This window comes from Hevea brasiliensis, chromosome 9, assembly GCF_030052815.1.
Source record: "Hevea brasiliensis isolate MT/VB/25A 57/8 chromosome 9, ASM3005281v1, whole genome shotgun sequence".
NCBI lineage: Eukaryota > Viridiplantae > Streptophyta > Magnoliopsida > Malpighiales > Euphorbiaceae > Hevea > Hevea brasiliensis.
In genome coordinates this window covers 98,433,702-98,497,455 of record NC_079501.1, presented here as the reverse complement: position 1 = coordinate 98,497,455, position 63,754 = coordinate 98,433,702, and the positions used below count along the sequence as shown (strand labels likewise).

The following is a 63,754-nucleotide window of genomic DNA, read 5'->3' as shown; positions in this document are numbered from 1 at the left end:
GGCATTTATAACACGACCCAAATAAGCCTCACTGCAATTCTTCCCGTTGCTTTTACGAGCTTCCTCTTGTATCATTAAACCGTCACCCATTAATACAACACCGACATTATTTGATTCCAAATTCGAGCAATGCCTATTGTACCCTCTTCAAATTCTACTAATTCCATTACTTCATCAAGACCATAAATACGAGCAATGCCGCCGCCACTTGAAAGTACGGCTGTATTTACAATCTTTACTTCCCTATTATATTGCTCAATACGTCATGATAATATTACTAATCTAATGGTTACCATGAGTATTTCTTAATTTTTTTGAAAAAAAATAATGCCTACGAGAAGGACTAATCGCTTATTTCTTTTATCGCCCCAAACATGCCAAGATTAGCATTGATGGTACGTAAATGCAACTCGTTGGTCAAACAACTATTCGAGTTCCTAGAGCTCCTTGTAAGGCTTGTTGGAAACCTACCCGTGTCGGACTTGATTAATCGTTCGTTGTTGTTCAAAATGAATGGTTTCATTTTTGTAATTTTCTAATTGTTCCAAAGTCTTATAAGTTGAATTAATCAAATTCAATTTTTCTCGTTCTATCTCGAATATCCATTCGCTCAAACCGATTCTATTTCCACTTTTCAATAGAGTTTTTAATTTCAATAGTATCCAAAATCATTTGTTTTCGATTATCTAATAAAACACTTAAAACTCCCTTTCCAAAAAAAATAAATACACCAAGAACTAAAATTAGATATATTATATTTGTTGATAAAATATCATTAAACCCAAACTCCCTACGATGGCAAGGAAACGAAAGAATCTTTTCATATGATCTCCTCTTTCTTATAGACTATAGACGTACTAATTATCTATTTTTTTTCTTATTCTATATATTTGAATTCTATATTTTATTTATTTAGTTTTTTTTTATTTTTTTTTTATATGTGTATATTTTATTTTATTTTATATGTTGTTGTTTTTTATTGTTCTTGTTTTTTTTTTTTTTTTTTTATTATATTGAAATATTGTGTATAAAAAATATTCTATTGATATTGTAATTATAAATGCATTTTTTTTTTAAATTTTCATTTTGAAATCTCTAATACTAATAAATATTATTCTTATTAAAATTCATTTAGAATTAATTGCAAAACAAAAATGCGCAACATTTCCTTAAAAAAAGGTTTCGATTGGACTAAGAAGGGGAAGGAAAAAGCGAGTTAGTATACTAATTCTTCATCCTCAAATCCTTCCTTATTGTCCCAATAAAAATAAATAAGTAATTGTAGGAATTAAATCCTTAATATAATTCAGAATTCAAAACAAGCAATGAGTCCAAGGCAATAAAAATACGTATTTTTTTATAGATTAAACAAAAGGAATCGCAAATAACACAGATAATGCTACAACTAGTCCAAAAATCGTTAAAGCTTCCATAAAAGCCGACTAAGCAATAAAGTACCTCGTATTTTTCCTCCGCCTCGGGTTGTCTTGCGATACCTTCTACACCAACCCTGTGTCCAATAGAAGCAAGCCCAACGGCCAACCCAATCAATGGATTCATGATAAGTTCCTCGCACCAAAATAAAATAAAGAAATGGTTAATGATACAATCAACCAATAAATTATGAATTAATTATTCATTTATTCAATAAGATTTTCATCCAGTCGAAGTAACAAAGAACTCCGAATTGAAGCAATAATATTATTGAATCATCAGAACTACTTTGATATCTATTTTTGAGTTCCTATTCACAAAGTTTTTGTGAATTCATACAACTTTTTTGTTTTTCCATTTCTTTCTTTGTTACGAATCATTTTTTGAATTCTAACTCTTCGTTCTTTTTCTTGATTTAATCTGTTTATTAAATATTCAAATCAAAAGAAAGGACTTTTATTGGAATCCCTATCTAAATCTCCGATTAGATATATCTTTTAACTCATATATAACTAGTTAATACTTAATATTCCATATACACGTCCCTTTCCATAACGTAAACCAACTATTCGTATCTTAGATTCAATCGGATTCTAAAATCATTTTTTGAAACATTCACAAAAAGAAAGTTGGCTTATAGCCATAGCCATTATATATTACATAATAATTATATATATATTACATACACCTAGATATATTACATACACCTAGTTTGATTCCACCCTCCTAAACAATCCATTTTTTCTGAATCTCATTTTTTTTAAATTCTTCTCTTCCTTATCATTATCCCGCATGGATACAATCAATCTAAATGGACGAATTCATTCTAAATGGACGAATTCATTAGTCTGAATCATTGCATAGAAATATATTGGTTACTCTAAGTTCATGTAATTTATTATTTATTAATGTTTTCTTTTGGTCAATCGTTGAATTGAATAAAACCGACTGAAATGGAAATCGCTCTATAGAACCTCTTTTTTTAATCACACGTTGTAAACAAATAAAGGATTCTTATTCAGATTATGAGTCCTAAAATTGGACAAAATAATCAAGACAATATAAAGAGAATATTCATTAGAAGAAGGTATAAATTATCCAAACGAATTCTAGGAAAAAGATCTTTTAGATCTCTTTCCTTTTTTTTTTTACAATTCCTTAATATCGTAATCTTTTTTTTACTATTTCTTTAGATCATATAGACCTTTTTGTCTATTTCTATTTATGTGTATATTTATGTTCACTAAGTAGAAGTAGATTATCTTGAACAAGGCATAGATTGCCTTACACTAAGCTAAAAAAGACTATTTCGAAAATAAAATTAGTCAATGATGCCCCTCCATGGATTCGCCTATATAAGCTAAAGTTGCAAAAATAAGAGCTTGAATACCACTTGTAAATAATCCAAGGAACATGACAGTATAGGAACCATCAAGGTACTAAAGAAACAAGAACAACAACTACTAATTCATCCGCTAATATATTGCCGAAAAGTCGAAAGCTAAGTGATAAAGGTTTTGTGAAATCTTCTAAAATGTTAATGGGTAAAAGGATTGGAGTTGGTTGAATGTATTTACTGAAATAACCTAATCCTTTTTTGCTAAGGCCCGCATAAAAATAGGCTATTGACGTAAGTAAAGCTAAAGCAACGGTAGTATTTATATCATTCGCGCTAACTATGATCTTCCAAGGTAAAAGCGCCCCAATTAGAAACAAAAATAAATAGAAACATAGTTCCAATAAAGGGGACCCACGGGCCATATTCCTCTCCAATCTGAGTTTTGCTCACATCTCGAATGAATTCAAGGACGTATTCGAAGAAATTCTGACCTCCTGTTGGAATGGTTTGTGGATTCCGAACAGCTATGATAGCAAAGTTTAGCAGAAAAGATGATTAGAGTATATATATTTCGAGAGTTCTATTAGGTATAGAATGAGATAAGAGTTATTATTGAACTGAGTTATTCAGATTACAGATACATATTTAATTTAAAAAATAATATATATATATATATATATATATATATATATATATATATATATATATATATAAAAACAGGCAATTCAATAAAATATTTTTCTTTATTTTTTATAAATATATTATATTAAATTATTATTAGCTAATTAAAATAAATAAATAAATAAATGGATAAAATATTAGATTTCCACACAATCATTTTTCTCTAAGTATTCCTTCATAAAAATGTAACAATATAATATTTTTCTATAGTATAATTGTGTTTAAAAAAAGACTATATTTTATTAAAAATAGCTTATCTATAATAATTATAATAATAAATATACTAAAAATAAAACTTTAAATATTACGGTAATAATAATAATAATAATAATAATAATAATAATAATAATAATAATAATAATAATAATAATAATAATTTCTTAATTTATTATTTGTATTTCTTTTTGAAGTCTTAGTTTGTTATTCTAATTTTGAATTTTTTTATATTTCTTAGTAATTAAAAATTTTGATTGTTTAATTTTCCCATAAAAAATTTTGTATTTTTTAAAAATAATATTTATTTTTTATATAAATCCCTGAAAAATTATATGGGTAATGTTATATCTATTTATTATATTCATTTAATTTTTAAACTCTATATCTTTTATAAAAAGATTTATTTTTGAAGTATAGCTTATAATTATATGCACAATAAAAAAAATTGAAAAACAATTTATTATTATAAATATAATGAATTTAAAAAATAAAACATAATAAAAAATTTAAAAATAATTATTCAAATTTGAAAGTATACAATAATAAAATTATTGCTATAAGTAGGTAAAAAAGTAAGAAATTTTAATAAGTCAGATACTCAATATTCTAGAGAAATGAGATACTCAATATTCAAGAAAAATGAGAAATAAATTTATTTTCTAGTATTAATAGATAAATTATTTAATAGTAATTGATATAAATATGATTTAATTTTAAATTTTAATAAATGATTTTTATTATATTTTAAATTAATTCATGTATACTGATTAAAATATAAAAAAAATGTTATAACTTTAAAAGATGTAAAACGGATAAAAATAAAAAAAAAATGAAAATTTAAATTTTGAAACTAAAAATAATAAATTTAAATTTAAAGTAATTAATATTTATATCAAGTAGATATTATTTGATAAATTATTAAGTCATGATAAGTTTTTAAGTGAATTAATAATAAATAACTTAATTTATGAGATAATTTGTATGCTTTAGCTTTTATATATATATATATATATATATATATATATATATGATCTTCAGATTTGAAAGCATTAATTAAATTGGCAATAACTTATTCACTCTTTTGCCTAAATATATTAAACTACGTCGTTTCATCTTATCTATTTATGACTAGCCCTAAACCAATTTGTTTCTCACTTCACCTTCCACTGCCCCAACAACAGGCCCGCGGGCCGGCCCCGCCCTCCCCCACGCCCACGCCCGCGCCCCACGCCCACTCCCACGCCCACGCCGGCGCCCGCGCCCGCGCCCACAGCCCCTTTTTCCAAGTCAGTTCTTCACCAAGATCGTCTCTCTTCCATATCGTTCTCTTACTTCTCTCCTCATTGTGGTAACTGAATTCAGTTTCCTCCCAAATTCCCAGCTTTCCAATTTCCTTCAAGTTTTAAATTTTCTATTATGTTTCAGTGATCATGCCTTCACGATTCCAAGCTGCTCAACTGGTGGCTTCACCATTGTACCCAAACGCCATAGCTTGGTCTGACGAGAATCTTATTGCCGTCGCTTGCGGTCACCTTGTCACCATTCTGGTAATGCACTCACTAATTTCCCACTTTGATTTTTATTACTACCTTTTTTATTCTCAAATAAGCAATGGATATGTGCTTCATGTTTCTAAAATAATTGGGATTGATTTTGTTTCGAGAATTTGACTAAGAAAGCCAAAACTTTGAGCAAGTTTGAAGCTTTTAATAAACAGAGTTAAAAAGCCTCTAACACGTTTGGTAGTAGCTGAGATTCTGGATTTTTTTTCTTTAAAATTTTAATAAGCTTGCTTTTTGTTTCATTGTATTTTCTTAATTATCAGAATCCAGCATTGACACTTGGACCTCGAGGCTTAATCACCATTCCTACCTGTGAACCTTATCCAATTGGGCTGGTCAAAAAAGAAGGTTAGGGCTAACTAGACCTTTATTACTTTTCTTTCACTCTCATGGACCTGCTCATTGCAAACACATTCTCATGTGTAAAGTGGACAAGCTTTTGTGCTGTCTGTCTTGGGCAGTTCTTGAACATATATTGTAATTTTTGGATGTTTGCAGATTTGCTCGCTGGATGTTTGCTGCCCAATGCTTTATTTCGGGATCGTCGACCATGTGTACGATCAATTTCTTGGTCTCCGCTTGGAATGGCTCCTAACTTTGGGTAGCAACCTAACCTTTTCTAGCCACATGTTGAGCTGACGCTTATTTCTTCTTGACTTTAATTTCATTAAATTAAGGGGGATGAGAACTGCTAATAGAATTTAATCCTCTTGTATTGTAATCTATATAGGTGCTTGCTTGCAGTTTGTACCACAGAAGGACGTGTAAAGCTTTATCGATCACCTTTTTGTGATTTTTGTGCTGAGTGGATAGAGGTATTCATCACTGAAGCACTTGATTTCACAAGTTACTGTTTTGTTTTGCATGGGCTTAGGACAACTATTTGTATTGTCTTCTCTTGTCCCATTATGTCCTGTCACTTCCACCTGATGCAACATTATTTACTTTAATAGTTATAAATTGGGTTGGTATAATAAAATCTAGTCATGAAGATCATCATGATGACTTCTCCTTTGTACACTAATAGATCAATTTCATGGGCATAGTTGTTGATACTATGAAATAATAAAGCTTCTTTGTTTTGCTAGGTGAACAATATTCTTGGATTTTCTATAATTTATTTGTGAAAATTAAGCAATTTCATTTATCACTAGGGTAAAGAAATGTATTTCTTCTAAAACATAGGAACAATGATGCCTTAACTTCTTGAAATTTAAATAAATATTTGTTTAAGTTTTCCAACTTCAATTTTTTGCAGTCAAGTGAGCACATGAACTAAAATTTTTCTAATGTGGATTTGGTCATTTACATTCACCAAAATGCTGATTTGGATATCATGACTCCCTTTCCTCCGTAATTCATGCATAAAGATGTCAATGTATTGGAGTGTAGATGGATTTCCCCTCCTCCACCTTTCCCCTCAACAAGTATACTTTCCTTCACACTCATTCTGCCATTCAAGATAGGTTAGCCATGATCAACTTTCACCTGCCCTGCTTATTAGATTACAAATCTGCTTCTAGCCCACACCATCATTGATGCAAAAGAACCAGTTATAGAAGCAAGCCTTGCATGGTAAAAATTGCAACATCAATTCTTTGGGGGATAATCCAACCAATTGAGCACATGTCAACAATCTCATAGTAGCTAAAGAAATCATCAAATCAGTGAGCCAAAATTTTAAGATTCACAAGATAAACAGAAACCCGCATGGAAAATAAGAGAAAAATTATTAATTGAACAAAACCACTTAACACTTCATGCAAAAGAATATTGGTGTGAATTCTTTTTTATCTAAACCTTGGGGATAGCGATGAGATTGAATGAGGAGGTAAAAGTAGATTGTTGTTGAACTCATTTTTTGGTTGTTGGGCTAGAGAAAGGGTTAGCCGAAGGACTAATATATAGGTGTGACATATATGTAAATATTGAAGAAACTAGGAATACTGTATTTTGAGCTAAGAAAAAATCCACATCCTTACTATTCCTTGTGTTTCTAGGTTCTGTGGAGTAATAACTTACAAGTGCTAATTACATTTTCTTTCTCCCAAAATATTTGTTTTTCAATCACTGTACAACAGCTATGATGTTGTTTATTTGTTTGAATTAAACAAGTATTTTCTCATCTATTTGTTTTTCAAATTTGCATCTTTCATTTTTATGTTTAGGAATTTCCATGCTATTTATATTGTCTTGATCACTATTATAAATTCTCTTCTGCCGATTTTTTGTAGGTTATAGATATATCAGATAGGCTATATGATTTTCTTGCAAAAACAAATTTTGGGCAGTCAGAAATCCTTGATTCAGAGATTGTTCATGTAAGTTCTTTATTTTAAATCTGTTTAACTTAATCCTTAAGCCATAATACCGTGAAACATTTATGTCTTTCATTAGGAGCAAACAACACAAGTAAGGCTCAGTGATAATCTTGCTGATGTTTTTCCAAACACTATTACTGGAAAGGAGCATAAGCGAAGAAGAGCCAGTACCACTAATGGCATGTAAAATATCTCATTCCTTTTTTTCCCTTTACTTTCAGATCTTTTTTTTTAGAGTTATCTTACTATATTTTCTTTATGCTGTATCTATTTATGGCCCATTTGTTGTTGGAGTTCTGTGCATACATTCCAACATCATAAAACAATGCTGCAAGAGAGCTATCCATAGTGTGGTTTCTTTTATGTTACTGTTCATTCTGTTCAAGTCCATAAAGAGCACTCCAGCAGCAATGCCAATTGCCAAATGAGGTTCTAGTAATGTGAATTCTTTTACATAATGTTGGGTTCAAAACTGTAGTAAATAAACTAATTTCCATTCTTTGTTTTTTAAACTAGATAAATAAAGAATGATTGAAGAAAAAAATTCTCCTGTTTTCCCTTCTTTTTACCTTCTGCTTTGCCACGGAACTAAATGAAGAAGACGACTTTCTTTCTTTTTTTTTTTAATTCAATAGCGAACAAGCCAGAGGTTATTCTTAGATTCGACAATTGAGATTGGAAAATCATTTGAATGCTGCTATTCTAGATTTTTCTATCATGAACTTGTTTTATCTTTTCCTATGTATATACATTTATTTATTTAGTCTTTAAATTGCCATGTTCCAGCGATAAGGAGTCTGAAACTTTTGGAGGCCAACTGATAGGTAATTGTGAGAAGCCCCATGCTGGATCTAGCCCTCACACTAATAAGAGGGAAGAGCAGTTGCCGAAGGTAAGGTTTCAAATTATTGTAGTTTTGCACATTCTCTTCCCCTCTTCACCCTTGATTTAGGTTTTTCTTTTTAAATGTAAAAATTGAAATTATTTGGTGTAGGACACTAAAGGGTTGATTTGAGAGTTGGTTTAGTTACTTAATTGGTTGGATTAACCAAATTAAGACTCAAAATATCAGGCAGGTTTGATTTACCAGAGAAGTATCCTTCGTAGAAAAGTCATGTAAATTAGATAGAACAATAAGCCTAACAGTAGTAAAGTTTAGGACTCACTTCTATCAAGAAAGCCTCTTCTGGGTTTTGAATGCATTGCACAATTCAAAAGAAAGCATAGTTGTCGGAACTTCATTCGTTCAATGATTCTGTGGAATTGAAACATCATATCGATTTATATAGATGGCTAATAATTCTAATCCTAATTGTTTTCTTGACTAAGATACCTTGTTTATTTGGCTAGTAGACCAACTTGGAATATTATTTATAGCTCAATCATAATAAACAACTGCAGGTTAATATCCATCTTTGAGTGTTATTAATTCTCATTTGAACCTTTCTTTCTACCTTTTGCTTAATTTTCAGGTAACTAAAACTAAATCTGACAAAAGTTAATAATAAAAACTGCTTCCTCCTGCAGATAACTGCAGACCAATATGCTTCTCGCAGTCAGATGCTGTCATCAATTGTTGTTGCCTGGTCACCAGTTTTGTGCTTGACATCTAAAATCTGTACAGCTCCTCAAAATGATTCACCCCATAGATTCTCTATATTTGCAGTTGGAGGGAAGGCTGGTAAAATTTCAATCTGGAGAATTCATGCACCACAATGCTACTCTATTGAGCACAATAGAGTCTCTCCTGGTGTTATGCTTGTCGGGCTTCTAGAGGCACATAATTCATGGGTCACTGCAGTCAATCTGGCATTACTTAGTTCTAATTCTAATCATCAGGTTTTATTGGCTAGTGCGAGTTCTGATGGGAGGTGAGTTAGGTAATGCCAAAATATTTAATCAGTTCTTAAACCAATTATTTCTTTTGGATAAGTACAAGAGACGGGCTCATGTAGTGTATGTTGATATGCTGTAAATGATGTTAAGCAGCATGTCTTTTTATTCCTAATAATGATACACCTTCTAAGTTATATTTATTTGAGAATCTAGAGTAACTTCTGGTTTGATATGTTATCTCATTGATTTGATCTCCGTATACCTGTTCTTTGAATGTTCAAAGAAAATAAACTCTCCAACTGTATTCTTTCTAAACTCTATAAATTTTACCTGTAAGCATTTATCAAACTCCTCGTACGCATGCTAGAAATACAATACCATTTGTTACTGGTACTTAGATGTTGAATGGACTCATGCTGTTAGGTGAAAGGCACTTGCCTTTCTCTCCAATATCCAAATCAATGTATTTGATTTCACTTCATCTCACTGCTACAAAATAAGGAGGCTTTACTCATAACATTTCCTTTAATCTTCTTCAGTGTGAAGATCTGGCTGGGGAACGGTGAGAAATTGCTGGAATCATCAGAATCTAATAATGCTCCATTTGTTCTACTGAAGGAGGTAGCTCTCATTATTATATTCTTCACAATTTAACACAGAGATTAATATTTTTAATTAATTACATTCTGACATTTAATTTCCAAACAGGTTATATTTGGCAATATTGTCCCAGTTTCGGTACTTTCACTAGTAATACCTGTTCAGGCACCCTACAAAATTCTCTTAGCAGTTGGCAAAGGATCTGGTTCGTTTGAAGTATGGACATGTGACATATCTAGTTGCAAGTTTTATAAAGCTTGTTCACAGGATGCTCACGACTATGTTGTAAGTATCTCATTATTGATCAGTCTTATACAGTGTCTCAATGATTACTCATGTGTTTAAAAATTCATCAGGTTACTGGTTTAGCTTGGGCTTTTGATGGGTGTTGTTTGTACAGCTGTGGTCAGGTATTAATTTCATAATGTTCTTCAATTGTCTTTGCATCGGAAATAGTCTTCTACATCTGATGCATTATGTGAATTGAATTGGCTACAAGTTTGGACCTAACTTTTACATTTGATGTTTCACCATCTGTGTTTCTGATGCATCAGTGATGCCATTTGCCAATATTATCACATTTGATGGGTGTTGTTTGATGCTAGCATTTTATATGAAATAAAAAAATTTTAATTTTCTGGAATAAAAGGAATAGAAATCAAAAGACAAAGAAAGAAAAGAAAAGGTGATCAAGTGTATATTTTAAAAATTTTTCATTTTTAGGATTCAAGCTTTTACCTTCAAGCAATTTAGCAACTTATTCAACCCTGTAAAAACGTCTTTTCTCTTTGTAAATTATTACTGCTGAACAGTGAGTTTTTGCAACATCCTTCACATTTTAGGCACACAACTGAATTAACGGATTGAATTTAACATGAATGACTACAGATATTCAGGGAAAATTTGAACTATGAGGATGGTGACAACAATTATTCCTTTTTTTTACCTTAAAGGTGTGAAATTTTGTTTAATTACATTTGTTACTGTCACAGATTAGTTACTGGTACTTTATTTTATCATTTTACAATGTCCCAAATTACTACATATTCAATGGAAATGATGCTGGCAGCATGGAGCTCAAGAAAACACAAATTTAAACTCTTGAAAAGCATAGAATTATGGTCTAGATGTTGTATAGTTTTATATTTAAGATGTTCTTGGGTAATTCCTGTTCCTCAAACGGTCTTATAATTGGGGAAATTCTGTGGTTACTCTGCTCTTAATGGACTGAATCTTACTTTACTTTGTAGATAACCACCATTGAATGAATTAACAACGGTTCATCTAATGGTAAATGTAATAAAGTGCAAATAAAGTGGATAAAAAAAAAAAACAAAGTAATAATAGAAGGCACCCGTATATTTCTGTTTATTTATATCAAGTAGCTACTGCCTAAGAAGTTATAAAGTTATCTCTAAGAGAAGGATATTTTGCAAATTTGCAGATTCGCCAGAATGGGCTGAGCTTTAGCGTCTTGGGTTTTAAATCTTAAATTGACTATACTTCTGTTTCAAGTCTTGATATATAAATATTATCAAAAGTATCACTATCAGGATGCTCAACTAAACAATTGTAAAGTGTAAACAAATTTATTCATAGAAACAATGAAAGAAAAATTATAGTAAAAATGTTATGGTGGGCAAAAAATAAAAAATTAAAATAAAAAACTTTTAAAAATACATAAGTGAGTTTTTAGTGGTTAGTTTTATTAAGATCATAAGTTTAGACAAACTCAAAATAAATTAACAAACTATATATAATGGATGGTTTTGGTTTAACATTCAATCAACTCTTAAGTTTAGTGCAATCCAAAGTATACCAATTGGTTTTAAGCTAACCCAAATCAAATCTTAAGGCAATGGACAATCTAAACCTCCTTTTAGCATGGAGAGACCCAAATGATTAAGTGAAAAAAGTCATATATGTCAAAAGGATTTTTTTTTTTTATTTTATTTTATTTTTTTTTTATGGGTTTGTGCAGTCAGTGCAACTTCTCCAATTTACTGCTAGATTCATTGCTGTTCTATATAGCCCTACCTGTGAGCTCTCCTATGTAAGGTCAGCTTGCTAGAAAATGGGTGGAAGAAATAATTTCATATACTATCGACAGGATTCGTTTTTACTTTTATTTTTATATGGTACAAAATAAGGCATCAGTTGACTTGGTATTGCACCATTAATCGATCATGGATGTATTTATTTATTTTAACTTGAAATGTGTCAGGATAATTATGTTCGTAGCTGGCTATTACATGGGAGTTCTCTTTGTGAAGTATCCATTCCATCATGTACTCCTGGTTTGAGGAGTTCAACTGATGTATGATGTTAACCTTTCTGGCCTTTTTTATTATATTTTATTTATTTTTAAAAGATTTATTCTGGCTCAAGAAATTATTAAAATTTCTCTGCAGCTTCCAGATGTATTCTTTTCGTGCCTAGGTGTAGCAGTATCTCCTGGAAATCTTGTAGTTGCGATGGTATGTTACCTTGTTTCCCCCGAAGTTTTTATTTCTCATCAGCTTGCTTTGGTTTCTCCTTCACATTTAATTCCTGTTAATTTTTTCCCCAATCATCCATCTTTGTTCTTAGATTTCTCAGAATTATGTTCATAAGAGAGACATTTTAGCTTCCTCGATTTATGTTTCAGAGCATAGACTGATGTGAAAGATATATTTAGAAGTGTTATGAGTAATTGTAATAAATGTGATAAATTTAGGTCCTTTTCATTTTTGATGCATAGGTAAGTTACTAAGTTGTGAGTGAGACGCCATGACAACATGGAGATGGCTTGTCAATTGTAATTTATATAACATATCTGAATAACTGTCATCTTTACAATAATAAGCATGCTCACTGCCTTGGACATGCACTGAGCATCTGAATACAGAAGTTGCCAGCTTGTTCAATTACCATCAATGGACGTTAAAAGCAGAACACCAGGTTGTAATTCAAAATTTTATGTGGAGAATTTCGTTACTTGTTCATGGTGCCACCACAATTAATATTGTGGTAGATCAGTTGAGAAAATGGTAATCCAATCGTATTGGTGCTTGATTGTTTCGGTATAAACTATTAAAAATTTTTCCTTTCCTTTTGCTTGGATAAGTATTTTGTCATTTTGTCTTTTCTCACTACTTTTTTGCATTAAGCATTGAAATTTTGCCTCTTGCTTTATGGGCCAATTCAAACTCTTCTCCTATCTCTCTTTATTAACATGTGCAGAACATGATAATGTAACAAATAAAGGAGCTAGGGGTAGAGCAAGGGGGTCATTGCCCCCTTAACTCATGAAGTTCTTAATATAGGCAAATTTACATGACCCTTTCAAATTTAGTGCATGCCCCCCACCATCTCTTTCCAAGTATTTAGCTATCTTTTTTATCCTAGCTCATAGCTAGAGTAGTTCATTTTCATTTTTTTTTTATTTTGAAATTGGAATCTGTTACAATGTAGAGGGAACTCCCAACTATGTTGCAATATATGTATCTACTTTTTAACTTCCGAATACAAATCATTAAATATTTTTTCCATATCCAAGAAACGGATTTGTTTTTCATAATTGATTTATTTAATTGAATTTCTTTGTAAAATTGATAGCTGCTAACTGAAAGCAAGTTATGATAAACAAAAATATCCTTTCCACCAACAACCTAAATTAATAGGGGGGAAAAAGATTATGATACTAAAGAAAACCTTAACAATAATCAAATTAAGATATCCAGTCGAACAAAATTAATTCTTAAAATTCTTCTCATGTTTCAATCAAGTGGAAAGCATCTAGTGAAATGACCTGTATTATTTAAATACCAATTACATGTAACTTGTTTGTTGTATGTGAAAAACAAAAGGTATCATTCATTTCATTATGAAAACTCGTATAAATGTGATATCATGTATGCTTTCTTTTCCATCTCTACACACAAAACGCATGCATGCATGCTTGCTACTTGCATGTTTGCATGGACACATGCTCATACAAATACAAACACAATATATATGTTTATTTAGATTGGAAATTTCAAATTTTCTGGCTTCATCATTAATGTAATCCTTTCTTAGTTTTAGTCTTTCAAGAGGGAATTAAGATATTATTTGCATGTTATGAACAAATATTATATTGATTATCCGTAATATGTCACTTTAACCAACAACCATGGCATAAGTGTGATGCTAGATTATACTTTTGCATATGACACTGATAAATTTGTGCTTGAAATTTGTAGGTCCGAAATCTTGATGTTGATCAATTGGATCATATGTATGAGGGAAGGTGAGTTAATTGTTGTCTTAAAATTTAAAATGCTTTATCAAATTCAACAATTGTTGAATAATTACAATAGGATGAACCTGAAGAACAGCAAAGAGAAGCAGGTAAAAGAACACAGTGCAACTACGGTCAGTTGGACAAAGCCTTAGGCCTAACAACAAGGAGCCTAAGAACAAACATAGAAGCCAAACATTTCAAAATCCAGAAAAAAAAAAATACAAACATATTTCTGTTCATTACTACCTAGATTTTGCCCAGTTTCTGTTGTGGCTGTGGTTTCACGTAAATGGGCTTGCATCTATTGCATAATTTTACTGAAAATTTTTCCTAAAATTCTTAATACTAATGCTTTATTATTATTATTATTATTTTCTTTTAGGCAGTTTGGGAGGCTGATTGAGCCTAGTCTATATAATTTGAGCTAATTAGTTCTACCTCTCCACTATATGCCAAATCAGTTACAATTTCCTAAACCATAGGAGAGGTGCTAGCATGGAAGTTCAATACCAAAATGTCAGTGCTTCTATGAACTTATACTTAGAACTATGAACCACTGGAAAAGGCCAAGTGAAACTTTGATGATTTTTATTTGAATTTTATTGACTTCAAATTATTTGAGGTCTTTCAACAAGGTTACATTGGCAATTGGCATCATGTTATTAAAAAAAACTCTGGTTACATAACATATTGCCTGCTATGTAACAGGGATTTCTAGGGGCTGATTCATGATATACTGTTTGAGGTCTGTGATTCAAGAATGACATTGAAATGCCAACATATCACCTTGTAATGGCTGCCGTAAGGTGTTTCATGTAAAGGTAACAATCACAGTGACCCTTCAAGCAAAAAAGAAGAAGCAGAAGAGAAGAGGAAAGAGAGAGTGCCATACCTAATGCTAGAAGTCTCTTTCTCCCTCTCTTCCTAAATAAACTCTCCTTTAAATTTCTAACTCTTATTTCGGCCTTCGTTTGAAACTACACTAGCGCACCTTCTTTGGAAGTCTATTTAGTCTAGTTTCAGTTCTCTACTTCCTTTATATGAAGGATGACCCACCTGTTTATATAATGCCTTACAAATTTGTAATCGAATAACTTTTTTTTTTTTTTATTTTATAATGTAGCCTTAATATTCAAATTTAAAACATAGTTGTTAGTATGTCATTTTGACTACAAAATAATTATTTTTTAGTAAAATTATTAAAATATTATGTATTCAATTAAATTCTTATCAAAGCAAAAATTTAAGTTCTGGTTTTTTTTTTTTTTGGAAAAAAAATTGCAGCATACATATTCCTTACATATTCCTAGAATTTTCTTTCCCTCTCTGGTATTTATTTTTTAAAATTAAACTCTCCTTTAAAGACCTAACTCTCATTTATGCCTCCCTTTGAAACTATACTAGTGTGCCCTCTTTCGAAGTCCTATTTAGGCCAGGTTTGAAGTTGTTTTTGATATATGCTATCAACCTGTTCATATAATATTTACAAATTTATTATATAATTAATTTTTTAAATTTTTATCATGTAGGCTTAACAGTTAATTTTAAACAGTGCTAAAATATATTCAATTAATTTCTTGGCAAACCTAATCTAAGTTTTTTTTATTTTTTTTTATTTTTTTTAATTTATGGTTTCTCTGACTAGCTGTGTCTGTTACAATTTAATTGGATCCAATTTCTCAGCATAGCTGTTACACCTTACATTATTGAGATGCTAGGCTCTTCATCTAAAATTGATAGCCTAACACAATGATTTTGCTTACGTGACCATTTGTGGGGAGGGGATGTGTTGGCATTCAAACTCGGGTTTTGTAGGGGCATGGGACTTATCAACTAGGCTAATACTTAATTAGCATATGGCTTTTATGTTTAGAACTTTATCTTATTCATTACTAAGGAGGCAACACATTACATATATATAACTAATGCGATTAATGATATTGTGCAATGCTAGTGTCCCACCCCCACCAACAAGGAAAAAAAAACCCTGAAAAAATGAAGCAAATTCGGAGAACAAAATGTATCCACTATTATAGGAGCAGGTTTGAGAAGGGCATTAAGGATACCCTTTAGATTAAAAGTAACCTAAAATTCTGTTACATGATTTTGCTTTGAATATATGTCACATTTATAAATTTAATCTTTTGGAAAACATGCAGGGCACAAAAGGCTATTGTTGAATTCTTCTGGATTGGTGGACAAAATTTGAATATGTTGTTCAACACTTCTCAAGACTTTGTTAAAGAATCTTTTCATGGTTTTTCCCAAAGTGAATTGTTATACTGGGAGTCCAATATTCTCTGGTCTTTGAAAAACTTTGAAAGTCCAGATAAACCTCTAGTTATTTGGGATATCATAGCATCATTATTGGCTTTCAAGCAGTTTATGCCAGAATATGTGGACCGTATACTAGCTAGTTGGATCTCTATGTCATATTTAGGTTCCCATATGGACCTTTCCATTAATGAGGTTTTGACACACATATCTGATAATCTATCAAAAATTACTTCTCGCCAGTTGCACATTCTAAATATCATTTGTCGATGCCTGGTCCTATCTATGTTGAAGGCTGATGAAATTAACAGTAAATTGAACTTTGAAGAACAAACTAGTGCTGCAGGGGAGCAACAAACTTTGTGGATAAAGCTACTTTTCAGGAGTGAAAAAGAACTCCGTGAAAGGCTTTTGGTTTTTAGCTTTTCTTCTTTTTTAGCCAAAAATTTTATTGAGACTGGATACTGGCATCCTGTTGGAATTGCACAAATGGAGCAGTGGGTTGAACTTAATCGCGATCATGTCAATGATCAACTAAATGTCCTCACATCAGAAGTTCAAAAACATAAGAGCAGGTATCTCTTGCTGCTCTGTTCCTTATATTGCAAATATGTTGATTAATTTATTGCTACTCTGTTCTTTATATTTTTAAGTTTCTAAGGACCTAAAAATGACAGTACTTTTGTTTTTTCAAGTAATAATTTTGGATTTGTCTTTGGAACTTTCCCATTTTCAGATTTCATTTTTGAACCCAAAAAGAAAATTGTGCATTCAAGTCCTCAATTTTGATTTTACCATTGATCATGTCTTTTCATGAGAAAGTAAAAACTAGAAACTAGACCTATATTGAGCCTTAACTTGGAAGTAGGAGGCTAAAAAAATTTCTTCAATTGAATTTCCTGCTAATTTTGTTTGTTTGTAATGAAAATATATAGATTTGAGAGCATATGGGTGTCTCTCTCATATTTTCTTAAAAAATAGTTATATATCAAATATGGCCATTGCCTTGCCATATGTTCAATTGTTTAGCGGTTAGATTTCTGTCGTGGAGTGCATGCAACCAATTGCATTTACTTTCCCTTCAATTCCTTTTGACAGAGTGAGGAGACATTGCTTTCAACGAATAGAAAAGAGTTACAATGAAATCATTACTTTGGTTTCCCTGACTCGAATACATGGAATTGAAAAGAAAAATGATATCTTATAGCCAACTTGAGAAACTCTTATTTATACAACAGGGTTAGCTATTGAAGTATCTGCAATGGAGAGATCTTTGAGCATGATCACTCCTTTGTTGATGTTCAATGTTAACATCTATAGGCATGGGAGGAGAATTTGATGAGCTGGAAAATTTTGAATGGGCCAATTATGATCCATTACATGGAACAAATAGGCTTTAGTTCAGTAGTTAATATCTACAAAATTTTCTTTTAACATCTGCTGCCCGAATTACACTGGGCCTTATTTGTTGGGGCAGAAGTGTGCTGAAGAAAATTCTTGGATGATCATTGTTGTCCATATCATATAGAAGTCTGTGCATGCATTGGGTGGCTATTTGATAATGGTTGAATTTTCTGCAATATTTTTGTTGCTATTCACATGTTCGATGTTTGTAATGTTTATGATCTTATGCCTGTATATTTTACTCAAAACAGGCTTTCATCCAACAAATTTGAGGTAGAGGAACGATGTAGCTATTGCACAGCATCTGTTCCTTTTAATTCTCCAGAGATTGCATTTTGCCAAGGTTTAGAGAGTAGCAACAGGGATATGCACAACCACAAATTGGTTAGGTGTGCTGTTTCCATGCAGGTTTGCCCAGCGACACCGTTATGGCATTGCAAGTGTTGTAACAGATGGGCTTCCAAATTGGCACCAGAGACTCTATTTACAATGCCTGGATATCCTGTAGATTTCAAACCTTTAACAGAAGCTTGTGTAGTAGAAGAATTGTCAAAACCGTTGTGTCCCTTTTGTGGGATACTGCTTCAGAGATTACAGCCAGATTTTCTGCTTTCTGCATCGCCAGTGTAATTAATATGGGGTTGTTCCATATTTAGGATTCTATTAGATTGACTAATTGCTCAATGTACAATAAGATTAAATTAGAAACTAATTGTAATATGAGCATTTCGACGTATTTTCCGGTATTCCGCGCCGGAAATTGCTCATGTAACATTGTAATTTTTCCCAGTGTGTAACTGTATGTACAAGTCATAAGATGGTGAGGTGCTTTTGCCAACCTTATCAGAATCTTTGGTATCCCCTTAAGATGGGAATTTATTTTGTATAATTTATCATTTAGTGATAAAAATTACAATTTAATTTCTCTATTTCTAAAAGGAAACAAGTTACGTTTCTGTTAATAAAATAATTATTGTATTAAATAATTACCACTAGGTTTTAGTCATGAATCCAAGCAGGAATCTAACCCTTTGTTGGGATGATAGTTTATTATAGTTTTATATTGTATAGTATGATTATATTTTTTTTTATTTAGATTATTCCTGAAGAATGGTGATTTTGGGTTGTAAAATGATGATTTACTATAAGTTTTTAAATAATTAAATTGATGGTTTGAATTGACTTTAAATTTTTACATTTCCATCTAGTACAGCAATCATTTATATATTCAAAATAATAAATAATGATATTTTAATAATTTTTATATTTATTTTACTATACCATGTAATTAAATAAGAAAAAAATTATTAAAACATCCTATGTCATTTTATATTATATTATTTTTTCAAATATATTAATAATATTATATAATATGATATAACACATAAATAAATCGTGTTGTACTCAATCCAAATGGGGTAAATCTACAAATTTAATGCTAGAAATGCCCATGTGAAATGCAAGAAAAGGTGATTGTTTTCATCTAATTTCATATTATTAATTAGTATATTAAATTGTTATAAATAATAAAATTATAGAAAATATATTATTATTATTATTATTATTAATAAAAAGTAAAATATAATAAATTAAATTATTATAATTTTATAATTCCACCTAAATTTAAATAAAAACACTATTCTCTCTAACTTATTTCTTCATGAAAATAGTTGAAAATAGAGATTTAAATTTGTGTTTTTTTCTATGTTTATGAATGCTAGCTGTTAAATACAAACTATCCTTATGATATATATCATTGGCATGGAAAATTAATAAAATTGGGCAGATTTTTTTTGACCATGTATGTGAAATCTTCAACTATTTCATTTTCCTAGGGCGAAAAATCTGGAGGACCTACCAAACATGTGTTGTTACCTTCCTTATATTTTCCAGACTTCAAGGACTAATGGACCAACTTGCAAAATACTCCATGTACAACATGGTTTACAACTCTTTTCTTTTCTTGGCCCTTACTAATCCTTGAATTCTTGCATTATCAAACACATTTGTGGGTTATCATTTAGTAAATTATTGGTCTTCTAATTTATTGCTTTTCAAAAACAACTGTATATTTATTTGATAATATTAACTATTCTAGTAGCTGTTAACTATTAACCGTTAGTGATTAATTATTTATATAGTGATTTAAAGTAAAAAAAATTTTTATTTAGAAAGAAATTAAGAAATTAAAACAATTCAAAAGTCAAGCGAGACATTGAAATTGAAATTAAGAGAATAGTAAAGGGGACTTGTTCCATGGGCAACAAGCTGATTTGAATTGAAACGGCCTTTCCAAGTCCATAGTATTTTTACTATTTAGGTTGAAGACTTGAAATTTCACATTCATGAATTTCTTTCTTTTTCTTTTTAGTTTATTTTATTTATTTTACTGTTAAGAGTGCAATTTACTTTCATTCAAAAGATTGTCCATATTTACAATAAAAATTATTTTTTTAAATGTAAATGATTAAAGAAATTATTTTTATACCATTATTAATTATTTTGATTAAGCTAAATTAATTATTAAAATCTTAATTTTTAATGATACAATTACAATTTTAAATTGTTATTTTTTTTTAATTTTGAAAATAATCCAAAAAATAAAATACATCAAATTAATAATTAAAAATTTAAAGGCTAAAAATTCACCTCCACTTGATCAATCATAGAGCACTATGCTCATTAGATCTAACTACATGCCAATTTAAAATCAGAATTGAACCGAAATCAATTAGATTTAAATTGAAATCAAAAGCAATCAAAATCAAATTGATTAAAACTTTCATTGAGCAAGATTATAACCTGATTGGAATCAGTTCCAAACTAAACTTTATTTTTTCCTTTTTACACTTCATTTGGTAGCAAGTTTTTAGAGATAGGGTAAAGTTTTTTAATGTAATTAAGACATATAGAATTGTTTGGGAATGAGATTTTATAGAGAAGGTAAGGTTTTTGAGAGTTTTAAGTTGTTTTTAAAACCTTCAAAACTCTTAGTTTCTCAACCCACCAAATTAGAGTGTTGGAAAGGTTTTTGTAAATTAAATATTAGTTATTACCAATCTTTACCTTTCCTATACCTACCTTTGATTCAAGCAACATAAAATTAGTAAATCATCATTTACCTTACCTTTCTCCAAAATAACATAATATAAAAAAACATTACTTTACCTTACTTTAAAATACCTCACCTTACTTTAAAATACTTCACCTTACCTCCTTACACTTCTCCCAAACGAAGTGTTAAAAAATCAAAATCTTCTTGAGCCAAAGGTAAAGTTTTTCTCTTTCCTTCTGGTTTTCTCATCTCTATGTCAAGGGTGTCAACTATGCCGATCTAGCGGTTTCCCTTATCCCTACTGGGTAGGGGAAGCTTCTCTCTGCATCTATTATGGGTTACTCTCTCCACTATCTGGTGGATGTACAAGGTTATTTTATTGTTCTTTGGCAGACTGAGCTTCAAAGAAGATAGTTGTACCTTTGTTCTGCTATGGGTTTGTTTTTCTATTTTTTTCTAGGTTGTTTATGGTGGATCTAGTGCTGATATAGTGAAAGAACCTGCTGATCTATCATTTTTGGGGTTTTGTCATGCTTGGGCGGTGCATGCATGTCCTATTCTTCATTAGTTTCATATATCTATAGCTCTGGGAGAGGTTGATTTTAGGGGTGTAGTACCTCAAGGGTCTTTCACCAGCTTTGCCATCCATGGCCAACCCTAGGCTTTTTATGCCGACTAAGTTTTGCCTCACCACTCTCTACGAGTTGCTAATCTATCCTACGATGCTTTTTTTATGGTCTCGGTTCTTAGTTTGATTGATTGAGCTTTGGCTATAATTTGGGTGCTTTCTACTTTAGAAGTATCTTGACTTAGGTTGGGGCAGCTCTTTGCTTGCCAAATATTGTCAAGGGCAATCTTTTAGCCCCTGTGTAGGCGATGTTTCAATAATTCTTTGTATGTTTTTATTGGGTTCAAGTTTTAACCCATTTTAGCTTGGAGTTTTATTTTTTATGGGCTTTAAGCTTTTGTATTCTATTCCTATTTGTAACGGCCTTTGTTAGGGTCCATATATATAATAGGAATCGAACCCGCGTCTTCTCTTTAGCAAAGAGAAATTTCTCTCCCAATTGATTGGATCTTAAGTGCGATGATTTACTTCATAGGCGAGGTCTCTAGTTCAAGTCTAGGATAGTCCAATTGCACCAAAGAAAAGAATAGAAGAAGCATTCGATCACGACGGCGGGGGGATAAGTCAAAATAGAAAAACTCACATTAGGTTTAGGGATGATTAGACTCAAATTGATGACTTTCACCACGTCAAGGTGACACTTTACTACTGAGTTATATCTAGCAAAATAAGACAGAAAAGTTATCATTGTAAGTGGTCTAACCCTTTGTTCATTTTCATTAAGAAGGACAAAAGAAAGATAAAAAGAAATTTGGGGTGCATCTAATATAAGCTCAAATTTATATGAAAACGAACTCAATTATCATTAAATTAAATATTTGTATTGAGATATGTGTAGAATTAATTAAAGAGTGTATATAAAGTGCACGAATTTATATAAAAAAATTTAATCTAATGGTAAATACACTCATCCTCATATGAGTTCAAACTCTCTATAGACACACTCATTAATTTATATTTTAACTTTTTAAAATTAAATAAAAAAATATGAGAGATTTCTCATATCAGTTTTGCAGACACTCTTTAAGATTCCTAGCTATTTTTTTTAATAATTAAATTTAATTTTTGCTTGTAAAAATACAGTAAGCCTTATTATTGAACCCAAAACTTATGAGAAAGTTATGATATTTTTACATAGAATTATTATAAAAGTTAGACATGCTGATAGTGTGCAAAATGTGCTTTTCATAAAAAGACATAAATATTAGCTAGAACCTAGATGTAGCTGAAGTTTTCAAAAGGTGGACATAGTGAAGAAGAGCAGTCTCCTGTAAGTGGAGTTTTTCTCTGTGGCCTTCGCACATGTTACTCAATTTGCAAATTTAAGAAGTGGGTCTTTCCATCATTCCAGTTTTGACCATCGTCTCATTTCCTCTATCCTTTTCAAGCCTTTTCTCCCTCATCTCAAATCTCCTTTCGGACTAGCATTTATTCCTTTCTCCATCTCACCTATGCATCCAGCAGAGCCTTTTTTTATCAGATATCATCAGCAAAACTGAGTCACTCAGTTGCGCTGAACCTATGTTGGAGTTAATAGGTTCAGATGACTCTGGTTTTCACGTGACAGACAACAAATTAGTTGCTCGGATTATTGGTACCAAAAAGTATAGTCTGTGGGTCATAAAATCCACCATGAGCAAGATTGGAAGTTGATTTCTTATGTTCAAGTGCAAAGTAGACCAGAGGGGAGTTTCATTTTCATTTTCGAAGATGTCAAGGAAAGAGATGAAGTTCTTGAGGAAGAGCCTTAGCTTTTAGACAATAATCTTCTTATTCTGAAAAAGTGGCCACCAGACAAGTCTTTTCAAGCTCTAGATTTCTCTACTATTGGGTTTTGGCTTCAAGTACATGGCTTACCGCCTAGCAATTGGAATCAGCAAAATGCACAGAAAATAGGGCAGTTGTTTGGGGGCCTAATTTGTGTTGATAATGTTCAAGGGCCAAGTCAAGAATGGCATCCTTTTCTTTGGTTGAAAGTTCGGGTACAGGTGGAAAAGCCCATTTTAACAGGATTTTTCATTGCACATGAGGGGAAAAGAAGGATTGGATAAAATTTAAGTATGAAAGATTACCGATATTTTGTTTCTATTGTGGAATTATAGGGTATACTGCCAGGAATTGCAATGGGAAGCTTAATGGTGATATTGCCCCTCCATCTCGGTTTGGTTTGTGGCTGTTGGCAAAATCCCCAAATCCACACCCTTATCAGAGAACTCTTCATCTCCAATCTCATTTTAACAAAACCCAGGTTCCAAATGCTTTTGTTCCTTCTCTATTGTTAGATTTACCATCAAATCAAGTGGTTTGTCCCTCAGGAATGGGTCTGTATTCAGCGGCGTGTCTCTTAAACACTCAGTCCATACTAGCCTCATCTCCACTTCTCACCCATCTACTCACATTAATTGCCCTGGTACTAAAAAACAGTGTTTAACAGCAGCAGAATCAGTGGGTGCACCTACTGGCTTGGAGGCGATCACACTGCTCAAGGATTTGCATGCTAAAGGAAAAGATCTTTGCTCTCCAGTTTTCTTGAATCCATCCTCTAACTCTTCAAATGGGCATAGGCAAGGCATAGAAATTGCTGCTGACAATAATAACCATCAGATTGAGACTTTTGGGAAGGAGAAAATCTCACTTGTTTATTAACAAACTCGATCATATGAAGTTGTGGAAAGACTGACTCAGGAATAGACAATAGAAATTATTTCTATGGGCTTAAAACGAGACAGATCCACTTCTTCTCCTTAACCAAGTCAAAATATGACTTGTTCTAAAGCCTCTTCTTTTTGGGCTCTACGGGAACGAGATGATTAAGTAAATTTAGCCCAGCTTCAAATTAAAAAGCAGAAGCTCTTGGACCCAGCAATTGTTACCCCCAAGCCCCTCGATTTGCTACTCCATCCAGTTGCTAGTCTCTTAAAGCCAAAAAGAATTATAATAGGCCCAAATGCTCAGGAGATAGCTACCATCCTAACTATTGATGAGTCAAGCAATTTGTTTCCATAAAAAAGATTCGGCTATAGATAGCTTTCTTATGATTGAGAGTACAGCAGGTCACAACTCTCGGAATTTGGAATCTCTATTACCAGAAGATAGGGTGTTGAATATACCAAATTTCCCTCCTGCATCTAAAACTCAAAAGAGTACATGGAAACGTAGGGCAAGGGCAGCGGAAGGAAGAGGTGGATCTAACAGCATTCATACCAAAAAAGAAAGTGCAGTAGTTCAACCAATAGATGATGTTGACAATCACTTGGTGGCAACAGATAAAGATGTCTCCCAATCCTTTGAGGCTTCGGCGGCTAGCCAAAAGCCACCACAGTCACCATGACTATCATTGCTTGGAACTGCCAGGGGCTTGGGCAACCTCAGGCGGTTCGAGCTCTACGAGAGCTCATTGTAAAACATAGCCCCTCTATTGTGACAAAGAAGAAAAGAAAGTACTTAGAAAGTGAGAGAAGGCAACTTGGCTTCACTAATGAATTTTATGTTGATCCTTGTGGCCTTTCAGGGGGCTTAGCTTTATGGTTGACTGAAGAGACACAAATTTCAGTGTTAAATGCTTGTCCAAATTTTGTTAACTGTGATATTGTTTTGACTGGGTAGAACATGAACTGGAGAACTACCTTTGTATATGGGTGGCCTGCTACTAGAGACAGAAATGCTTTTTGGGAAGATATGAAGCTTCTTTTATCTCCTTATCCTGAACCCTGGGTGTGTGTTGGTGATTTTAATGCCATTTCTTCCCCAGATGAAAAGATAGGAGGAGATGCTGTTCGGCCTTCTCAGGTAAATTGTCTTCTTAATTTTTTAAATCACTGTGATCTAGTTGATTTGGAATGTAAGGGCCCTTTCTTTACTTGGTTTAATAAACAATTTGGGCAGAGGGCAATTTAGGAGCATTTAGATAGGGCAATTGCCTCTATTGAATGGAGGGAATTGTTCCCAAAAGCTATTGTTGTTCATGAAGCTTTGTTAGGCTCAGATCATAAGCCCTTGATGCTATATATTCCATGGTGTCAACCTAAGAAACACTATCTGTTTCGCTTTGAGGCAAAATGGCTTATACACCCTTAATGTTTATCTGTTACTTCCTCAGCCTGGCAAAATCAAGTACGTGGGTCTCCTATGTTCTTTATGATGCAGAAGTTGAAATTTTGTTAATCCTCTCTTAGTAGATGGAATTCTCAGTGTTTCTAAAGTAACCAGAAGGAAATCCAGTTTCTAAAGCACAAGCTTGAAGAAATGTATAGTAGCCCTATAACAGAAGCAAATAAAGAAGTAGAGCAATCCTTGCTCAATCGACTTCATGAACTATGGCAGAGAGAAGAAATCCACTAGAAGCAGCGGTCTCGTATCAATTGGCTTAAGGAGGGAGATAAAAACACTCGTTTCTTTCACCTCTCCACAATTCAAAGAAGACAAAGAAACGCTATTTTGAAGCTTAAAGGGGAAAATGGAAGATGGCTTGACTCTGATACTGATATCAAAGATGAGATTTTCCTCTTCTTCAAGAAACTTTATCGTTGTGGTACAACCAGAGGTGAGGAAGATGTGGCTAGCCTGCTCCCACGAATTATTACATATGAGATGAATAGTTTTCTTCAGAGAGAAGTATCAAATGAAGAAATTAAAAAAATGGCTTTTGATTTGCGAAACTTAAAGTCTCCAGGTCCTGATGGTTTCTCAAGCATTTTCTATCATCAAAATTGGGACATTGTTGGCAGTGATGTTTGCAGGACTGTTAGAAGTTTTTTTTGTTTCTGGCTATATGTTAAAGGAGATGAACAGAACAAATTTAGTTTTGATTCCAAAGTGTAAAAATCCAACTTCTATCAATCAATATACACCCATCAGTTTGTGTAACTTTATTTACAAAGTTATATCCAAAGTGCTTGTTAACAGACTTAAACCTTTGATGGATGTTTTGATTTCTCAAGACCAAATTGCTTTTATTCCATCAAGAGCTATCTAGGATAATTTCATAATTGCCCACAAGGTCTTTCACTTCCTGAAGACTTCCCACAGCAAAAATCATTCAATGGCAATTAAATTGGATATGCATAAAGCTTATGACTAAGTGGAATGGTATTTTCTCCAAAAAGCTTTACTATAATTTGGATTTCATATTTCTTGGGTTAATTTGATCATGCAATATGTGACAACTACTAGCTTCTCTATATTGATAAATGGTGCTCCTACTCCTTCTTTCACTCCAACTAGAGGCTTGTGGCAAGGAGACCCCCTCTCCCCATATCTTTTCCTCTTCATTTCTCAAGCTCTCTCATGTTTAATATCAAAGGCAAAAGAAAAAGGTATGTTGAAAGGAATTAAATAATCTAGAGCCTCTCCGGTAATCACCAACACTTTATTTGCAGATGATACTTTATTATTTGGAAGAGCGACTTGGAAAGAAGCTTTCACTCTTTATGACATTGTTTCTAAATACATAGAAGCTACAGGCCAGAGAGTGAATTTCCATAAATCCAGTATTTTCTTTAGCAAGCATATTCCTTCAAACCTTAAGAGGGGAATTCTTAGATTCTTTAATATGCGAGAAATGGCTATTGAAGACAAATATCTAGGCTTGCCTTCTTTTTGGGGTCGATAAAAAATCCAAGCTTTAAACTTTATGAAGGAGAAGGTGATTGCCAAAACTCAAGCTTGGAAGCAAAAGCTTCTTTCCCAAGCTGGAAGAGAGACTTTGATTAAAGCTGTCCTTTGTGCTATCCCTACCTATTCAATGAGTATCCTTAATTTCCCTATAGGCTTCTACAACCAGTTAAATAGGTAGTATCAAATTTTTAGTGGGGAAAGGTAAATGATGAAAGAAAGATGCATTGGGTGAGTTGGGCAAAGGCTTCCTATCCAAAATCTCAAGGAGGAATGGGATTTAGAGATTTTAAACTTTTCAATTTGGCTTGTTTGGCCAAGCAAGTTTGGAGATTGTTGAAAAATCCTTCTAGTCTTTGGGCGAGACTTATAAAGGGCTTATATTTCCCCCATTCTTCTTTATGGTCAGCTCCGGCAGCTTCTCGAGGCTCTTGGGTTTGGCAAAGCCTATTAGCAGGCCGTGATGTTTTGAAAGAAGGGATTCAGTTTAATATAGCTGACGGTAGACAAACTCGCATTTGGGAGGACCCTTGGGTCCATTGTCTTCCAAATTTTAGAGTCCAAAGACCTACTAATTGCCCTCCCCACATTAATATGGTAGCTGATCTCATTGATCATAACATTCTTCAATGGAAATCTCCTCTTCTATCATCTCTCTTTAATGAAGTAGATGCTTGTATGATAGGCTCTATTCCTATTGCTCCTTTAGGTAATGAAGACTCGTTGGTGTGGCACTTTGATAACTCAGGCTTATATTTTGTCAGGTCGGGCTATAGATTTTTGGTGAGCAAGAACCATCTTGTAACACCCCAAATTTTATTATTTATGAGTATTTTTGATATTTTAATTTTATTTAAATTTTAGGAATTTTTTTGAGATTTTTCGGATTTTAAAAATCGGGTTCGATTTTCCGAAAATATAAACTTTGATGATTTTTAAAAATTAATTTAAAGACCACGTGGCAAAACTAAAAATATATTTGGAGTCTACGTATTTTTCTGAGTTTTACGGAATTTTTCGGAATTTTTGGACCTCGTTTTCGGTCCCGAGGCAGAGTAAAAATTCAAAATTTTGTATTCTAATCAAACAGTCCGAATCGAACAGTATCTGATCGGACCGGTCGAATCGAACCGGCTCCCTTTCCTTTTTCTTCTCCCGCGCGCGTCGTCCCTCTCTTTTCTCTTTCTTTTCCCCCAGTTTCTCCGGCCAAATCCGGCCGATCCGGCCACCGATTGGACCGGGTCTTGTGAAGAAAATCATCTACTAGGCGAGAGCTTTCCATAGACACCAAGAACGCCTAATTCCATCGAGCGTTTTGTCCGATTTTTTCTCGGGAAGATTTTAGCCCATTTCGACTTTTGGGCTAGATTTCTCAAACCGTGAATCCCACGAGGAAACCGAGGCCACCAGCACGCTCCATTCGCCGAGAGCTTCGCAACGACATAAATTTCGAATTTTTCCGACACCGCTTTTGGTGGGTCCCACGGAACTTCGCAGTTGTAATTTCGAGCATTAAATGAGCTTAGAAAATTGAAAAATTTATGTGCTAACCCCGTGTTATGGGCTTCGTGTAGGTATCCTCGATTCGCGGAAATTCGGCGATTGACCAGTTCCGCAAATTTCGCCGCATGCACCGTGACCGAAAAGTCTCCGAATTGGGCCGAGGTTTTGGCTAGCCCCATTGTCGACGTCCAGCGCCGCCTCAAGTCGGAATCAGCAAAGGTAAACCCAACCTAGTTTTTACGTAATTTTCTAGTGCTTAAATAGGATTAAAAATCCATAAAATATTCGTGGTAGCTTAGAAAATTACGATTCTTTTGCAATAGCTTAGTAATATTGCTAAGGACCATGAGGCAAAGTTTTATAATTTTTAGAGCTTGTTTGGGCGCTTTTGCAAAAATGATCAATAATAAGGACTAAATTGAAATTTTGCGTATTGTGATGGATGATTGATTTGATGGGCCCAGAGGGGCTGTGTGATATGATTGAACTGTTGATGTATGGATTGTGAGTATAGAAGTGCTTTTAGCCCTTTTGCGGGTTGGGTAGGTCCTAGGTATAGGGAGACTCACGATTTTCGCACGACTTAGGACGTAATTGGTCTTTTCTTTATTTGTATTGAGTCGATTGTATTAAATAAATGTAATATGATTGTCGGGTGAGCGATGCCTTCTTCCTCCGCCCACCGCCACAAGTAATTTGTCGTCAAGTCTGTGAGTAAAATATTAATTTTAATTATAATTTCGATATTATTATATGTTCGGATGCCCATGCATCACTTATATGCATATATTTATGTAGTTAAACTCTAGGCACGATTTATGTTGCATTCATAATGTTGATGTACCATGGATGTTGTTGTGGTAATTTGGAGCAGCAGCGTGCGTTGGCGTGCGTGTGATGTGGTGTGGACTATGGATAGGACGGGTAGTCACGGCTTGAGTAATTGGGACCCGTTCCTTCGAGGGGTAGTCACGCTTGAGTAATTTGGGACCCTCGCTTTGGTTATTAAGTGGAAGTCCGAGCTTGAGTAATTCGCTGGCACCAGGTTGGATTTAAGAGAGCTGTATAGGGGATCAGCTCCCATATGTTATGATTGATACTACAGGGTGTGTGAGTGCTCCAAATTACCTTTTTGATGCTATGATGTGAAAATGTTGTTTATGTTGCATTTCACTCTACAGGGTGCATTAGTTCAGATAGTTATAGAGATTATAGTTAAGATTGATATTTTACTCTCTGAGTCGAACGCTCACTCCTGTTCAAAAATTTTTACAGGCCACAGGAGGATATTTTGTTCTGGGTTAACCTGCCTTTTTACCTCGCAGGTTGTTTATCAATATTGTGTAAATTTTAATTACTCCTAGAATTTCCGCATGTGTTAGCAGTAATTATTTGAAATTGGTCTGTAATATTATATTCATGTTGGACCTGTAAACTTAATATTTTAAGTCTGTTTGATGGATTGGATGAGGGAGCTGAGCTCCCATTTATTATTATGTTGATGAGTATGTGGAGGGTGAGCTGAGCTCCCCAATGGATTGTTTATTGTGTTTACAGGTCGGGTGAGTCGAAAACTCCCCGTTGGTAAGTCCATTTTATGGCCGGACTCTGTCCGTTTGTTTTCTTGAAATTGGGCCCAAATGGGCCTCAGCATTGGGTAAATGAACAGTTAGGCTTACTACGGGCCTCGGGGGCTTTAGGCTGGCCCAGGTCCTAGTGCCGGTCCGGCCCATAGGTTGGGTCGTGACACATCTTATGAATAATTCTCGCCCATAATAATCAATGAACATTCCAGGAAAGTATTGGAAATCCATTTGGAGTTTAAAGGTGCAGCCAAAAATTCGAGTATTTCTTTGGAAAGCTATGTGGAATGCCTTACCAGTTCGTGAGAACCTTGCAAAACATTATGTTCCCATTCACCCCTCCTGCCCTATTTGTAATGCAGATATTGAGACCATTAAGCATATGCTCTTTTGGTGTGACCATGCTAGAGCTACGTGGTTTTTAAGTCCTTGTGCTTACAGACCAAATTCTATTGGTTTTGCATCCTTTACGTAATGGTGGACATCAATTATTGAGGAATTCCATGGCGTTTCATTTGTGTTAAACTCAATAGCAATTACTTGCTGGATCATTTGGAAAGATCATAATCGTCACCACCGGCTGTGCACTCAAGCCCCTCTAGTGAGCCTTCTTGCAGATTTTAGAGGGCCCGCAACTCAAATCGATCGTCCGCTTTGGTGGAGTTAATCTTGTTCGCAGCTAGGATTCGAACCCATATCACCTCACGGTTTTACTCGCCTCTTACCAATTGAGCTGCAGCTCAATTGGTGAGAGGCGAAGCAAAACCGTGAGTGATAAGGGTTCGAATCCTAGCTCGCAGGTTAAGGGATTTAATTCCACAAAGCGGACAGTACCTTGTGAGTCGCAGGTCCGGCCTCTAGAAGGGTACGCTGGCAAGAAGGCCACCCATAGAGGGGCTTGAGCTGGGGCCCCCTAAGCCGGGGTGTGACAATAACAGAGCTATTTTCGAGAACTACCAATTAAATCCTCGAGAATCAGCTCTTCGTATTCATGCTAGCCTCTTGGAATTGGAGCAAGCCCTAACTATCAGGATTCCTCCAATCCCTGAAACCTTTCCTCCCTCTTCTACAGTTTCTTGGATTCCCCCACCCTAAGGAGTTTTGAAATTAAATTATGATGTTGCTTGGAAGGATAATTGTCAGGTGGCTTCTATTGCAGTAGTGGTGAGAAATTTCAAAGGTGAGATCAATGATGGGGTAGCAAAGCAAGTTATTCGAGCTAACCCTCTAGCTGGAGAAGCGCAGGCTCTCTTAGAAGCAATTTTGCTGGCTAAGAACATTGGTGCTACCTCAATCATCTTTGAATCAGACTCAACTTTGCTCATTTTTGCTTTATCTGATTCTTTATTCACAAATTGGCATATTCAAGCTTCAGTTGCAGCAATTAAAAATATCACTATTTGTTTTAGAGAAGTGCAATTCTCTTTGATTAAAAGGCAAGCAAACATAGCAACGGACTATGTAGCAAAACTTTTGTTTAAGAATTTATTGCCTTGTAATTGGATTTGTTATTTGCCATCAGAATTATGCTCTATATTATCTGCTATTGCCCTTGGGGCTAGTTAATGCAAAGGTTTGCTTTTCAAAAAAGAAAAAGACATAAATTGGACATTCATGCAATTAAATCTGATAATGATGTTGATTCCATCCTTCAAAATCATCACCTTCTTCAATTTTATTTACGAATATATGAAAAAATGGGGTCCATTCATATAAAATTGGATCTCTCTGATGGGTCATTAATAATAAATATAGATCTACTGTACGAATGACTGAGATTACAATCCAATTATTTAATAAGAATCCTAAAGAGTTTAAAATTTTAATTATATAAAAAAATAATAAAAAAATTTAATTGAGTTATCACATCAAAAATAGATTACAGAGAAAAATAATGTGATTTTTGTCTATTTTCTGTATGTGGCTTTCACTCAAGAAAAATCAATAACTAATAGCAAGAAAGCATATTCTAAGTATTTTAACACAAAAGTTGTTCAATGGTGGTCCTGTATTTTTCTTGAAGCAATTTTATGTAAATAAATTATATTTAAGTTATAAAATTTCAGGTATAATTCGTTTTTAATGTGTTTATGCATTTACCATAGATTTAAATATAATTTTATGGATTTTTGCATTTTCCAATATGCATATGACACTTTTTTTCAACGTTCATGTTTTTTTATGCAGCCATTAAATAAATATAATTCTATTAATTAATATATTTATACTTTTATAAGCAAAGATTGTTCTATATTAGTTTGAGATAAAATGGTTGAGCTATATAAAAGACTTGAGCAAACTTCATTTGCTTGAACTAACTTTTGAGTTATGTTTGTCTATTTTCTTTATATGGTATCATATTCTACCTACTTTAGGTTAGATCAGATTTATTTTCTCTATAAAGATTATCACTATTCAATATTTACTTGCCAATATGGTTATTGGATTGAAATTTTTATTTTATCAAACTCTTTATAATAAATGGGAATTAATTTATCTCATCTGAAGAAAATAATTAATCAAATGAAATTTGATTTGAAATTTAATAAACTTTTTTCTAATAAATAAATAATTCCATAGAACATTATCATAAGGTAGTTTCTTTTTATTTTTGGAACATTCCAAGATGATTTCTTGATATACAAATATTTAATTTAATTACGTACAAAGAAACACAGCCAGCTGCCAGCTGTTTACTTACAAAGGAACAGTACAATATGATACTCCACAATTGGGATAGCATGTTTTTCTTGCTGCAACATTACCCTTATTTTTTTTAATCAAAATTCGATGAAAAACCATTGGATTTGAAGTTTCAAAATAATATTTAAATATTAAAAATTTATATAAATTAATTATATTATTATATTTTAATCGTTCACTTTTTAAGTATATAAATTTTCGTTTCCTTATATATTAGATGAAAAAACATTTTAATCTCATACCTTTTAGTTTAACTTTTTAAAAAATAAAATATATTTCCATTTTAAACTTTTGACTCTATTTGGCAGTAATTTTTAAGGCAGCATTCAGTATTTTCATATAGTATTTATATTAATATTTAGAGGTTGAGAGAATAGTTCATAAAATATCATACCTCTACACTTTAAAGGTTTAGAAAGTGTTTTGATTATGGTTAAAAGTTAATATTACTATTTTTATATTTAACTATTAATTTAACAATTATTTTTATCGAATATTTATATTTTTTTTATTACTATAAAAATAATTAATAATTATTAAAATAACTAATAATTATTAGAATAGTTGATGTTGCTGTACAAACCTATTGAAAGTATTTTGTAAATTAAAATATTTTGCAAGTAATTGTGCATTAGCTACTTATTAGGTACCATTTGAATTTTTATTTTTAAGGTATATTTCTCAATGTGTGTTTTTTAAAAAAAAAATAAATAAAAGACAACTTTCATTAAATGAGTTAAGATGTAAATATAAAATTACTACAATTTTACATAAAAAAATTAAGATAAAATACTTATCCAAAATATAATAGTAATTATTTTAATTTGAAGAATATGATCGTGCTGACATAGCATTTGATTTACCCATTCGACAGAGAACATGATCCGTTCGGTGATAATTTACTACTATTCGACTTCACAGTCTTTTAAAGAGCTCGATTTGAAAACTATCAAACTTAGATATCCTCATAACGAAAAAAATTTGTACTTCCTATTATTGTAGTCCTACCCAAATGACAAATAGAAACACGTAACAACTTCATGATCAAAAAAGAAAAAAATAGATACTCGTAATGGAGGAGACAACAAATTCTCTAAAAGAGGAGACAAAACTCTAATATATCAATAATGTCACAACCCAAATTATGGGCCAGACTGGTACTAGGACTTGGGTCAGTACAAGGCCCCCAAAGCCCGTAGTAAGCCTAACTATTCCAAACCCAAACCTAAGGCCCATCACTATAGTCTAATTTCAAGAAGACAAATAGATAGAGTCTAGCCATAAATTAGACTATCAAATAGGGAGTTTTTAGCTCACTCGACCTGTAATACAAAATATATCAATTTGAGGAGCTCAGCTCGTCCTCACAATCCTCAACATAGTAATTTAATCAAATGGGAGCTCAGCTCCCTCTTCCAAGATAAATGCCCATCCCTTCCACACATGCATAAATAATAGGTTTACAATTTTAAAATAAATAAACTATTACAATCTCAAGCTAAATAAAATACTTCTAGTACATGCGAAGCTTTAGATTTTTAATTAATACTATGAATTACTGATATTGCTGCTAAGAGACCTGCGAAGAAGGAAATAGATTAATCACAAGAAGGAAATCCTCCTGTCACATAAAAAAATAGGGTGAACAAGAGTGAGCGTTCGGCTCATAGAGTAAGATATTGATTTTAAATATAATTTCTATAACTACCTAAAACTAATGCATTCCTAAGGATGAAATGCAACAAATACCAACATATTTAATCAAATTTAAACAATATTTACACAAAGAATAATTTGGAGCACTCACACGCCTGTGTGTCACATCAATCAAATACATATATATGGGAGCTGATCCCCTACACAGCTCTCTTAATTCTAACATCTGCCAGCGAGATCAACTCGAGCCGGACTTTCTCTTAATAATTCAAATGCGGGGGTCAGCTGTTAGTAGTATACCCTAGAGCATATTATTTTGTATGTATCTTTTACATATTTTATTAATAAAAGATAATTTCACTTTTCCGTTTACATAATATATTTATGTGTAATAGAAAAGGTCCATTGACATTTTCTTAGAAATTTTATTCTTAAGTTGTTAAGAATATGAGTGATAGTATTTCTAGCACATAGTATCATAAATTGGTTCACAATCGAGCATACTTCACACAGGACATGACATATCCAGAAAGATTGTAGTCATATTTGTTCCCAAGGTATTTATATGAGATATAAATAAGATGGAATGGTAAGTCTCATGCCATATAACAAACATGATAGGCACTTATACATGATAAGTAGGCCAAACCAGTGACGCATATGATAAGCACATAGAGTTTACTCTTGTCAATGCATTGTCATATATCATATCAGTGCATATAATCTTTAAACCTGAGATAACACAGTTATCTTGTATAAAGGTGCTTTGAGTTTGATACTGCTTTCATACTTGTACTATGTATGGGTATATGAGCATGTGTTGGCTCTTACTAGTTATATGTGGAGATATGTGTTAATCAAGATGGAATCTGTTACCCTAAGTAAATAGGAATAAAATCCTATGTTCATTTAATTATTCTTGATGTTTCAAGTTCCTGGCCAGGACAGACAGATTTAGTTAGAAAAGAGTTTATGACAAGAAAATTTAATTAATCAAGAACTGGAATTAAAAGAGAATATAATATTCATAGCAAATGGAGTTTGACATAAACCATGACTCTAGCTCGAATTGGGATTTTGTAACAGAGAGATTCTAGTGCATGGTAACATATGATTATAGGTTCATTTAAGGTATTCCTTATTACTGATTGGGTGGCCATGGCACGCTATGCTAGGTGTCAACCATGGTCTATGAGATACCTAAAATGATTTAGAGAAATCATTCATAGTAAGAAAGAGTTCTGATGATATTAAGAGTTGATATCATATCTCATTGCTAATTAGTGATGAGCCTAATAAGTCACACACATACACAAGTTAATCACCAAGTTAAATATGATTTAATTAATTAATTAAAGAGTTTAATTGATTAATTAAATAGGTTTGGTTTGTAATAAGATTGCAAAGTCCCTAGCATGGCTTGAAACCAAATCTAGGTTATTGGATGTCTAGTATAAGTTAAATTTATATTTGAAGTGTTTAAATATGAATTTAATTGTGACAAAATTAATTAATAGAGATTAATTAATTAATTTATATTTGATATAAATTGATTAAAAGAGGAGAAATAATGATTTTGGATTGAGAACTCAAAATTACAACATAAGGGTAATTTGGTCATTTCACATGGTAACATGTGGCACAATGAGATGGTGACACATGGCATCATATAAGTTTGTCATTTGTCTTCCTATCATGCAAGGTGATCAAAGTCAAGATTAAATCTAGCTTTGACACTTGGCTTAATGAGATTAAGTCAATTAAAAATAAAATGCAATGTGATGGTGACATGTGGCATAGGGTTTAAGTGACTTAATGACGTAATTATATAAAAGGGAAAAGAAAAGATGAAACACAAATACTCTTATTTTCTCTCAAGTGTGGCGGTACACCTCTCTTCCTCTCCTCTTCATCTTGTCTCATCAATTCAAAGAGAATTGCCCAAAATCCTTTGAATTAAAATTGCTAGAAATTGTTTCTAGTGTCCTATACACACATACAATCTCTCTAAAGGCAAAAACCCAATTTATAATTGGTTGGCAAAGGCTTGAGAAGCAAATTAGGGATTGCCCATTAGTGATCTTTGTGTGGACAAGCTAGAGGGACAACACTTGGGGCCCTATGTGCTTCCTAAAGGTGCCAACTACATCTATAGTGCATCAAAGAGGTTAGTCCTTTAACTCTTCTTTTAAACTAGGGTTTAAAGGAATTAATTTGTTAATTCACAATCTTGAATGACAAACATAGATCCTAATACATATTAAAAGTATTTTAATATGCAATTGAGCATTAAAATTAATTAGGCACATAAGAGATGTGGTATGATGCATGCAACCCTAGAAGAAATTTTTTGAAATTCAATGCTCCAATGAACTAATCAACATGTTTCTGTTCCTTCAATTGGTATCAGAGCCACTATATTTGCCATTTAGATTGAATATTGAGATTTAATTGTGTGATTTTGATCAAATTATGATTGATCTAAAGCTGTTTAGATTCACCAAGAGGTGGCGGCATAGTTGTGTACCTCATGGTGCGCATGGTTGTTGGGCTTCCCTCTTGGTGTGCATGGTTGTTGGGTTTCAATATATAATTGTTGTATATCTTTAGGCCCATGCTTAATTAAATTGTTTAATTAAGAATTTTGATTACACAATTAAATTTTGAAAATTGTTTTTAAGGCATTAAATTTGAAAAGAGTTTCTAAATTTAATTTGTTTGAATGAGATTCAAATCTGAATTTTTAAATTTGTTTGAATAAGATTCAAATCTGAATTTTTAAATTTGTTTGAATGAGATTCAAATCTGAATTTTTTAGTTGAATATGAGATATTCAATTTAATTTTAGTATGTATGTTTTATTTAATTGTTAAATGATAATATGTATGATGGATGATCATGGACAATAAAAGACCAATGTGATTGGATTTATTTCTTTTATTTTTCTTTGGGTTGTAAAATAATTAATTTTATTTTTGGTGGCATGTATTATAAGTGTTGTAATAATTTGGGTTATAATTTCATTTATTTAAGGACTTTAAAGTCCATATTCTTGTAAATTCACCTTGGTATGCCAAGGATTACAATGTAATTGGATTGCAAGAAGATCAATGAGGTCAAGAGCATTGGTGGGACTAGTGGGAGGAAATTAAGATCAAGTGTTGATTATGTACTCTTTCAGCAACTCTTATAAAATGAATGAATGAAATACACCTAAAAATGTTCTGATTCAATTCTTGGTGGCTCAGAATTGAATCTCTTAGAAAGTCCATGATCATACCATATTTATTGTTTATCCATGTATGAATGAGATGTATGGGAATGTATGCAAGTATATGATATATGCATGCCAAATGGATAATGTGTAAAGTGAGACCATAATAGTAATTAAGCCGACCACTAAATATTCCAAACAAATGATTAAGTTGGAAATGGTATAATTAAATTAATTATATCATGGGCCCTCCATTGAGGCAATTATTTGAAGAAATTTTAAATACTTGCATGTGATGCATTTAATTTAAGAGATTTTCTTAAGAATAATTATTAAGCATGAGATGTTATAAATATGTAAATAAGTTGATGGCCAATAATGGATGTGCCTGAGGACAATAAAATTATTTGCATATTTACTGGCTCAATGGGATCAACTTAACTAATGCAAGATAAGTCAATAATGGATGTGTCTAAGATTTTGAGCATTAGGGGCTAGATAAATGATTGAACCTCCCATGAGATGTGATGGGCAAGGAGTTGCTTACTTATAGTTGATTGTAATTCCAATAATGGATGTGCCTGAGGATGATCAATAAGACTATAAGAATTCAATCACCCACTAGAAATCCATCCAACTAGGATTTTCATTTCCTACTTTGGAAGTGTAGGATTCACCAAGTTAGTGGGAGGACCAATTTGATTAAAAGACCATAACCACATTGATTAATTATTTGATACATTTACTAATTAATCTAGTTATTTTCTGCAGTTAATTTTTTGATAATAATGAGCACACAACAACCACCACCATCCAATATCCTTGCGAGCATACTTGATCATAATAGATTGACGGGACCTAATCTTTCTGATTGGCTAAGAAATTTAAAACTTGTCTTGAACTAAGAACGTATTGGATATATTCTAGACTCAAAGGTTCTTGGTCCCTTTCCTCCAGAAGCCACTCAAGAGGAACATGACACTTTGGATAAGTGGAAGAAGCATGATATGAGAGCCAAATACTACATGCTTGCTTCTATGAGTAATGAGTTACATAAGCAGCATGAAAACATGCAAAGTGCAAGTGAGATCCTTCTTCACCTGTAAGAGTTGTATGGTTTTGCAGGAATGCTATGTATGAGATATCTAGACAGCTATTCCGTATGAGGATGTCTAAGGGACAGAATGTAGGAGATCATGTCCATAAGATGATTCGGCTTATTGAGCAGCTGGAACATCTTGACTTTCACATGGATTTTCAACTGCAGACGGATTTGATCCTTTAGTCCCTACTTGAGTCATTTGGGAATTTTGTGATAAATTTCCATATGACTAAGCAGGAATACACCTTGGCTAGTTTACTTAACATGCTTGTTATTGTCCAAAAGAATATACCGGGCAATAAAGGAAAAGAGGTAGCTTTGATTGCATCTTTTTCTGCTAGAAAGTCCAACAAGAAGAAGGACAATAAGAAAAAGAAACCTCAAGTTCCAAGACCTTCTAAGAAGATAACCAAAAAGAAAGGGACAACCAAAACTGATGGAGGCAAAGGAAAGTGTTTCCACTACTAGAAGGATGGGCACTGGAAAAGGAACTGCCCAGAGTATCTTGCTTCTCTGAAGGATAAAAAGGTTTAGATGCTGATGATGCTCATAGTTCATCTACAGCTTGGGTTTTAGATACTGGTGCCAGTTCTCACATTTCTTATGATATGCAGGAACTAGCAAACAGTAGCAGCTTGCACGCTCGAGATGTTAGGCTCTGGATTGGCGATGGCTCAACTGTTGAAGCTTTAGCCATAGGATCTAAATCTTTTTACATGTGTGGACATGTTTTGTATTTGAATAATATTTTGTATGTGCTCGATGCTTTTAAAAACATCATTTCTATATCTAGTTTGACTAGAAATGGTTATGAATTTCAGTTCACATATGATGTTTGCAATATTTATTTTGGAAAAAAATATGTTGGCTTAGGTTATATGCATAATGGTCTTTATTATTTGGATAATAATGATAAACACAAATTGAAAGCAAGCAATCTAAATGAATGTAATGCCATGATGAAAATCAACTCAAGTTCAAAATACATTTGACACTTAAGATTAGGTCATGTTGCAGAAGATAGAATTGCAAACTGGAGAAAATTGAGATTTTATCCTCATTGAGTTCTGAACCTACTCCAACTTGTGAATCCTGCCTTCAAGGTAAAATGACTAGATCATCCTTTGTTAGACAAGGACTAAGAGTTAAAAATATTTTAGAGCTAATACATAGTGATGTATGTGGTCCATTTAAGGAAATGGCTAGAGGCGGTTTTCATTACTTTATTACCTTTACTGATGATAAATCAAAGTTTGGGTATTTGTATTTAATGAAATACAAAAATGAATCCTTTGAAAAGTTCAAAGAATTTAAATCTGAAGTAAACAATCAAACAGGAAAAAGTATTAAAACTCTTCGATCAGATCGTGGAGGTGAATACTTAAGTACTGAATTTGATGAATACTTGAAAGAGCATGGCATTGTTTCCCAGCTGACTCCTCTAGGAATGCCACAGCTGAATAGTGTATCTAAAAGGAGAAATCGTACCCTATTAGATATGGTACGTAATATGATGAGTTATACTGATATGCCAATCTCCTTTTGGGGATTTGCATTAGAATCAGCTTTGCATATTCTGAATAGGATTCCATCAAAATCAGTTTCTTCCACACCTTATGAGATATGGCATGGAAGAAAACTGAGTCTTAGGCATGTTAAGATTTGGGGTTGTCCAGCTTATATCAAAAAGATAAACACGGATAAATTAAAAATCAGATCAGAAAAAGGTCGATTTGTTGGATATCTAAAAGAAAGTTTTGGATTTTATTTTTATTTGCCTACATCACAAAAGGTTGTGGTAAGCAGAGATGTCATATTTCTTGAATAACAATTTATTCAAGAATGAGGCAAAAGAAGGCAAATAGAGTTAGAATTCGAGAATTTTGACCAACCAACAGATCAAATGGATATAGATCCATCTAGTCAATCTACACCTATTAATGAAACATCTACAGTAATTCCTTGCAGATCAACCAGGATATCTCACCCACCAGTGAGATACGGTTTTCTTCATGAAGATGAACAAGAGTTGTTTACTCATGAAGAAGTAGATCATGGAGATGATCCACTTACCTATGAAGTAGCTATATCAGATATAGACTCTTCAAAATGGATTGAAGCTATGAAATCCAAAATTGATTCCATGTATAAGAATCAAGTTTGGGATATTGTTGACCCCCCTAAAGGTATTGTACTTATAGGGAATAAATGGGTTTTTCAAGAAGAAAATTAGTTCTGATGAAAAGGTAGAGACCTATAAAGCAAGGCTAGTAGCGAAAGGATTTCGCCAAAGACAAGGAATCGACTATGAGGAGACTTTCTCGCCTGTTGCAATGCTTAAATCAATTAGGATTCTATTAGCAATAGCTGCATACTATGATTATGAGATTTGGCAGATGGATGTCAAAATAGCTTTTCTCAATGGATACATTGAAGAAAATATTTTCATGGAATAACCTAGGGGTTTTGAATCCCAAGATAGTTTCAAGGTGTGCAAGCTAAAGCGATCCATTTATGGGTTGAAACAAGCTTCAAGGAGTTGGAACATCCGTTTTGATGAAGCCATTAAGTCATTTGGTTTTATCAAAAATGTGGATGAGCCATGTGTATATAAGAAGGTTAGTGATAGTGCTATCACTTTCCTTGTCTTATATGTGGATGACATTCTGTTAATAGGTAATAACATAGGTATGTTGACAACTATCAAGGTGGTTGTCAAATACATTCTCCATGAAAGACTTAGGGAAGGCAACCTATATTCTTGGAATTCGCATCTATAGAGATAGAGCGAAAAAAATAATTAGTTTATCCCAAAGTCTATACTTGGAAAAGGTGTTAAAGAGGTTTAACATGCTTGATTCCAAGAGAGGATTGTTACCAGTGAGACATGATATCCACCTTTCTAAAAAGATGTCTCTAAAGACACCTGAAGAAAGAGGTAAAATAGCTAAGATTCCATATGCTTCAGCTATTGAAAATTTGATGTATGTATTGATGTGTACTAGGCCGGATATCGCACATGCTGTTAGTTTAACTAGCATATTTCAATCCAATCCAGGTTTGGGACACTGGATAGTTGTCAAGAATATCCTTAAGTACTTGAGAAGAACTAAGGATTTATTCTTGATTTATGGAGGTGGTGACTTGCAATTGGATGGTTATACTGATTCTGATTTCCAATCAGATATCGATGATAGAAAGTCTATCACTGGGTTTGTGTTCATTTGTAATAGAGGTGCAGTTAGTTGGAAGAGTTCCAAAGAGAGTACGACTGCTGATTCCACTATAGAAGCTGAGTATATTGCTGCATTAGATACTGCAAATGAGGCTATTTGGATATAAGGAACTTTGGTCTCACAAAAAATCTAAACACATAGAAAGATGCTATCACATTATTAGAGAGATAGTTGGGCGAGGCGATGTAGCCATGCAGAAAATAGCATCAGCTGAAAATCCAGCTGATCCATTCACTAAGGCTATGTCACAAGCTTAGTTAGACCGACATCTTGAGAAGATGGGTCTGAGATACTCTAATGAATGGCTCTAGTGCTAGTGGGAGATTGTTAATAGTATGCCCTAGAGCATATCATTTTGTATGTATCTTGTACATATTTTATTAATAAAAGGCAATTTCACTTTTCTGTTTACATAATATATTTATGTGTAATAGAAAAGGTCCATTGATATTTTATTAGAAATTTTATTCTTAAGTTGTTAAGAATATGAGTGACAGTATTTCTAGCACAAAGTATCATAAATTGGTTCACAATCGAGGATACTTCACATAAGACATGACTTATCCAGAAAGATTGTATTCATGTTTATTCCCAAGGTATTTATATGAGATATAAATAAGATGGAATAGTGAGTCTCATGCCATATAACAAACATGACAGGCACTTACACATGACAAATAGGCCGAACCAGTGACGCATATGACAAGCACATGGAGTTTACTCTTGTCAATGCATTGTCATATATCATATCAGTGCGTATAATCTTTAGACCTGAGATAACACAGTTATCTTATATATAGGTGGTTTGAGTTTGATACTACTTTCATACTTGTACTGTGTATGGGTATATGGGCATGTGTTGGCTCCTACTAGTTATATATGGAGATAGGTGTTGATCAAGATGGAATCTGTTACCCTAAGTAAATAGGGATAAAATCCTATGTTCATTTAATTGTTCTTGATGTTTTAAGTTCCTAGCCAGGACAGACAAATTTAGTCAGAAAAGAGTTTCTGACAAGAAAATCTAATTAATCAAGAACCAAAATTAAAAGAGAACATAATATTCATAGCAAATGGGGTTTGACATAAACCATGATTCCAGCTCGAATTGAAATTTTGTAACAGAGAGATTCTAGTGCATGGTAACATATGATTATAGGTTCATTTAAGGTATTCCTTGTTACTGATTGGGTGGCCATGACACGCTATGCTAGGTGTCAACCATGGTCTATGAGATGCCTAAAATGATTTAGAGAAATCATTCATGGTAAGAAAGAGTTTTGATGATATTAAGAGTTGATATCATATCTCATTGTCAATTAGTGATGAGCCTAGTACGTCACACACATACACAAGTTAATCACTAAGTTAAATGTGATTTAATTAATTAATTAAAGAGTTTAATTGATTAATTAAATATGTTTAGTTTGCAATAAGATTATAAAGTCCCTAGCATGGCTTGAAACCAAATCTAGGTTATTGGATGTATAGTATAAGTTAAATTTATATTTAAAGTATTTAAATATGAATTTAATTATGAGAAATTAATTAATAGAGATTAATTGATTAATTTATATTTGATATAAATTGATTAGAAGAGGAGAAATAATGATTTTGGGTTGAGAACTCAAAATTACAACATAAGGGTAATTTGGTCATTCACATGGTGACATGTGGCACCATGAGATGGTGACACATAGCATCATATAAGTTTGCCATTTGTCTTCCTGTCATGCAAGGTGATCAAAGTTAAGATTAAGTCTAGCTTTGACACTTGGCTTAATGAGATTAAGTCAATTAAAAATAAAATGCAATGTGATGGTGACATGTGGCATAGGGTTTAAGTGACTTAATGACCTAATTATATAAAAGGGAAAAGAAAAGGTGAATCACAAATACTCTTATTTTCTCTCAAGTGTGGCGGCACACCTCTCTCCCTCTCCTCTTCATCTTGTCTCATCAATTCAAAGAGATTTGCCCAAAATCCTTTGAATTAAAATTGCTAGAAATTGTTTCTAATGTCCTATACACATATACAACCTCTCTAAAGGCAAAAACCTAATTTATAATTGATTGGCAAAGGCTTGAGAAGCAAATTGGGAGCTGCCCATTGGTGATCTTGGTGTGGACAAGCTAGAGAGACAACACTTGGGGTTCTAGGTGCTTCCTAAAGGTGCCAATTACATCTATAGTGCATGAAAGAGGTTAGTGCTCTAACTCTTCTTTTAAACTAGGGTTTAAATGAATTAATTTGTTAATTCACAATCTTGAATGGAAAACATAGATCCTAATACATATTAAAAGTGTTTTAATATGCAATTGAGCATTAAAATTAATTAGGCACATAACAGATGTAGTATGATGCATGTAACCCTAGAAGAAATTTTTTGAAATTCAATGCTCCAATGAACTAATCAACATGCTTCCGCTCCTTCATCAGCGAGATCAACTCAAAACCATACTTACCCTGACTTATCATAAAAAGGACCAGGCCCAAAGTGAGACTAGCTCAAGCCAATTTGTCTGTCATACCCATATCCAGTGCCACATCTCACACATGCTGACACATGCACATAGCTCTAAATTATCTTAAGGCGATACCCACATCAACTTTATCAAATAATAATGCAATACAAAGTGTGCCCATAATAGCTATATACATATAATTATAAGTAAATGCATGAGCATGCCTTATATGTATAATAATATTGAAATTATAAATAAAATCAATATCTACTCACAGATTAACAGAAGATCACTGAGGTGGCTGGGCAAGGAGAAAAGTTAACCCGGATCACCTAAACAATTAATTATATCCATGAATTTATTAATATTAAAATAAAATAAGAGAGTTAAAGAGTCAAAGACATCCTAAATTTATGCTAGAAAACCTGCAGAATTTCCTTTGTACCTATAACTTACCTAACCTACAAGGTAACTCAAACAAGATTTCTACATTCAATGGCCTCAGGCCCACATCACAACAATATCATATTGCCTCTCCTAGGCCCGCTAAACTAGTCAAAAATCATATAATTACATATAAAATAATTATTTAAAAATTTGGGGTGTTACATTTTTCTCCCCTTGCAAAAAATTCGTCATTGAATTTTACATAAGGCAGAACAATGACACAGAATTATATATCAAATAAATATGGGTACTTACTGTGCATATCCCACTCTGACTCCCAAATGCATTCCTCCACAGATTGACTCCTCCACAGGACTTTAAACATAAGGATCTGCCTTGACCAAAGCTGTTTCTTCTGATAGTCTACTATGGCTACTGGTTGCTCCTCAAAGGTTAAATTCTCATTTAACTCCACTGTGTTTAGTTAAAATACATGAGAATGATCGAAAACATACTTCCTAAGTATAGAAATGTGGAATACTGGGGGGACATGAGAAAGGTTTGATAGCAACTCCAATTGATAGGCAATTACTCCTACTCTTTCCGTGATATCAAAAGGTCCTATGTAATGAGGTGCCAACTTGCTTTTCTTTCCAAATCTCATGTAACACCCTCACTGTAGTAATTTCGTACATTCTACTATTTTGGTGACCGGTGTCAGTCTGGATAGCTAGAACGTCTGGAAAAATATTTAGGCTAGAGTGAGGAGTCATAAATAACTCAAATAATGATAAGAAAAATTTTAAAAAAAATTTAAAAATTAAATAAAACCAAGTTAAATGAGCTGATGCCCTAGCGATGGGTAACCTAGTGGAAAGTTGCGGTCTTCGTAGCTAGAAGCCCTAAACCTAGGAGAAAATTCATAAAATAATTTTTGGGACTCTAGAGAAGAGTCATTGAGTTTTCGATGGAATTAGAATGCCATGAAAATGCTTAGAAAAATTTTTAGATCGGTATAGACAATTTTGGCTCAATAAGCCAAACGGAGGGCATTTTGGTCATTTCGTCTTCAGATATGATTTTTTGCCAACTTGTCCAGTTAAATAAATAATTTATGTGACATAAAATGTGAATAAATATTGCTAAAAATTTAATTAAAATGGGTAGAAAAGAAAAGAAAAGAAAAGGAAAGAAAATTGGAAATTATGACATCACATGATGTCATTAGTGTGCCTCCACCCAATCACATTGTGACACCTCATTCTAAACCCAATTCAAGAAGACAAATGGGCAGAAAATGAACCAAAATTTTTTGTCTTCCCTTACCTCTATCCCGTTGAACCAAATCCCCAAACCCCTCTCCACCATTAAAGCTCCCATAAGCTTTGAATCCCACTTCAATTCACCTTAAAACCTCACCCTCTCTTCACAAAAATCTCCCTTACCACTAGAGCAAGACTTGGGCAACAATTAGAAGAAGAGAAAGTAAAAGAAAGTGAGGGGTGAACAAGCTAGAAAATCAGCCAAGAGGTTAGTGCTATAGTCCTTGTTCTTAATTCCTTCTAAACTTGAATTTAAGCTAAGTTAAGTTGAAAAATTGATAGAAATTAAAAAAAAAAATACATGATTATATCCCATGAAATTTTGGCAGCCTTAGGGTACATTAGGGTTTCATTGATTAGATTGAAATATAGTTATACATGGCTGCCATTGAACATGAATTTGATGTCTTAATTCATTGATTGCATGTATATGGAGAATTAAAGTTGTTGGAGTTAGGGTTTGGGACACCAAATTTGGGATATTGCTCATGTATTGGTGAAAGGAAGTTCTAATGGTCAATCAGTGACCATTTGGTTATGTTTGATTAGGAAATGAAGTGATTTGTGACATGGGAATTGAGGTTAGATGTGCTGCCTTGAGTGACCTGCAGGGCTGGATGTGAGTTTAGCAAGTTTGGGCAGCTATAACTAGAGTTGTGGAGGTTCAATTGTTGCAAGGCCAATTGGAAATGAAATTAGATATATAATGGCACAACTTTGATGAAGGAATCCTGCCCAGAAAACCATAATAGACTAACCTAAAAATTGACCAAATCCGGGTAACACACATTCTGCCTGAGCAAAATGACCAAATGAACAGTATTCATTCATTTGGTCATAACTCAGTGTAGAAAGGTCCAATTGACCTGAAATTTATATCAATGAAAAGCTTAGATAATTTAGAACAACTTTCATGTAGAACACAAACTCTAGTTTTGAACTTAACCAAATGAAATTGCTAACCAAATTTGAGCTACCAAATCTAGCAGAACCAGAATTGCCCAGAAATTCTGGGTAAAAGTCTATCCAATCAGTTATGGTAAAATGGCCATAACATGAGCTAGAAAACTCCAAATGGAGTGATTCAAAAAGGAAATTAAAGAAGACATATAAAGGAACAACTTTCATGAAGAGAATTTTATCAAATTTCTACTATACAAATGACCAATGAAACAGTAAACTTGGTGCTTGAAATCTGAAAATTTTAAAATAACCAACACTAAGCTTTATAATGGTATTAGCAACCAATGCCAACAATTTTAGAATATAAAATGTGGTATGTTAGGGATATTAGATCCAATATACCTATTATCTATGAAAAAGTCAATATTTTAGTTGACTAATGAAATGAATAGTAACAATTAAATTTCAATTCCAAAAAAATTGCATAATTAAAAGTGTTAAATGCCCTAGTAGGCCTAGTGTGATTGGTTTGGATAGGTTGGCATGCCAATAGGGTTCTGATAGCAGTACTGCGTATGGCTTCTTGTCATTCTGTGATATGATAGCCTATGGCTATACTGATTATGATGTTATACTTGGCTTTATGCCTTATTGCTTTTATGGCTTATTAGCCATTCTGTCTGCACACCGGGAGACAGATTGTGATCGATGGTGTGACGGCCCGAGGTACCTGGTACCCAGCGCTAGTTTACCCATTTATCCAGTCTGGTAAATTTGTATAAGTTACTTGGGCATGAAAAAATATAAATGTAATTGAATTGATTATTAAAGTAAGTAAGGAAATTAAATATCAAGATAAAGAATAAGAATGATTACAATAAAAAAAGGTTCAAAATCATCAAGAAAATGATTAATAAAATACTAGAAAGAGTTAATATCATAAGATGTAATTAGCCTTCGATTAAACAATAAGTTAGTAATTATTTGTTTCTTATAAGCACAATAACTAAGAAATTTTTACTTTTATTTACATATTATATTTTCTTGTATTATTGGCACCACTAAGCTTTATGTTTAGCGCGTTGCTTTTGCAATGCGTAGATACTGAAGATTTGGCCAGAGAACCCAGTAGACCATAGACTAGGAGATTAAAAGTTTTGATATGTATTTGAGTCCCGAGTGTCACCTCCTCAGCAGTGCATATTTTGGTAGTGTCCACAAGCTTGTATTTTATTTTTGATCATTGTGATTAAATTTTGGATATGTAATGTAAATTATGTATTTTTGTACATTAAATGTGCACATGATGTAAATTAATACAGTTTTAAATTTCATATTTGAATTGTGTATGTATGAAAATGATTTGAATTTCTTATGTATTTATATGAGTGAAACTTATTGATGTTCTGAGTGAGAAAACGAATTTGAGAATATATATAAAGATAATTGTAATTGTTTCACATAGGTGGGAAATCGTCAAATTATTAAGAGATGAGGGGAAACTCCGTCAGTGTCTCCACAGAAATTTAATGAAAATTGAATGTGATAATTAAGAAGTAATAAATTGAGATAAGATAAGATAGGGTGCTCCGGCACCGAGTGTGACATGCCTTGTTCGGCTACACTGTAGGCAGGTGAGGGGTGTCACACCCTTTTATAGGAAAAACCTTCAAGAACACATAATCCCCCATTATAAATTCTACATCTTTTCGCCTTGGATCTACATAATTTTTCTGCCAGCTGAAAGTTGTCTTTAAACGTTCCATGATCAAAGGAGCCATCTCTGAAGTGTATTGCACCAGATCTAAATCATGCACTCTCACCTCTCCAACTTTTGTCTAACATAAAGAAGATCTACACTTCCTGCCATAAAATATCTCATAAAGCTCCCTTCTGAAATAACTATCTTTGCATGCACCTTATCAAAAATCATTGCTAATATAAGACTTTTCTCCATGATAAAAGCACTTGTACTTCTTAGTTTCGTGATGTTATGAGCTTCTAGTCTACTTTTTGCCATGAGATCATTGTACCAACTCCTGCCTGTCTTATGTAACCAACTGCATAGAACTCCATCCATCTCCTTTGCCTCAAATTTAAATCCCTCTATTGAAAAATATATTTGAAGCTTTTATAGTCGATGTATATTTCGCACATTTCACCATATAGGTAATGCCTCTAGATTTTTAGTGTAAAGACTACAGCCGCCATTTTCATATTATGAGTGGGGTAGTTCTGCTCATGCTTTTTTAACTGTCTTAAAGCATAAGCCACTACTTTATCATGCTACATCAAGACACACCCTAACCCAACTCTAGAAACATTATAGTATACTTATACCCTTCTCCACTCACGGGCAAAGTCAACAAAGAAGCTGTAGTTAAAACTTTTAGAAGCTTTCCTCACATTCATCTGACTAGAAGAATGGGACATTCTTTTAAGTCAACCGTGTTAGAGGAGCTGCTATTCTGGAGAAATTCTGCACAAAACGCCTGTAGTAACCTGCTAGGCCTTGAAAACTTCGCACTTCAGTGACTGTAGTAAGCCTAAGCCAAATAGTTACTGTTCTAATTTTCTTGGGGTCCACCCAAATACCTTCACTAGAGACCAAATGTCCTAAGAATGAGATGCTCTCCAGTCATAACTCACACTTTGAAAATTTTGCATACAGCTGATGCTCCCTCAATATTTGTAACACCATCCTCAGATGCCACACATGCTCTTCCTCGATTTGAGATACACTAAAATGTCATTTATGAATACAATGACAAAGTGATATAGGAACGGCCTAAACACCCTATTCATTAAGTCCATAAAGGCCACTGATGCATTGGTGAGTCCAAAACACATCACTAGAAACTCATAACGACCATACCTAGTCCTGAATGCTGTCTTTGGCACATCCTCACTTCTGATCCTCAGCAGGTGATAACCTGACCACAATTCTATTTTGGAAAAGTACCTTGCTCCTTGTAGCTGATCAAACAGGTCATCAATTCGAGGAAGTGAATATTTATTCTTAACAGTCACTTTGTTCAACTGTCTATAATCAATACACAACCTTAAAGTTTCATCCTTATTCCTCACAAACAGAATAGGAGCACCCCAAGGTGAAGTGCTTGGCTGTGACACCCCTTACTCATCTACAGTATAGCCGAGCAAGATATGCCACACTGTGTACCGGAACACCATATTTTATCTCAATTATTTTTATCCTTAATTTATTTCTTTATAATGATGAAATGCATTTTGGGAGATTTGACTCATTTAAGTCATTTATAGAAATTATAAATTCATTTGAGGTTCCGAAAATTTTATAAAAAATCCGACAGAGTACCAACTAAAAATAGAGAAAACAGTTCTTCGAAACCTGTGAAAAACACTTCCAATAATCATTTTATTCCACAACTCCCAATTATCACATCAATTTTCAACAATTTCTCATCAATTTCTCAAACTTTCCAATCATTCAATTCACTTCATATTTATACTCAAATCATAAATAAATACGCAACTTTCATTTATGAACACCATTTACAGATAATTTCATTTATACATAATCACATAAGTTTCAATATACATGATAAAATAAAAGTTTAATTACAAAATTTACAAAAATACAAAACACAAAATACAAAATGTAGCCTAGCATCCTACTAATGCACTGTAGCTGAGAGGTGACACAGAACACTAGCAGATCTGACTTTCACCCTGACTGGGGTCTACTGGGATCGCGCTCTGTATCTCCAGTACCTACGCGTGGCAAAAGGCAACGCACTAAGCAATAATACTTAGTGGTACCAATAATAAAATAAAAAGAACTAAAAAAAAAATAAATATACAGTGTGTATATTGATGTCTCATGTAGACAAATTTTTGGTAATTATTTGTAGTCTTATTTATTTGGTACTTGTTATATCCATTATTTCATTAAATTTATCAACTTTCATTTTTGGTTACCCAAGTAACCTATACTGGATGACTGGACTGGATAAACGGGTAAACTGGCACTGGGTACCAAATACCTTGGGCCGTCACACCATCGGTCACATATGTATCTCCCGGTGTGCAACAGAACAGCTAATAAGCTGTAATAATTATTAGGTACAAGGCCAAGTATCACCATAATATCAGAATAGCTAAAAGTCATAAAATCATAGAATAGCATAATGCCATGTGTAGTACTTCTAACTGAACCCTATTGGCATGCCAACCTATCCAAACCAATCTTACTAGGTGTACTAGGGCACATTACAAAATTTTTTATTGAATTTTCATGCTTTACATGTAAGGTTACTATTCATTTTACTATTTAGGTCAAATTATTGACTTTCCAATGCATAATAGCTACATGAGTCCTAATCACATAAATTTATCACATTTTGGTTCCCAAAAGTGTTGGCATTAATTGCCAATTCATACTTCTAACCAATGGAGAATAAATCAAAAATTTCAGTTTTGGGTGCTAGAGTTCACTGTTCCATTAGGCCATTCTATAGTGAGAATTTGGCCAAATATTATTCATCAAAGTTGTTCCTTATTGTGTCTAGTTACATTTATTTTTTTAATCACTCCATTTGGAGTTTTGTAGCTCAAGTTATGGCCTAAACACCATAACTAGCCGGATAGCAATTTTTCCAGAATTTCTGGGTAGAATCAATTCTGCAGTTTTTATACACTGACTGCAGGTCAATTTTTGGACATGTTATGGTCAAACTTTGGGTTTTTTTTCTTCATGAAAGTTGTTGGGCTATGTCTCAGCTTTCTATTGGTAAAAATTCAGGTCAATTGGACCTTTCTACACTGAGTTATGACGAAATGAATGAACACTATTCATTTGGTTATTTTGCCCAGGTAGAATGTAAGTCACCCGGATTTGGTTAATTTTTAGGGCATCCTATGTTTAGTTTCTGGATAGAGTTCCTTCACCAAAATTGTGCCATTATGTGTTTAATTTCATGTCCAATTGGCCTTGCACCAATTGAACCTACACAACCCAAGTTATAGCTGCCCAAACATGCTGGACTCACATCCAGACCTGTAGGGCACTCAAGGCAGCACACCCAATCTCAAATCCCAAGCTACCATTCACTTCATTTCCTCATTATACTCAGCCAAATGGTCACTAATTGACCATTAAACTTTCATTTACCCACACATAAGCAAAATCCCAAGTTTTCCCCTAATCCCTAACTCCAACAACTTCAATGCTTCATATACATGCAATCAATGAGTTAAGGCATCAAGTTCATATTCAATGGCAGCCATGTACAACTATAATTCATTCAAATCAAAGGAACCCTAATGTACCCTAAGGCTGCTAAAATTTTGGTGAAATTCAGCCATGCAAAATTTATTTAAGTTAGCTTAGTTTCACACTCACTTCATGTTCTCCATGATGTATACACAAAGTAATTAAGATTAATTGGCACTAACCTCACTTTAACTACTTCTTGCACTTCTAGAAACTTTGGAATTTCCTCACTTTTTGATAATCAAAATGTTCCTCTTGATGTGGGGATAAATTTTAGTAAAGGGGCTTAGGAATTTTGATGGATAGATAAAGAGAAAATTTAAGCTTAAAGCTTGAAAATATGGTGAAGAAAAATGGCCATGGAGATTCGGGGAAGAAGTTGAAGGTGAGCAGAATGCTTTTTCCTATTTTGACTTCTTTTCTCTTATTTAATGTCTTATAAATGTATTTGTTAAATTTTGATTGGCTAAGGGCTTTTAATTACATCAAGCTTACATCATGCTTGTGTAATAACTAAGTTTAAATTCATTTTTCTTTTTCTTTCCCTTGTAATCATTTTTTATTAAATTATTATAAATATTTGCTCACATTTTATGTCATATAATTTATTTACTCAATTAGACAAGTTGGTCAAAAATTGTCTCCGAAGATGAAATGACCAAAATGCCCTCCGTTTGGCTCAAAAAGCCAAAATTGTTTGTACCAATCGAAAAATTTTTCTAAACCTTTTCTTGGCATTCTAATGCCATAGAAACCTCAATGACTCTTCTCTGGAATTTCAAAAATTATTTCATGAATTTTATCCCGGGTTTAGGGCTTCTAGGTGCGAAGACCGCAACTTCCCACTGGGTTACCATCGCTAGGGCACCGGCTCATTTAACTTAGTTGTATTTTATTTTTAAAATTTTTCCTTAATTTTTCTTATTATTATTTGAGTTAATTATGGCTCCTCACTTTAGTCTAAATATTTTTTTCTAGATGTTCTAGCAGTCTGGACCGACATCGATCACCTGAACAGTAGAATGTACGGAATTGCTACAGTGAGGGTGTTATAACTCTTGCCCTCTAATTTAAATTTCATCCTCGAAATTTACCTGATGCAAATAGATGAAAGAACTATTGCCTCATCGTCTCTTCACTTTCGCAAGTTGCCTCATCGGTGTTGTGGTGCCTCCAAAGCACTTTCACTAGTGGAATCTACTTATTCCTTAACTCTTTCACTTCTCGAGCCAGGATCCGTATGGGTTCTTCTTCATATGTCAAATTCGGTTGTACTTCAATTTCTTCCATGGAGATGACATGTGAACGATCTGAGCGGTATCTTCTTAGCATAGATACGTGGAACACATTGGGGATCTTGTCCAGCTCTGATGGTAAAGCTAGCTTATAAGCCACTGGACTCACACGTTCAATGACTTCATATGGGCCAATGAACCTAGGGCTTAACTTACCTTTTCTTCCAAACCTCAATACCTTTTTCCATGGTGAGACTTTAAGAAACACCTTATCTCTAACTTCATATTCTATCTCTTTTTTCTTCAAATCGGCATAAGATTTATGTCTATCTGAGGCAACTTTCAGATTGCCTTTGATTAACTTTACCTTCTCCTCAGTCTGTTTCACCAGGTCTGGCCCTACCAGTCTATCTTCACCCAATTCAGTCCAACACACTGGGGTTCTACATTTTCTCCCATACAATGCTTTACACGGGGCCATTTAGATGCTAGCTTGGTAGCTATTGCTGTATGCAAATTCTGCTAGTGGGAGGTATCTATCCCAACTTCCCTCAAACTTAATGACATAACTCCTCAGCATATCCTCAAGGACCTGACATATATTTCATGTTATTATTATCATTTCAATTCAATATTTGTATTAGTTTAATTGGTTTCAATTGTTTACCTGGATTACTCTTTCTGATTGCCCATCCGTCTGAGGATGGAAAGCTGTGCTGAAGTGGAGTTGTGTACCCAAGGATTCATGCAACTTCTTTCAAAATCTCGATGTAAACCTTGGGCCTCGATCAGATATGATGGCAAGTGGAATTCCATACGGTCTAACTATCTCACTGATATACAATTCTGCTAACTTCTCCAGTGAGTAGTCAGTCCTAACTGGCAGAAAGTGTGCTGACTTTGTCAATCTATCTACTATCGCCATACTGCATCATGCTTCTTCTGGGTGAGAGCTAAACCACTTACAAAATCCATGATGAACCGATCTCATTTCCATTAAGGTATGCGTATAGGCTGTAACAAACCTGATGAAACTTGATGTTCTGCCTTGACTTGCTGACATGTCAAGCATTTAGTCACATAGTCAGCTATGTCCTTCTTCATACCAGGCCACCAATAATGAAACTTCAGATCATGATATATTTTTGTACTTCCTGGGTGCATAGCATAAACACTGGTGTGTGCTTCCTTTAGAATACTGGCTTTCAATTCCCTATCATCAGGTACACACACTCTTCCTTTATAGTACAGACACCCATCTGCTTTCACTTCATAGTCAGTTCCCTTCCCTTTTGAGATTTTGCTCATACTAGCCATTAACTTCTCATATACCTTCTGCCCATCTAAAATCTGTTGTAGCAGGTTTGGCCTCACTTGCAACTCAGCCAAAATAGCTTCATTTAGAGCCAAGGATAGATGGACATTCAATGATCTCAAAGTTGTGATGGATTTTTTACTTAAAGCATTAGCAACTACATTTGCCTTCCCAGGATGCTAATCAATCACACAATCATAGTCCTTTAGGAACTCAATCCATCACCTCTGTCTAAGGTTGAGCTCCTTCTGGGTTAGTAAATATTTTAGACTTTTGTGATCTGTGTAAATGTAGCACTTTTCACCATACAAGTAGTGCCTTCATATCTTCAATGCGAAAATGATTGCTGCAAGTTCTAAATCATGGGTAGGGTAATTCTGTTCATATGGCCTCAGCTGCCTGGAAGCATAGGTGACCACCTTCCCCTCTTGCATTAATACACCCTAACCCATTATGCGAGGCATCACTGTAGACCACAAAGTCCTTTCCTGACACAAGCTGTGTTAACACTGGTGCCTCTGTCAACATAGCCTTCAACTTCTCAAAATTGGCCTGACACTTGTCATTCCAGTCAAATCTAATATTCTTGTGTAACAACTTGGTCATTGGAGCAGCTATTAAAGAAAATCCCTTCACAAATCTTCTATAATACCCAACTAGCTCCAAGAAACTTCTGACCTCAGTTGTATTTCTGGGAGGCTTCCATTCTATCATTGCTTTTATTTTTTTGGGATCCACTTTAATCCCATCAGCATATACTATGTGTCCAAGGAATGCAATCTCATTCAACCAGAAGTCACACTTGGACAACTTAGCATACAGCTTCTTTCCTCTCAGGGTTTGCAGGACAATTCTCAAATGTTCATCATGTTCTTCCCTGGTCTTGGAATACACCAAAATATCATCAATAAAGACCACTATGAACTGATCTAGGTATGGATGGAAGATACGGTTCATAAGGTCCATGAATGCTGCTGGTGCATTTGTTAGGCCAAAGGGCATCACCAGGAACTCATAATGCCTATACCGGGTCCTGAATGCAGTCTTTGGCACATCTGCATCCTTGACCCTTAACTAATGATACCCTGATCTAAGATCAATTTTAAAAAATACTCCTGCTCCGTTCAACTGATCAAACAGATCATCAATTCTAGGCAACGGATATTTGTTCTTCACAGTCACTTTATTCAACTGCCAGTAATCGATACATAATCTCAAAGTCCCATCCTTTTTCTTTACAAACAGCACTGGAGCTCCTCATGGCGACACACTGGGGTGTATGAACCCCTTATGCAGTAACTCCTGCAACTGGATTTTCAGCTCCTTTAACTCAGTAGGTGCCATCCTATAAGGAGCAATAGAGATTGATGCTGTACTCGGCAGTATCTCAATAGCAAATTCAACTTCCATTTTTGGTGGCAAGCCAGGTAATTCTTCAGGGAACATATCTGGGAAGTCTCTTACTGTGGGTATGTCACACAGATTTGGCTTAGCCTGCCTAGTATCCACCACATGTGCTAGGTAGGCTTCATAGCCTTTTCTCATCAGTTTTCTTATAACTATGGCTGAGATGACATTTGACAAGAAATCTGTTCTTTCCCCCATAACTGTAATCTCATTACCCTCAGGAGTTTTCAAGGAAATCCTCTTCAATTTGCAATCAACCATTGCCTAATGACGTGATAACCAGCCCATTCCCAAAATCAAGTCAAACTCATGGAAAGGCAATTCAATCAGGTCTGCCAAGAATTCATATCCCTGAATCCTTAACGGGCAACCTTTGTAAACCTTATTCACCACTACACTGTGGCTTAATATATTAGTGACTAGAATGTCTTGGTCACTTTTCCCTACTAGTATCCCCCTTTCTATGGATAGGTTGATGCAGATGTATGAATGAGTGAATCCTAGATCCACCAATGCATACACAGATATGTTGTAGAGGGAGAACATACCCCTGATAAAATCCGGGGCATCTTGCTCCTCCTAAGCTCTCATGGCATAGGCTTTGGTAGGTGCTTTAGTCTCTGGCCTCTCGGCTGGCTCAAATGTAGGTCTCTGTGATGGACCAACTGCCTCAGATTTACTGGACTTCCTACCCTTTTGAGGTGCGAGGCGGTGTCTATCTGCTTGTCTTTGAGGCGGTGTGGCAGTTCTGCGTGGACAGTTTCTTAACTGATGCTTTGTTGACCCACACCTTAGGCAGGTACCCGTCACTTTCTAACACTCCCCCTTATGCCACTTCAGGTAATATGGACAAGCAGAAGATGCTGGGGCTGGTCCTCTGAACACCGTCCCTGGAGAGCTGCCCACTGATGGTGTGGACTAGCCTCTCCTAGGTGTAAACTGTGGCCTGGGCCCCTGGGACTGACCCTGACCTTGAGGCTGACCTAATCTCTGAGCAGGTGGACCTCTGAACTTCTTTCCTGATGCAGGAGATGAGATAGACTGACCCGGGCCCCTCTTCTACTATCTCTCTCTTCTAGTCTGCTCACTTATTCTGACTTTCTCAACTTTTATTGCAGCTTCGACTAACTTAATGAAGTCTGTGATTCCCAAGATAGTGATCATTATCTTTATGTTTTCATTTAGCCCCTCTTCAAATCTTTTACACCTCTCGGCCTCATTAGGGACTATCTCCTTTCCATAATGGCTTAGTCTAACAAATTCTTTTTCATACTCTACCACTATCAGCTGTCTCTGCCTTAGGTTAATGAATTCTCTTCTTCTCTCTTTCAGATATGCACTACCCACATACTTCTTTTTGAACTCTAAGAGGAAGAAGTCCCAGGTTATTTGTTCTAGCTGCACTTCACTGGATACTGTATCTCACCATTGATAGGCATCATCTTGCAGTAGTGATACAGTAGCTTCTAAGTTTTGCTCTAGAGTGCAGTGGAGTTGTTTTAAAACTCTCCCTGTTCTGTTCAACTAGTTCTCAACTGCAACAGAATCATCTTCTCTCTTGCCAAAGAAATCCACTGCTCCAAATTTTCTCGATTTTTCCAAATGGGATTTTCTGCTGTGGAGGTGGTGGTGGTGGCATTACCCCTGCCATTTGTCTGAAAAACTCAGCCATTTGGTGAAATATGGCCTGTGGAGGCTGTGCAAGCTCTCCTAGAGCTGGTGGAGCAGGTTCTCCCCTACCCCCAGTTTCAGCTGTTACAGGTGGAGCATGACTCTCCACTTCCTCCTCAACTGCCCTATGAGATGTGGGGTCCATATCCTAATCAAAATAACAAAGACAAACAGATCTACATTAGTGTCACCTTGACTCTTACAAATGCAATGCATGGTATGGACTCGATCTAGACCCAGAAATGCCTAAACTGTGCTCTAATACCACTAAATATGACACCCCTTACCCGTCTATAGTATAGCCAAGCAAGATATGCCACACAGTGTACCGAAACACCATATTTTATCTCAATTATTTTTATCCTTCCTTAATTTATTTCTTTATGATGATGAAATGCTATTTGGGAGATTTGACTCATTTAAGTTATTTATAGAAATTATAAATTCATTTGAGGTTCTGAAAATTTTATAGAAAATCCGGTAGAGTATCGGCTAAAAATGGAGAAAACAGTTCTTCAGAACCTGTGAAAAACACTTCCAATAATCATTTTATTCCACAACTCCCAATTATCACATCAATTTTCAACAATTTCTCATCAATTTCTCAAACTTTCCAATCATTCAATTCACTTCATATTTATACTCAAATCATAAATAAATACTCAACTTTCATTTATGAACACCATTTATAGATAATTTCATTAATACATAATCACATAAGTTTCAATATACATGACAAAATAAAAGTTTAATTACAAAATTTATAAAAATACAAAACACAAAATACAAAATGTAGCCTAGCATCCTACAAATGCACTATAGCTGAGAGGTAACATAGGACACTAGCAGATCTGACTCTCACCCTGACTGGAGTCTACTGGGATCGCGCTCCGTATCTCCAGTACCTACGCATGGCAAAAAGCAATGCGCTAAGTAATAATGCTTAGTGGTGCCAATAATAAAATAAAAAGAACTAAAAAAAAAAAATAAAGTGTGTATATTGATGTCTCATGCAGACAAATTTTTGGTAATTATTTATAGTTTTATTTATTTGGTACTTGTTATATCAATTATTTCATTAAATTTATCAACTTTCATTTTTGGTTGCCCAAGTAACCTATCTTTGGATAGTAATTTGGATAAATGGATAAGCGCACTTTGGATATCAAGTACCTCGGGCTGTCACACCATCGGTCACATATGTATCTCTCGGTGTGCCACAAAATAGCTAATAAGCTGTAATAATTATTAGGCACAAGGCCAAGTATCACCATAATATCAGAATGGCTAAAAGCCATAAAATCACAGAATGGCATAATACCATGTGCAGTACTGCTAACTGAACTCTAATGGCATGCCAACCTATCCAAACCAATCTTACTAGGTGTACTAGGGCACATTACAAAATTTTTTATTGAATTTCCATGCTTTACATGTAAGGTTACTATTCATTTTACTCTTTAGGTCAAATTATTGACTTTCCAATGCATAATAGCTACATGAGTCCTAATCACATAAATTGACCACATTTTAGTTCCCAAAAGTATTGGCATTAATTTCTAATCCACACTTCTAATCAATGGAGAATAAATCAAAAATTTCAGTTTTGGGTGCTAGAGTTCACTGTTCTATTAGGCCATTATACAATGAGAATTTGGAAATGTTCTTCATCAAAGTTGTTCCTTATTGTGTCTAGTTACATTTATTTTTTTGAATCACTCCATTTGGAGTTTTGTAACTCAAGTTATAGCCTAAACACCATAACTGGCCGGATTACAATTTTTCCAGAATTTAGGCGAGAATCAGTCTGCGATTTTATACATCGATTGCAGTCGCTTTTTGGACATGTTATGGCCAAAATTTGTCACACCCTACTCCTCCATAAGGTATAACATGATCCGTAGTACACCTAATGAATTACTGTACTTCGCCTACCAGTAATCCATTAAATATATTATAAGAGATTTTAAAACAATTTCCGTTCATTTTTAAGTTGGTGGGTAATTTTTATCAAGTATTAAAAATATTTAATTGACACTAAGTCATAAATCAAATTCTCGATTAAAATCTGGTGTTGCAAAAATTTTGCCAATTTTTGGCAAAGTGCTGACTGTATTTTGAGAAAACAGTTCTTCAAACCTGAAAGGAAAACACTTCTAATATGTTTTCTCAACAACAACTCCAATATAAATCATTTTCATATCCCAATTCAACACAATCAACTCAATTCAATTTTCAAGCCATACATGGGTTCAAAACTCAAGAGAAAATTTGAATATCATACTCATTAGGATAATAAAATTAATATTACAACAATATACAAGTAAAGAAATTCTCAAATTAAGATTATAATAATTTGATATCATTACATACTAAAATAATATTACAAGAGTTTTTGTACAACTGCTCAAACAATTTACATACATATAATTACATACATACATCAAACTCTAATGTATAAGGGTATAACTCTAATATACACGAAGCTAATCCCAATGAGTCTTCAAGGCTAAGCTACCGAAAATCTCACTCGACTACTCTATCTTTACTTTCACCTGTGACAGCATACAAAGCTATCGCTGAGTGGTGAACTGAGTGGTGCAGAACTATAATTTAAAATATAATATACAATACCTTGCTAAAATTTTAGCAAAGAATTTGGAAATCTTGAAATTCAATCAAAATTCCAAAAATGAAAATATTCGTTGCCAATAAAATAAATCATTTGTTAAAACGACTCTGCTCAAGAATTTCAATTTATCAAATCATAACTAAACATTTAAAGTAATTTCAGTAATTTATGGAAACAAATCTTAATTTCAATAAAATCAATTATGCATAACTCCCATTTAAAAACATAATTCTTACTATTCAAAACCCATTCTTCATCTCACTAACTATGCAAGACTAATCCGTAAATGCCATCTTCAGGGTGATTTTAACTCCTTATGGTCGAGAAAGTCGAATCATCGTGCACTGTACACACCACAATAATGCAACTTCCGAAAGGGCCAATGAAAAACTTAGATCTAACCTCTAATAAGAGGAGAATCTAAGCCTGTGCATGTACCATGGTAATCAAAACAAAGCTAACTCCATTGTCTCCTCAACAAATAAAAGAGACAGGTAATAACCTAGTCAAGCATCTATAGTGAGAAATAAAATAATATAATGAATCTCTTTGTCCTTTTTGTGAGCATAATTCACAACATTATTCAATTCAATATTAATTCCGATATCCAATAATTTTTATGCCCATCACAATTCAAAAAATCAATTTATATTTTTTTTCCATGCAAATCCCATTTCAATCACAAATTTTTGAAACTGGCTTCATTCAATCCATATCAAAAATAAAATCATAACTTAATCATTTTCCCACAACTAAACTCATTTATAGTATAACACATTTCAATAATTATTGAAATAAATTTGAGTCCATACCATGCATTGTATTTGTAAGAGTCGAGGTGACACTAATGCAGATCTGTTCAGTTTTCTTATTTTGATTAGGATATGGACCCCACGTCACAAAGAGCAGTAGATGAGAAAGTGGAGAGTCGTGCTCCATCTGCAGCTAAGCCTGGGGGCTAGGGAGAACTTGCTCCACCAGCAGTAGCAGTGCCTGCACAGCCTCCGCCGGCTATGTTTCAGCAAATGGCTGAATTTTCAGACAGATGGCTGGGGTTATGCCACCACCACCACCTCCACAGCAGAAAATCCCATCTGGAAAAACTAAGAAAATTTGGGGCTATGAACTTCATGGGTAAGAAAGAAGATGACTCGGTGGCGGCTGAGAATTGGCTAGACCGCACCATAAGGGTATTGAAACAATTGCATTACACCCCAGAGCAGAACTTGGAGGGTGATGTGTCCCTACTTCTAGACGACGCCTATCAATGGTGGGACACCGTATCTAGTGAGGTCCGGCCAGAGTTGATAACTTGGGATTTCTTCCTTACTGAATTTAAGAAGAAGTATGTGGGAAGTGTGTACCTAGAAGATAGGAGGAGAGATTTCATTAACTTGAGGCAGAGACAGCTATCAGTAGCGAAGTATGAGAAGGAGTTTGTCAGACTAAGCCACTACAGAAGAGAGATAGTCCCCACAGAAGCAAAGAGGTGTAGAAGGTTTGAAAAGGGGCTAAATGACAACATCAAAATAATGATCACTGCCTTGGGGATTACGAACTTCACAAAATTAGTTAAAGTTGCACTGAAAGTGGAAAGGGTTAGAGTAAGTGAACAGAATAGGAAAGATAGGCAGCGTAAGAGGGAATTTGGACCAAGGCAGTCAAGTATACCGACTGATAGTAAGAAGCTTAAGGGTTCTGGTTCACAAGATCAGACACAGGGCCAGAGGCTAGATTGGGATATCTATAACTAGCTCCCTGGGCACAATAATAAGGGGATCATCCCCAGTGCCTGAATATATGCACTGTGGTAGGAGACACGGAGGGGAGTGTCGACTATTAACTAGAGAGTCTTTCAAGTGTGGGGGTAAAGATCATTTCATAAGAGATTGCCTTCAGAGTAGTGGTTCAACAGCTCCAGTACAAGTTGATAGGTCTGCCCCTACAGTTCAAGAGGGTTAAAGATCGGGTAGAGTAGAGACTACTGACATTTCACAGAAGATTGTTTCTGAGATAGTCGAAAGGCCCGAAGTCAAGGTGGCACCACGGGGATATGCTATGGAAGCTCAGGAGGAGCCGAACCCAGACATTGATGAGGCAATACAAGGAAGTGAAGAAGCAAGGAGGTAGCAACTCCACGATTACTTAAGTTAGGTAAATTTCGAGGACGAAATTTAAATTAGAGGGGAAGAGTTGTAACACCCTTACTATAGTAATCCCGTACATTCTACTGTTCCAGTGACCGGTATCAGTCCGGACAGCTAGAACGTTTGGAAAAATATTTAGACTAAAGTGAGGAGTCATAAATAACTCAAATAATGATAAGAAAAATTAAGGAAAAATTATAGAAAAAAAATACAACTAAGTTAAATGAGCTGGTGCCCTAGCGATGGGTAACCAGTGGGAAGTTGCGGTCTTTGCAGCTAGAAGCCCTAAACCCGGGAGAAAATTCATGAAATAATTTTTGAGACTCCAGAGAAGAGTCATTGTGGCTTCTATGGCATTAGAATGCCAAGAAAATGTTTAGAAAAATTTTTCGATCAGTACAAACGATTTTGGCTCAATAAGCCAAACGGAGAGCATTTTGGTCATTTCGTCTTCAGAGATAATTTTTGACTGACTTGTCCAGTTAAGTAAATAATTATTATGATCTAAAATATGAATAAATATTGCTAAAAATTTAATTGAAAATGAGTAAAAAAGAAAAGGAAAGAAAAATGGAAGAAATAGGGAATTATGACATTATATGATATCATTAAAAGTGCTCCCACCAATCACATTTAAACAAGCCATTAGAAAACAATTAAAAAGAGATAAATACAATTAGAAATCTTCTCTTTCTTCTTCTTCCCTTCATTTTTCCGAGATTCCACCATTAGAGCTCCCTCCCACCATTTTCCTTCACCCAAAGTTCCATCTACCACTTACTTACTCCATA

The 63,754-nt window shown here is 34.0% G+C and overlaps 1 protein-coding gene across 1 annotated transcript; it reads left to right on the top strand.

The window, feature by feature from the left end:
* Nucleotides 1-4,912: 4,912 nt before the first annotated feature.
* LOC131183330 (uncharacterized) lies at nt 4,913-18,877 on the top strand. Its single transcript, XM_058154089.1, has 17 exons — nt 4,913-5,018; nt 5,096-5,217; nt 5,496-5,580; nt 5,731-5,833; nt 5,963-6,047; nt 7,467-7,553; nt 7,630-7,736; nt 8,340-8,445; nt 9,081-9,424; nt 9,929-10,010; nt 10,098-10,274; nt 10,346-10,399; nt 12,214-12,306; nt 12,401-12,466; nt 14,213-14,259; nt 16,413-17,102; nt 18,183-18,877. Exons 2-17 carry the CDS (start codon nt 5,101-5,103, stop codon nt 18,559-18,561), a joined length of 2,622 nt encoding a protein of 873 aa, XP_058010072.1. The 5' UTR covers nt 4,913-5,018; nt 5,096-5,100; the 3' UTR covers nt 18,562-18,877.
* The last annotated feature ends 44,877 nt before the right edge of the window (nt 18,878-63,754 follow it).

Bases quoted from the DNA above. Each gene is read 5' to 3' on its own strand.
- LOC131183330 (XM_058154089.1), top strand. From the start codon at position 5,101: ATGCCTTCACGATTCCAAGCTGCTCAACTGGTGGCTTCACCATTGTAC. The intron at 5,834-5,962 runs GTAGCAACCTAA...TAATCTATATAG, and splicing joins GGAATGGCTCCTAACTTTGG to GTGCTTGCTTGCAGTTTGTA. The intron at 12,307-12,400 runs GTATGATGTTAA...ATTTCTCTGCAG, and splicing joins GTTTGAGGAGTTCAACTGAT to CTTCCAGATGTATTCTTTTC.